Source organism: Gorilla gorilla, chromosome 12 (assembly GCF_029281585.2).
Source record: "Gorilla gorilla gorilla isolate KB3781 chromosome 12, NHGRI_mGorGor1-v2.1_pri, whole genome shotgun sequence".
In the NCBI taxonomy this organism is placed as follows: Eukaryota; Metazoa; Chordata; class Mammalia; order Primates; family Hominidae; genus Gorilla; species Gorilla gorilla.
Genome location: NC_073236.2, coordinates 102,205,814 through 102,277,902, shown reverse-complemented (window position 1 = coordinate 102,277,902; position 72,089 = coordinate 102,205,814). Strand labels below are relative to the sequence as shown.

Sequence of the window (72,089 nt, the reverse complement as noted above, 5' to 3'; positions counted from 1 at the left end):
AGTAAAGGCAGTACAAGGGGACTCCCAGTGGTCTTCTCCAGACCAGGGACTGCACCAATCCAAACTTTGTAGATTCTGCAGATTTGGTAACTTTCCAACTGTATTAGTCCATTTTCATGCTGCTGATAAAGACATACCCCAGCCTGGAAAATTTACAAAAGAAAGAGGTTTATTGGACTTACAATTCCATGTGGCTGAGACGGCCTCACAATCATGGTGGAATGTGAAAGGCACATCTCACATGGTAGCAGACAAGTGAAAAGAGAGCTTGTGTAGGGGAACTCCTCTTTTTTTTTTTGAGACGGAATCTTGCTCTGTCACCCAGGCTGGAGTGCAGCGGCACGATCTCAGCTCACTGCAAGCTTCGTGGGAACTCCTCTTTTTAAAACCATCAGATCTCTTGAGAATTATTCACTGTCATGAGAGTAGCATGGGAAAGAGTTGCCTCCATGATTCAATTACCTCCCATTGGTTCCTTCCCACAACATGTGGGAATTCAAGATGAGATTTGGGTGGGGACACAGCCAAACCATAACATTCCACCCCTGGCCTCTCCCAAATCTCATGTCCTCACATTTTAAAACCAATCATGCCTTCCCAACAGTCCCCCAAATTCTTAACTCATTTTAGTATTAACTCAAAAGTCCACAGTTCAAAGTCTCATCCGAGACAAGGCAAGTCCCTTCCACCTATGAGCCTGTTAAATCAAATGCAAGTTAGTTACTTCCTAGATACAATGGGGGTATGGGCATTGGATAAATACAGCCATTCTAAATAGGAGACATTGGCCAAAACAAAGGGGCCACAGGCCCCATGCAAGTCTGAAATCCAGCAGGACAGTCAAATCTTAAAGCCCCAAAATGATGTCGTTTGACTCCATGTCTCACATCCAGGTTAAGCTGATGCAAGAGGTGGGTTCCCATGGTCTTGGGCAGCCCCACTCCTGTGGCTTTGCAGGGTACAGCCTCCCTCCCTGCTGCTTTCTTGGGCTGGCATTGAGTGTCTGCGGCTTTTCCTGGCACATGGTGCAAGCTGTTAGTGGATCTACAATTCTGGGGTCTGGAGGACAGTGGCCCTCTTCTCACAGCTCCACTAGGTGGTGCCCCAGTAGGGACTCTGTATGGGGGCTCCAACCCCACATTTCCCTTCTGTACTGCCCTAGCAGAGGTTCTCCATGACAGCCTTGCCCCTGCAGCAAACTTCTGCCTGGGCATCCAGGTGTTTCCATACATCTTCTGAAATCTAGGTGGAGGTTCTCAAACCTCAGTTCTTGACTTCTGTGTACCTGCAGGCTCAACACCACATGGAAGCTGCCAATGCTTGGGGCTTCCACCTGCTGAAGCAACAGCCCAAGTTGTACCTTGGGCCGTTTTAGCCATAACTGGGGTGGCTGGGATGCAGGGCACCAAGTCCCTAGACTACACAAAACAGAAGGACCCTGGGCCTGGCCCATGAAACCATATTTTCCTCCTAAACCTCCAGGCCTGTGATGGGAGGGGCTGCCGCAAAGGTCTCCGACATGCCTTGGAGGCCTTTTTTCCATTGTCTCGGTGATTAACATTCAGCTCCTTGTTACTTATGCAAATTTCTGCAGCTGGCTTGAATTTCTCCTCAAAAATGGGATTTTCTTTTCTATTGCATTGTCAGGCTGCAAATTTTCCAAACTTTTGTGCTCTGTTTCCCTTTTAAAACTGAATGCCCTCAACAGCACCGAAGTCACCTCTTGAGTGCTTTGCTGCGTAGAAATTTCTTCCACTAGATACCCTAAATCATCTCTCTCAAGTTCATAAGTTCCACAAATCTCTAGGGCGGAGCAAAATGCCACCAGTCTCTTTGCTAAAACATAACAATAGTCACTTTTGCTCCAGTTGCCAATAAGTTTCTCATCTCCATCTGAGGCCACCTCAGCCTGAACCTTATTGTTCATATCACTATCAGCATTTTTGTCAAAGCTGTTCAATGAGTCTCTAGGAAGTTCCAAACTTTCCCACATTTTCCTGTCTTCTGAGCCCTCCAAACTGTTCCAATCTCTGCCTGTTACCCAGTTCCAAAGTCGCTCCCACATTTTTGGGCATCTTTTCGGCAGTGCCCCACTCTACTGGTACCAATTTACTGTTTTAGTCCCTTTTCATGCTGCTGATAAAGACATTCCCGAGACTGGCAATTTACAAAAGAAGGAGATTTATTGGACTTATGGTTCCATGTGGGTGGGAAGGCCTCACAGTCATGGTGGAAGGTGAAAGACACGTTTCACATGGCAGCAGACAAGAGAAAAGAGAGCTTGTGCAGAGGAACTCCTCTTTTTAAAACCATCAGATCTCATGAGACTTATTCACTATCATGAGAATAGCATGGGAAAGGCTTGCCCCCATGATTCAATTACCTCCCACCAAGTCCCTCCCACAACACGTGGGAATTCAAGATGAGATTTGGGTGGGGACACAGCCAAACCATATCACCGATACTAGTTAGTGGAAAGGACCTGTGTCTTTGAACAGGGCAAAGGGTCCTGGGAGCCAGTTGGCTGCAATTTGTAACCAGGAACAAGAGGATAAGAATCCAAGGGAAAAGAGCTGGTGGGGCAGCAACAGAGAACTGAGCCCAGCTGAGAAAGGAAAAAATGCCAGAGTCCTCCTGTGCCTCCCCTCTAATTCTCCTCTGCCACACTTGGGATGGGCTCAGTATCTCCAAGTTCAGTGCTCAAGCAGACTGAGATGCCAGTTTCCAGTTCTGGCAGGTTCTCCCAGTCCAAACCCCCATCACATTTCCTGGGTGATGAAGGTTGAAGGACAAGGGAGGGGGCAGCCTCAGCTCTTCCCCCAAGCCATCTGCCACTTGCTTGAGCTTCTCTCATTATGTGCCGGGTAGAGATTAGGGGCAAACTGAGGTGGGGCCAGTCTGCCTCTCTGTATACCCTAGAGGATGAATCTGGACCTTCAAAGTTGGTTGTTCTCTGTAGAAAGTAAGGTCGTTAGCACTTCTTGGTACTTACTCAGCTTTAGGCCTAAGTTACGGATTTTGAAATAGCAGTTACATTCCATTCAACATCCTATTACAAAAATATCACAGCAAAAGCTGAAATTCTCCTTCTTCACACACACTGCCCAATCTTACCTCCTTTACTTAACTTTCTTTTCTAAAAAGCTTTGAAAGAACTAAACAATGCAGAAAGTAACATAGCAGGCACTGGTATACCAATTACCCACTACTACTCAGAATGACCAAATGTAGCATATTTTCCCATTTTCTCCCAATTTTCAAAATAAAAGGAATATAACATTATAGAGAAAGTTGAAATCTCTTTGCTCATCCCAAACCACGTCATATACCTCTTCCTGAAGGTAATTACTGTCATGAAGTTGCTATATATCCTTTATTTTTTTTAACTATGCATTAATTAACCAGCAAACCATACATATTATTTATTTATATGTTATATGCTATGTGTTTTGTTCTGCAAATTTATTTTTACTCGTTGTCATGCTTTTGAGATCGTTGTTAATTAAAAAACCTCATTCATTTTAACTTCTATGTAGTAATCTATTGTATTAATATTCCAAATTTTATTTAAGCATTCCCTATTGATGGACAATTAGATTATTTGTAATTGTCATTGTTACTGTTATAAGCAAAGGTACGGTGAACATATTTATCTACATGACCCTGAACACACATGCGAGATTTCCTCTAGAACATACAGCTAAAAGAGAAATTATTTGGCCAGATACGTGGCCAATTGATTTCTATATTTCAGTAGAAAACTTATCTTGAATAGGAGTTGTGTGTGTGTGTGTGTCCTATTTCCACATGACCCATCTGGGTCCCCTGTGGTGAATAAGGTCTCCCACTGGTGACTTGAGGTTCTCCTGCAGATCCTATTTTTGAGCCATTGGGCATCTTAGCTCAATTCATGGTGGGCTGACTGTCCATGTTTCCTTCAGCCACCCTGGACGGCAGCTGTGTGCCGGGTGAGTTAGAGGACGAATTGCAGCTCTATAATGATCTGTTTTCATTATCAGAGGAGTCCTTCTCAACTCTCGTTTCTCACTGACTGCTTCTTTCCATAGCCTGACTTGAGTTCTTGCCTGCTTTGACCATTTCTTGTTGGGAAGCCTTTCTCACCTCTTTGTACTTCTGGCTCTTTTCTGCACCACAGGAATGTTTATTCTGTTTTTGAGTGTAGCCATGTCTTTTTAGTGCATTTAAAGTATTTATCTATTAACACTGTGTGGATTTATTTTAAGGAGAGGGCAGCATATGTAGCTTATGGAGGTATTTTGGCCAGAAGTTTAACATAACCATTTAAAAAGTTCTGGAGTCTTTCTTTCTTTCTTTTTTTATTTTTTTATTTTTATTTTTTATTTTATTATTATTACACTTTAAGTTTTAGGGTACATGTGCACAATGTGCAGGTTAGTTACATATGTATACATGTGCCATGCTGGTGTGCTGCACCCATTAACTCATCATTTAGCATTAGGTATATCTCCTAATGCTATCCCTCCCCCCTTCCCCCACCCCACAACAGTCCCCAGAGTGTGATGTTCCCCTTCCTGTGTCCATGTGTTCTCGTTGTTCAATTCCCATCTATGAGTGAGAACATGCAGTGTTTGGTTTTTTGTCCTTGCGATAGTTTACTGAGAATCATGATTTCCAATTTCATCCATGTCCCTACAAAGGACGTGAACTCATCATTTTTTATGGCTGCATAGTATTCCATGGTGTATATGTGCCACATTTTCTTAATCCAGTCTATCATTGTTGGACATTTGGCTTGGTTCCAAGTCTTTGCTATTGTGAGTAGTGCTGCAATAAACATACGTGTGCATGTGTCTTTATAGCAGCATGATTTATAATTCTTTGGGTATATACCCAGTAATGGGATGGCTGGGTCAAATGGTATTTCTAGTTCTAGATCCCTGAGGAATCGCCACACTGACTTCCACAATAGTTGAACTAGTTCACAGTCCCACCAACAGTGTAAAAGTGTTCCTATTTCTCCACATCCTCTCCAGCACCTGTTGTTTCCTGACTTTTTAATGATTGCCATTCTAACTGGTGTGAGATGGTATCTCATTGTGGTTTTGATTTGCATTTCTCTGACGGCCAGTGATGATGAGCATTTTTTCATGTGTTTTTTGGCTGCATAAATGTCTCCTTTTGAGAAGTGTCTGTTCATGTCCTTCACCCACTTTTTGATGGGGTTGTTTGTTTTTTTCTTGTACATTTGTTTGAGTTCATTGTAGATTCTGGATATTAGCCCTTTGTCAGATGAGTAGGTTGCGAAAATTTTCTCCCGTTCTGTAGGTTGCCTGATCACTCTGATGGTAGTTTCTTTTGCTGTGCAGAAGCTCTTTAGTTTCATTAGATCCCATTTGTCAATTGTGGCTTTTGTTGCCATTGCTTTTGGTGTTTTAGACATGAAGTTCTTGCCCATGCCTATGTCCTGAATGGTAATGCCTGGGTTTTCTTCTAGGGTTTTTATGGTTTTAGGTCTAGGAGTCTGTCTTTCTAGACCTTTGTCCATACATTTACACACACACACAAAACACATGTACATATAGTCTTAAAATAAATGGAATTATGTTATACATATTGTTGTCTAATTTATTATAATAATATCCATTCATTTGGTGCATCTTCTTTTCTTCTGTCTCTTTCTTCTTTCCTTCATTTCTTACATAATATTCCTTGATATTCATATAATATACTTTGCTTAATCATTGCTTTATTTGTCAACACTTAGGTTGTTTTGAATGCTTCACAATTAAAAACTATGCTAATAAGGAATACATATTTTGAGTGTACAGTTTTGTATATATGTATATGTTTTTTCTCTATATATACGAGTAAAAATGCTTCTGCCACGTAGATTCTCCAAAGTGAAACTTCTCATAAGAAAGTCATGACTATTTTAAATTTGAGAAATCTACTAAACTGTCCTTCATGAAGGTGGCACTGTCTCATTTTCCCAAACCCTAGACGAGCCCTATCCAGACTTTATCACAATGTGACATTCATATAAATGATATTTGTACAGCACCCTTGTATAAATAGAAGATATTTCTGCACTAGGAAGCAACTGTCTGGGAGCTCTCTGGGCCGCAGGCTACTCCTCATTGCTCCAAAGTGGAGGGAGAAATATCTCAGCACCTGCAACCCATTTGTTTCTCACCCAATCATGGGTGAGAAACTCTATTATAGACGACAACCTATTAACATACATCTTTTAACTTTTGTCCATTTGATGAGTAAAGGTTATATGTCATTATTATTTTATTTTTCATTCTCATCTTTACCAGTGAGATTGAGAGTGTTTTCATATGTCTTTTGGCTATTTGTATTTCTTCCTTTGTAATACCCGCTTTGCCTTCTCTTCTCTCCTCTCTTCTCTTCTCTTCTCTTCTCTTCTCTTTTCTCTTCCCTTCCCTTCCCTTCCCTTCTCCTCTCCTCTCTCTCTCCCTCCCTCCCTCTTTCTTTCTTTCTTTCTTTCTTTCTTCTTTCTTTCTTTCCTTCCTTCCTTCTTTCTCTCTCCTTCCTTCCTTCTCTTTCTTTCTCTTTCTTTCTTTCTTCCTTCCTTCCTTCCTTCCTTCCTTCCTTCCTTCCTTCCTTCCTTTTCCTTCCTTCCTTCCTTTTCCTTTTCCTTTTTTTATAGAGAAAGGGTTTTGCCATTTTGCTCAGGCTGGTCTCAAACTCCTGGGCTTAACCAATCTGCCCACCCCAATCTCCCAAAGTGTTGGGATTACGGGCATGAGCCACCATGCTTGGTCCCTATTTTTATTTCTTATTGATTTGTAGGAATGCATTTTCATATAATATATATAACTCTTTATCAAAGATATATATTTAGTCTGTTACCTCTTAAAACTTGCACACAGTATATTTTGTCATAAAAATTTTGAATTTCTGAACCATCAAATCTTTCAATCTTTTATGTTTTTGGCTTTGGGGATTTGGAAACTTTCCTCTACCATGATATTATTTAAAATAATTGTCATACTTTTAATATTTTTATAGTATTGGAACTTAAAGTCCAACCAAAATTTATTTTAGGGTCCAATTGGAAATTGAAATTTAAGTTAGCTTCTTTTGAAATGGATATCCCAAGATCCTTTATCAGCCAATTTGAATTTTACCTTTATCATTCTAAATCTCCATAATTCAAGAGTCTGTTTTGGACTCCCTATTCTTTTCCACAATCCACCACCTATTTTTTCACCAAGACCCCCAATTTTATAATATGTTTTGGAATCTTGTGACCACTAAGGCTTGTTTTTCTTCTCTTAAAACCATAATGTATTCCCTCTTTCTCATAATGGCCAAGCTAAGCTGCAGAGAATAAAGGCAGCACACGAGCCCACTTGTTGGGATTAAATGGACAGGAGAGGTTTAGTGTATTGTGATTAAGCTGTAAATGGGATTGGTGAAGAGACCAGAGTACCCTTCTGGAATGAGAACTGAAAATTGAGGACTAGTAAGTATAAGCCCTTCCTGGGGCTCCTATCACATGGCATGTGCCCATTGGAATGGTAAAATTGAGGACAAATGTAAAACAAAACAAAACAACAAAACAAAACAAAACGAAACCTTTCTCCAGCACTAACAGCTGGTGGGCTTAAGAATTATTCAGGTTAAGTTGAATTGACTTCAAGTTTGAGCTGACTTGGTCTGTGAAGTTGTATGGACTTCTAATCACCAGAAATCCTCAGCTCTGCCTCAGTCTAAAATTACCGAGTCCCTTCCTTTGAGTCAAGAAGATAAGTCAAACTATTCTAGAAAAGCCACCATCCCTCTAGGACCTCATGTATTAATGTAGGGTATGGGCTGGGCTGCTGACTCAAACAATATATTCCTCTCCTGTGCAATAAGGCAAGTGGAAGCTTTTCCCCATGGGTTAATCCAGTCACATAATTTCTTCTGTTGCATCCTCCCCTCACCACCCCTGTGGAGCACCAAGTCTCTATTCCAGCTCACACACACAGGAAATGGCAAAAAAAGAAGTGGGGAGTGAAAGCTTTCTTTGAAAAATGAGATGTGAAAGTTGCACATATCTCTTCTGCTTCTATCTTTTTGCCAAAATTTAGTTATAAGGCCACCCCTTCATGCAAGGGATGCTGTGAAATGTACATTTAGCTGGGTAGCCACTGTCCTGCTAAAATCCAGTGGGAAGAGTGCTCCCTTATTAAAATGAAGAAGGGGAAAACGTATCTTGGAAATATTTAGCAATCTCTGCCTCATCTGGCACTATATTTTGATACCTGCACAGGTAAGAAAAATCCATTCACATAATACAAAGTCAAACCATAACCTATGTACATATTTAGATCTATCTATCTACAACTATCTATAGTTTATCAATTCTAACACACGTTTTACACCATAGCAGCTCAGCTCTCAAACTGGAATGTCTCTTCACAGTTGATGGTGTCCTATGGTCTCTGCCAGCCAGAAAGCAGTAATGGTGTGGTTGTCATTGCCTGCACATTGATAAACTTAGCCATTTAAAGGATAAGCTCTCCACAGGTGCGAAAAAACCCCAAACATTTAAGACCATTTGAGAAAGGAATATGAGTGTTGGCCTTGCCTTGTAATCTTCTGTTGACACCTGAAAAAAATCAAGAATGTTCCAGCATCAAAAGTTGCAGAATGGGTGTCAGCTTCTTGGAAGAAAATTCCAGAGAAAAGAGAGGAATGCTCAAAAGAAATGCATCACCAATGCTCTTGATAGCATGAAGAACAGAAATACACAGAAAAATTATAAACTTTAATGATTCTGAGTTGAAAAATAAATTATAAGACTTTGAATGTAGATATGTAGAATTCTCTATTTAGTGTATGTTTTATGCATGCACAAGACTGACATATGCTAAAAGTCTATTCTAAATAAGCCCAAAAGAGCTTTAAGTAATATGAAAACATTGAGGCTATCAAAATATTATCCCAAACTTGGAAATAGACAAGAGAGATTTATTTTTAGTGCAGTGCTAGGTTTGATTTTCTATTTGGCTATTTTATAATTTTATAGAGGTAGAGTTTAGATTGTAGATTTAGTCCAGTAGAAATGCAAATCGTTTCTATCCCATGAAATGGATAAGCCCAATGATATGGCTATAGCTTTGTCTGATATTAATCAGATTTTTGCTTTGTTTTCTTCAAATTTAACCCAACAATCTAGTAAATCACCTATATATACACCCAGCTTCTAAAATCCTATTTGGACTCATTTAATATTATGCTTGTTCTCTCAATAATTAGCAAGTTGAATAAAATCTTTGATGTGCTTACTTTAAATTTGCATGAGAGTTTTCTTCTTCCTTTAACAAATCATAGGACTCTTGGCAGTGTTTCTTTAGTGATAAAGAAAATAATGGCATGACTTGCAATTGATGGCATACTAAGTTTGATGGATTACGGTATTGCTGCTGCCTCAATTTCTATTTCATCAGCAAGCTAGTGAAAAGGAAATTAGGGTGACCAAATCACAAATGTTGTAGGCATGACATCTCAAAATGTTTTGATTAAGCTTTAGTCTGGAAACACTCTGCAATAGGCATATGTCATTATTTTGCCTGCTCAGCATCAGAAATGCATTCCTTTGTTTGGGGAATTTCCTGTGATATCCTGTGGCACATTGAGATGCTTTCCCACTGCTGAAGCTAACCGTGGCAGATACTTGCTTCCCCAGCCTCCTTTGAAGCTGAGACATAGATATGTTTACACCATCCTGGACTATAAATTAGAAACTGGTGCCTCAGTCAAGCAGGTTCTTCAGGGAATCCTCTCTAGGGGTGGCACTAGCTGTCACAGACAGAGTTCTTAGGGTGGCCATCGCTGAAGCGGGAGCACTGGGCAAGTGCCTAGGGTGGGTAGTGGAGGCAGCATCAGTTTTTGGCCTGAGTTGATCTGAGTCCTCTGAGGTTGTGCGGCCTCTCAATTTACTTCTCCAGCTACCTTGTAAATGCTGTGAGCCACTCAATCTCCTTTAATAGCTTCTCAATCTTCTTTAATCAGTGAGAGTCATTTGCATGAAACAGCGAACACCAATGGAACAGATATTGAGACTCGGAGAGTCCACAGGAAGCAGTGCTTCATGAGTAAATTTGGTTTCCTACCTGCCCAGTTGTGTTGATGACTCACACTAATTGTATTTGAGATGACAGATATTTTAAAATTTAATGTAGATAAAGGAGCCCAAAGACCTAGAGAGATAGGAACGTTGTAGAGAATTTATCGTGGCAACCTGTTTTGCTATTCCCCAACTATGGCCCTCAAGCTGGCCTGCAAGGCACTCCCTTTGCCAAAGCTTTGAGGGCCATCCTAGCACCTTTAAAAAACACTGCAGTGGGGGAATCAGAGATAGCTAATGTAGCCTGGTTGGGGCTAAAGACAGTGAAAAAACACTAGTTTCCTAGAGTTTTCTCCTGGTTCTCTAACTCTTCCTCTCCTTGATGATTGCTCTCTGGAGGCTGGTGATACAGGTGAAAGATGCTGTCTTTGAAATGGCTTCTTGGTCTCAAAAGGGATATCAGGATCCCCATGGTTCTGGCCTTGAACTAATGGATGATTCCTGGGGACTTGGAATGCTGCTGTATTTCCCTTAGTCAAGGAGTAAGGATTTCTTTGGTCGTGTAATAAATGGAATTTTTAGTCAAGTGCACCCCATAGTAGGCACAGGGGAGGGGAGAAGGGGAGAGTCTAGTTCTTTAGGGTATAACTGGATTAGGAGTAGTCAACATCTGGCAGAATTTCCACATCAGCACCCTGACCTATGGTAAGAGCCACTATGGTAGGAAGGGCCAATGAAAAACCTCTGAAACTCCTCCACAGAAAAATTATAAATCAAAAGGGATATTGGACCCCTAGGGAAATGGCATGAGTTTACGTGGTTGTCCAGCCTTCCCGACAATTCTTCAGCTGCCCGGTATCCTTTTTAAAAATTCTTGCTCTGCTTAAATCCTCTGAAGCCAGTTTCATTTGCAGTGCCCTGATACTGCTATATGATTATTTTGCCAATGAATTGTATAATTAAACCTAAACATAAGAAAAAAAGAAGTTTTATTCTTGGCAGTTGTTATATCAAAGTTAGGTAACTGCACTTTGAACAGAGAAAACTAGCTCCTGTGATAAAATAGTCATGAGCTTCTGCAGGCACTTAGCAGTTTAAGAAGTAGCCAAGAGACGGATTGGACACCACCAACATATTTTACTTATTTGAACAATATGTGTGCACACCCACTTATTGGACCACAGGCAAAAGCCCTGAGGTTTGGTCAAAATCAGAATGCTACATTATGATGGAACAAGAACCTGGGGAAACATAAACAAATCCAAAATCTCTAGGATTGCCCTACTACAAACAAATACTCGAGCTTTATGCTGCCATTCCTGGAAAAATAATAACTGGCTTCTAATAAGCAAATAGTTCTAGGAAGAACAAACATTTGGAAAATACAATTTGCAGAGAGACCAGCAGGCATATATTTAGGGAACCATAAAAGCCTCTGTATAATAAATGCAGTTTAATTTTTTCAAAAGGCAAAATCAAATTATGCTAAAAGAATTAAGATAAAGTCTCTTGCTGCAGAAAAGACACTGTTTATCTTTGCTTGTATGATATTAATTTATATATTCCTGGGTAAAAGCAAAAATTGAGCTACAGAGGTTTTTTGTTTGTTTCTTTGGCTTGTTCATTTGTTTTAAATCAGTCACCAGCAATTATAGATTCTTTCATATTCACACATTTGTTCATCCAGCAGTTTTTTTCAGTGCCTGTCTGTGCTGGGCTCAGGGAAAGCATGGGATAGGCTGGCATATGAGAAAAACATGGTAAATTTGGGCAACTAAAAGCAGCCGTTGGAGCACAGGAAACATAAAGGGCTACAGATAAGCAAGGATCAGATGATAAAATCCTTTGAGATGGCATTAGAGAAACCTGACATTATACAGTGCACAATGGAAAGACATTAAAATCCTTTAATTAAGACATGGATGCAATCAGGTTTGGCTTTTAGAAAGATCACAGCTGCCACATGGAGAATGCCACATGGAGAACTGGAGGGTTCAAGAGTAGGTGCACCCATGTTGCAGGAGCTTAGGAGAAGGAATGGAGGCAATAATTGGAAGGATTCAAGAGAAATGTAGGCAGTGAAATTAACAGGAATTTATTAAGTAAGTATGTGTGTATGGGGGGAGGTATGAGGCCAGATTCTGACTTGAGAAATAAGATTGTTGGTACCAATCTCAATTATAAATTACACAAGAAAAACAGAGTTGGGAGTGGTGTAAATGATGAGTTCGGTGTGTTTTATTCCAAGTGCTTGTGGCACATGAAGGTTGAAATATCCAAAAGGCTGCTGGATACATAAATCACAAAGAAGAGATCTGAGCTGAAGACATGGCCTCTGAAATCATCAGCATCATCCCACTAGTGGCTGAAACCAAGGGTTGATGGGAGAATAGCAAAGCACATAGAAGAGGACCTTGAGGAACAATAAACATAAGGGCTGTGGCTAGAAAGAGGGGACCATAAAGATGACTGAGAATCAGTCAGAACCAGAGATGTCATGGAGGCCGAGGAAAGAGACTTGCAGGAAGGGGTGGGTAACAAGTAAATTACAGACGGAGAAGTAGCCAATGAATTGAGCAATTAGGCTCTTTTCTGTGAGTTTTTTCTGGGGAAGAGAGTTATGCTGCCTATCGTAACAAGGCAGTGTTTCTTCTCCTTTTCTTTCTCCTCTACCATCTCTTCTTTCTCCTTCATCTTTTTCTTCCTCTTCATTCCCTTCTCCTCCTAACCCTCCCCTCCTCCTTACTCTTCTTTGCAGAACCCCCAAATTCCTAAGACCAATGGGAAGTTTAAAAATTCAACTATGTAATTCACATCCTATAGTTGCTTTTGGTGGAAACACTTTCTCTAATATATTCAAGACAGACTTTCTCATCTAAGATAATTTGCCCTATCATCTGTAGGTGATTATTTGTTCTAGGGACAGAAGAGCTCCTGAATAACAGGAGTATTGGTAGGGAAAGAAAGAAGTCTGTTGCAGTGTTCTAAATGTGGGAGTTGGGGGGGATTCAGACATCAGGTTTTGGGAATAAAGAGTATTTGAGTGTTGATCTGAGAAAGAAGAGGTGAGAGGAAATAGAGGAGATGAGATTAAGAGCCAACTGAACACGTGCAGAAGGAGGGTGAATGTGCAGAAGTCTAGATCTTGAGAGCAGGGGAGGAAGTTAAGTTTTGAGGTTGCTAGGGCAGAAACACTTGAGCAATAGATGCCAGGCTGGCAGCCATGGTTGGGTAGAAACCAAAGACCCATGGGCTTTTGCTCCCTGAGGGCACTGACTAAAACTTCTCTCCTCTCACCTAGTTTCTCTTTGATCTTTGCTGTTTGGAGTATCCACTACCTCATTTTCAATTTGTTTATTCACTTATTTGTTCAAAAAATGCTTGTTGAACATTTATACGCATTAAGAAGTGGTTGTGGAACATTACTACGCGTTAAGTAGTAGATATACAGATGGAAACGCAGCATCCTTGGCCTCAAGCTATGCTGTTTAAAGTAGAAATTGGAAGACCCATGAACAAGCCTTCCCTCTGACTGCGAAAAGTGGTATAGGGGAATTCAGTATAAGTTCTGTGGAGATCCTCAACAGGAGGACACCTATGTCTTTCTGGGCCATCAGAGAAGCCTTCAGAGAGGAATGAACTTCTGTAGATCCTTCTTCACAGTTTCAGGTGCCTCTTACTTTGAGTAGCGTCTGGGATGCCCTTGCCTGGAGAAATGATCTCTCCTACCTGCTGCTTTCTTTGTCTTACTGAGGCTTTAGGGATTATGTCTCTTGGAATTTTTATGTTGATTTTTTGACCTCTCATTCAGATCTCTCATTTTGATATTTTGTTCTAGTTCTCTATTAGCAGGTTGCAAGTTTTGGATTAGATGATGTCTGCTCTACAGCTACTTCTTGGGTTATTCCATCTCAGGAACTCATTACCTCACAACCAGAGAATGAATATTTCATCGTTTTAGGTTTGTTTCATACTCGTGGTGGTGGTGGGGAATTCTAACCTCCTTGTCTCTGGCCAAACCTAATGACATTGTTGATAAAGGACTTGGAAATAATAAATGAAATACGGTTACTCTGTGAACCAGGATAATGTCCTCCTAGGAATGTCTTCCTCAGCTACACACAAGAAGAATCTGGCTCTTAGAACTTCAAAATTAAACATCCAAGTCTACTGATAATGGAGCACTTTAAGTTAGAGGAAATAGTATTCTTGGAAACTAACCAAAATAGTTAGAAAATAAAATGGGTTTAGTAGGTGCTTTCAAAGGGTGTACTACAGACATTAGTATAAATGAGCTTGGACAAAAATCCACTGTATCTGGTATATGTATGTCACTCCACACTATCCCTTTCTTTCTCGACAAGGAGATTTTGTTATAGAATCTGCTTAATGAGAAAATCAGAAAAAGAAAAGGTGATGTTCTCATTTCAAAACAAAGCTTAAAAATTATATCAATGCATTAGACAGAAAGATATGTTAGTGTACTTTAATAGATTTTATGTGATTCATTCACAGCTATGATTTTATTGTGAAACTGATTTCTTCATAAACTGGGTTCCTATGCAATTTTTCCCAGGAAAATGAAAATGGATGATCAAAATGATAAATACTATAAATTAGTGACAGCCTTCTGGGTAATCAAAAGATTATTTTAAACGTGTAGAAAATGCTAAAATGGGTCTTTTCATCTCTCAATTTCAAGTGAGGCAACAATATGATAGACATTAGACACCAAAGTGGGTGTGAAACAGATTGTCATATGCAGACTTTACAAAAGGAATGCTTAAAGAACAGTTTCATAACTTTGAAACTCTTGAGTGCTTAATTTACTTTGAGAATATAAAAGTGTAAAGAAAGAGGAGACAGGCAGGGACATTATCAGCTGATTTTCTGGGGAGAGAATTACGGCTGTCTGTGAGTTTCCACCTCTCTTCCCTACAGGAAAAGAGGGGTGTGGAGGGGCTGTCTTCTAATGTCAGGTTGCAGGAGAGGGAATTTCACGAGGTCATTTGGCAAGTTTTCTGTATACTCCCTTGCAGGGAACTGCAGTTGGAGGGGTCAGGGACTGGTGCCTGGGAAAGCTAAGGAGGCCAGTGGCAGCTAGAAGGAGGTGGTCACTTTGTCTCAGCATTTGTCAGTAGGCGGTAAACACAAATGTTTCCTGTGGACCAGATGTAGAGAGAGATGAGTCCAAACTGTTTTAAGTCTGTGATAGGCAGCTTTCAAAAATGGCCTACCATGATTCCAGTCTTCTGTTATTCATGCCCTTGTGCAATCTCCCCCCTTGGAGTGTACGCTGGACCTAGTGGCTTCTTTCTAATCAAGAGAATATGATAAAAGTGATGGGATGTCTCTTTCAAGGTTAGGTTACAAAAGACTGTGATTTCTGTCTTGCTGGGCACTCTATTCCCTTCTCAGCTTGCATGCTTTGGTGAAGCAAGCTGCCATGTTGGAGAGGACTACCTGGCAAAGAACTGAGGGTGACCTCCAGCCAAAAGCCAAGAGGAGCTAAGGCCCTCTGTCCAGAAGTCTGTGAGGAGCTGAATCCTGGTATCAACTATGTGAGTGAACTGGGAAGCAGCTCCTTTTCACTTCAGCCTTGTGATGACTGTGGCCCCAGCTTTGTAAGAGACCCTGAAGCGGAGGACGTATCTAAGCCAGGCCTAGATTCTTGGCCTATAGAAACTGTGAGATAATAAGTGTGGATTGTTTTATTTATTTAATTAATTTATTTGTTTATTGAGACATGGTCTTGCCCTGTCACTCAAACTGGAGTACAGTGGCACAATCATGGCTCACTATAGCCTTGATCTCCCAGGCTCAAGTGATCCTCCCACCTCAGCCTACTGAGTAACTGGGACTATAGGCGTGTACCACCATACCCAGCTAATTTTAAATTTTTTAAAATATAATACTAGAAATGAGACCCTGATCTGTTGCCCAGGCTGGTCTCAAACTCCCAGGCTCAAGAGATCCTCCTGCCTTGGCCTTCCAAAGTGTTGGGATTACAGGGATGAGCCACTGGGCCAGGCTGATTGTTTTAAGCCTTAAGTATTAATAGTATGGTAATTTGTTATCCAGCCATAGCTAACGAATACAAATTCCTATCCAAAAGGACACCCTGGGGAATGAGGAAGCTTTAACAGTAAGAGTCTGTGTAGAGTGGACAACTCAATAACCAGTACAGAGTGGGAAACAGCAGCGGGGGGGACAGAACATGTCACTCATGTCAAGGAAGCCCAGCAGAGGAGCCTCTGATGAGCTCTTAGAGGCACCCATGAGAGAAATGATGGATTGTAACGTGTATCAGGCTCAAAAAGAGCAAAGCCATCAGCAAAGAAGACTTCCCTTGGCCCTCTTTTCCTTCCTTCATCCCTCATACCACCCTCAGAGGGGCTGAGGCCCTGGTCAGCAAAGAAGAAACAAAGAGGAAGTGAGTAGGTGGCAACCACACCCCTGGGCCCTTCTACAAGTGGTCTGCTTAAAGCAGCTCCCAGATGAGGAAGGGAAGAGGATTTTGCTCTAACTTCAGTTTAGATATTAATATTTGGGGCTAGCCAATTTCTGCTTGTGAATTGAGCTTGCCTTTTGTGACTTAAAATGACCAGAAAAGCCAGCGCTTTCTTTCAGGTACTGAGGAAAATCATCCCCACTGAGGATATATTTAAAGTAAAGTTGTGTTTTGATATATCACTAACTGTGTTGTTTGACATGCTGGTTACAAATATATTTTAAGTCTTTGAAAATTGGTAGATTTGTTATGCTGTCTATAGCAATATTCCTAACCATGTCATTCCATTGTCCAATAATTTTAGGCAATAATTTACTATATTATTCTTTATTTTGTTTCTGTACCAGGAACATACCAGAATTCTTTAAAGTTCAGGATACAATCTCTTGGGATTTTTAACATAATGTTTACAAATTAAAATCTGGATGAATGTGTGCACAGAGGTTGTTTAAAGCAGTGAAACTTCTCTGTATGATGCTATAATGATGGATACAAGTAATTATAAATTTTTCCAAACCCACAAGCTGTGCAATACCAAGAGTGAACCCCAGTGAAAATTATGGGCTTTGGGTGATAATTGATGCAGGTCTATCAGTTGTAATAAATGTACCACTCTGGTGTAGGGTTTTGATAGGCTGTGCATGTGTGGGGGCAGGGAGTATATGTGGACTGTCTGTGCTTTCTGCTCAGTTTTGCTGTAAACCTAAAACTGCTCTAAAAAATAAAGCTATAGCTGAGCGTAGTGGCTCAAGCCTGTAATACCAGCACTTTGGGAGGCTGACATGGGTGGGTCACTTGAGCCTAGGAGTTCCAGACCAGCTTCAGCAACATGGTGAATCCCTGCCTCTACAAAAAATTAAAAAAAATTAGCCAGGCATGGTGGCTTGTGCCTGTAGTCCCAGCTACTCAGGAGGCTGAGGTGGGGGGATCTCTTGAGTCTGGGAGTTTGAAGCTGCAGTGAGCCATGATCACACCACTGTACTCCAGCCTGGGTGATAGAGCGAAACCTTGTCTCAAAACAAAATTAAAATATAAAATAAAATAAAACCATAAATATAAATTAAGATCTCTCCATTCTTGGCTGTATATGGGATGTTATTAAATATGTAATAAATTTGTAATATCCCTAGAGAACAAAGAGAAAGAAGCTTATCTTACTATTGAGTTTATTTGGATTCAGCAATGAAAGTAAAGAGAATTGAAATCTCTGAGGGGGAGTACTTAGGAAAAAGTAAACAGAACATAACTAGCCTGACAAAATAGAGGAGAAAAGAGAAAACATTTACACAGTTACAGATGGCATCTTTTAATTAGGTGAGGTGGTAAGCCAGCCCAATGCATTCTCTGTCTTCCTCTGCTCTGTGCCCCAAGAGACTGGCCTCACTGGACTCTATTGCCAAGATCCCTTGCACTTTGGTTTGCAGTTGGATTTGGCTAGTGGAGGAAGGTCACATGGCCACTTGTTGTCACACCCCCTTGCCCTGGCACTGTCTTAAGAGCAGCCATGTTCCTCTATGGTCACAGAGTCTGGTGGGCTTTCTTCTTCTATGGTGGCTGCTCTTACCAAGCTCTGATAATATTATTTCCTGTCCCCTGCCTCTTCAGGCCTAGTGATAGTAGTGGCTTCTTGCCACTGGTAGTTTTTGGGTTCCTCAGCATCCGCTGTGGTTCCCTTAATCCTGCCCACACCTCTGTGAAGGATCCCACCACTAAAAATGTCCTTCAAAATGCCAGCTGAATGTGCTGTTTCTTTCCTGCCAGGATCCTCATTGACACAGGAAGGAGCCAATTACGTTACTGAAAGATCCAGAAACTGCAATGAAATAACCTAATCTGGTTAATAGTTTTATTATGTAGAAAGTATTTGCTTTCTACATCTATCCACGTCTTAGAATTATACGACCTGCTTACTTTTGCTTTTTGTATTATTTGACAGCAAGTGCTCCCGTAACCTTCTTTCAAGACCTTTTGATTAGAGGAGATTATTTTCAGTTTTTTTGCCAGAGTGGACTCTGAACCATTCTTTCCTTATTGGACTCTTGTTGAGCTGACACTTGCTGTACACATTCCACAAAGGCCTTGAACCTGGCCTCTGACCTCCTGAGATCCTTGGCAGTGGCTACTTTTGTTCCACATGCACCTAACCATGCCATGTCGGGGGGATTTTATGCTTTGAAGTCTGAATTCAGCAACTCTAAGCTGGCTGTAGGAAATTAATTATATGGAAATAAAGTTGAAACCACAAAATCACCTGCTAACCAAAATTTGCTAAAATGAAATTTCCTTAAAACACCGGTGTTAATTCATTCTGCAGATGAATGCCAGGTGTAACAAATGAATCCTCTATGTTGTGGAGGTTGACAGATTCAGACTTTATGGAAAGAGGAACTATAGCCAATCCCAAATCTGGGTCCTTTCCAGAAAAGAAAGCTGTGCCTTCTGGCACAAGACCAAATTACCCAACCTGGGATCTGTTTGTAGGATTTTGTCTTATTAATTTTTATGGCATTTTGCCTAAAACGAAGGGCACACACAAAAAATCTGTATTTGGTTGATGTTTCAGATGAATGGAAGTTTAAATTAATAGATTAAAATCCATCCTTAGAATTCTAACACCGTAAAGATTTGGCTGGTTAATAGCTAATTTAATGTAGCTAAAAGAATAAAACTTGTTTAAAAACAGGAGGCTCTACTTTCCAAAACAAATTTTGGTGGTCACTAGTGTTTGTTACGAATTTTATCTCTCTTCTTCAGGATTGCACTTCCTGCCTCTTTGAGATTAGGCATGGCCACATGGCTTGCTTTGGCCAATGAAATGTGAGAGAAAGTGTCAGGTGTCAGTCCTGGGTGAAAACTTTATGCATGAGTGTGCTATGAGTCACACTTTCTTTCTTTCTTTCTGCTGTTATATCCAGAAATGCTTGTGATAGTGGCTACTGCATTGGCCTGAATCCCTGAGTAAGGGCCAGGGAAGTAGAGTCCCTATCAACCCAAGGTGATCATACAGCATGAATGAGCAATATAGCTTTGTTGTTTGAGGCCAGTGAAATTCTGGGATTATTTTTCCCCCATGTAACTGAGCCCATGCAGGAGTGACAAGTTCCTGATAACCTCATGCTAAAACACAAAAAGAATAGTCTCACAAAAATACTACATGAGGAATACAGTAGTCCCCCTCATCTCTGGGGGATACATTCCAAGACCCCCTGTGAATGCTTGAAACATGGATAGTACCCAACCCTGTATATGCTATGTTTTTTTCCTATACATACCTACCTATGATAAAGTTTAATTTATAAATTAGGCACAGAGATGAAAAACTAATAAAATAGAACAATTATAACAATATGCTACCATAATCACTCTTGTGCTTTGGGGCCATTATTGAGTAAAATAAGGGTTTCTCAAAGACAAGCACTGCAATACAGTGACAGTTGATCTGATAATCTAGATGGCTACAAAGTGACTAATGGGTGGGGAGGCAGACAGCACGGATCCCCTGAACAAAGGGATGATTCACATCCTTGGTGGGACGGAGCAGGAAGGCTGGAGATTTCATCAAGCTACTCACAGCAGCATGCCATTTAAAATTCATGAATTATTTATTTCTGGAACTTTCTGTTTAATATTTTTGGACCACAATTGACCTCAGGTAACTGAAACTATGGGTAAGGGGGCCTACTATATTATATTTGGGAGTTGCATTTCTGATCAAGGACTAAGCAGCAAATAAACCTAACAATCATACAGATGACGTGTAGGTGTTATAGAGAAACAATTTTACTTTAGAAAAGATATATTTATAAAATAGAAATTCAACAGCTATAAAATTTCATTATAATTTAAAAGTCTTTTTTATTTTTTTGAGACAGAGTGTCACTTTGTAACCCAGGCTGGAGTGCAGTGGTACGATCGCAGATCACTGCAACCTCCACCTCCCGGGTTCAAGTGATTCTCCTGCCTCAGCCTCCTGAGTACCTGGGATTACAGGCATGCGCCATCACAACCAGCTAACTTTTGTATTTTTAGTAGAGATGGGGTTTCACTATGTTGGCCAGGCTGTTCTCGAACTCCTGACCTCAAGTGATCCAGCCGCCTTGGCCTCCCAAAGTGCTGGGATTACAGGTATGAGCCACCATGTCAGGACATAATTTAAAATAGTCTTATGTAATGCACACTGATTCTGTAAGAAACCCCAACTATGCTGTGTCATTAGTTTTACCTACCATAAATAATAGAATTTTAGAAACTTGATTTTGTTGTTGTTGTTTCTTTTTGTTGTTTGCCTTGCTTTCCTGAGCTTTGAGGAGCTCTGGTGGAGAGCAGGGAATGGAGGTGGCAGGAGGGGAAATGAGTTGATGCCTTTTTTATCTTATGACGAATATTCCTGCTAGGTTCTAAAATCATTCAAACTACTCTCAAAATTGCATTTGTCTGTTTCAAGAAGTCATGGCATCCAAATAGTTGAAGACCTCTTTGAGTATTTTCATTCTGCACACTTTTAGGGCGGGGATTCTTGAGTTGGATTTGTCTGGTCCACTTTCTTAGCAGGTTTATTTTCCTCTTTCTTCTTCCCATTAAACAACAGTGGGTTACATTTAAGGTAAAGAAATTGGATCACAGAGTGTCCGAGGGCTGTGGGAAGGAGGGAGATAGTGGCCTTTGCACCTCTGCTTTGAGGATAATTTTGTGTATTTTTCGAAAAACCGTTCCATTTATTTTTTAGCACTAGGTGGTAAAGACTTAGCTCCCACAAGCCTCCCTGAGTTGGTTCCTAGTTCTGGCAGCAGTGGCCTCTCAGGAAGTTACTAGAAACTTCAAAACAGCCAAAAGAGAGTCCTGAGTGTTCTTCAGTGAAGTACTAGGTTTAATTTTCCATGGGTTGCCTATTTTAAAACTATGCAGACAAGATTAACTTGTGGATTTTTTCCAAAAGAAGATGCAAAAAATTTGTGTCTCATGGAAGAATCATCCCTGAAAAGTTTCTTGCCTGGTAAGACATGGACCAGTTATTTTTTTTAAATAGATACCCAGATTCTCAAAATGTTTTAAAAAATGAGTCCTAACATCTTACTGTTTACCTTATTAATTAGTAAGTTAAATAAAATATATGAGTATTCTTTTTATATTTATCTGAGAGTCATGATTGCAGCAAAGGCAGGCAGGGAAACTGCATTGTCCATCTTCATGCTGGACCATGGCAGAAATTTAAAGCCAACAAAGCCAAATTAAAAGCTGAATTTAAAGCCAACATCGATATATAATTCACATACCATAAACTTTACCTGTCTTCAGTCTTTTAGGACTGGAAGTAGTTTTCAAATGATCGAAAAACATTCTAGGAAGAGAAAAACTAAGCTATTCGAGGGCAGTTTTGCTCAGTGTCTCAGGACGGTAACACCACTCCTAGGTTTCTGATGGTCGTTGGATTAAGGAAGGTGTTTGTGACTCTTTGTTTCCCATAAATGTCATCAGGACTCTGCTTCACACAGGGGTTGTATCCAACCAGAGCGTTCTGTTTTATTTGGTCTGAGTTTGCTCATGTTCTGTGACAACCAGCTCCGGATGTTTTATAAACAATTAACCTGACAGTTTGATGGATGAGGGTAACATTTGGGTATCATCTGCACTACAATGAAAGACAGATGATTATTTTTGACAGAAACGATCACCACTCACAATGTGGAAATGGTGAAGCCAGATCCCCGAGGCTCACACTGTCTATAGAATTAGGGCCAGATCAAAACCCACTTGAGAGTAGGCCCAATAGCCTGGGTGACGGACCCGATTTGGGCATTGGATGTGAGCTGCAAAGGCACACAATGTATTTTAGAAAAGCCTATGTTTGCAGTTCCAAATGTGAGTGAAACAAAGAGAAAGAAAGGCAAGTCCAGCTCTGGCAACACTAAAATCAACAGGCCAGCATTGGCCCTGGGATTCATTTTAATTCACAACGTAGTTTTTAATGTTCTTTAAGTTTTGTGTCCTATTTTATTCCTTAATCAATTTTTAAAAATTGGCATATAATTCACATACCGTAAACTTCATCTGTTAAAATGTACAATTCAGTGGTTTTTAGTATTTTCGTAGATATGTGCAACCATCACTCTCTTTCCAGAATATCCTTTCCATCACCCCAAAAGGAAAGCCTGTACTCCTTAACAGTCATTTTCCCCCAAACCCTGGCAACGTGAATCTACTTTCTATCTCTATGGATTTGCCTATTCTGGAGTTTCATGTAAATGGAATTATCTAATATTGGTATTTTGTGTTTGGCTTAATTGACATAGAATAATGTTTTTGAGGTTCATCCAGTTGTCACGTGTATCAATATTTTATTCCTTTTTATGGCCAAATAATATTCCATCATATGGATAGACCCTATTTTGTTTATCCGTTCATCAGCTGATGGACATTGGGCTTGTTTCTAGTTTTTGGCTCTTATGAGTAATGCTGCTACAATTATTCATGCACAAGTTTTTGTGTGAGCATATGTTTTTCCGTTCTCCTGGGTATATGCCTGGAAGAGAAATTGCAGTATAAATGGTAACTCTATGTTTAACTTTTGAAGGAACTATCCATTAGATTTTTAAATAAATCAGGTGAGTGAGTATCAGTGTGTCTTCTCATCTCTGTAAAAAATCTGAATTCTTTGGGAAGAAGATGGTGATAGTAGAAAAATGTATAGACCAAGTGGTTTGTGGAATTCAGTGAGTGGGAACTGTCCCTGCAGGTGTCTGAGTCTATGACAGCAGCAGAGATACTGGTTTCTTTTTGGGAGGGAAGCATATCCATGTTGCAGCCAAGGAGCAGGCACATCTGCCACTAGCCAGTGGGGATGGGTGGGATGACTGATTTTTTCCTTTTTTTTTTTTTTTTTTTTTTGACGGAGTCTTGCTCTTTCAAACAGGCTAGGGTACAGTGGCACAATCTTGGCTCACTGCAACTTCCACCTCCCAGGTTCAAGCAATTCTCCTGCCTCAGCCTCCCAAGTAGCTGGGATTACAGGCGTGAGCCACCATGCCCGGTTAATTTTTACATTTTTAGTAGAGATGGGTTTTACCATGTTGGCCAGGCTGGTCTCAAACCCTTGACCTCAGGTGATCTGCCCGCCTTGGCCTCCCAAACTGCTGGGATTACAGGTGTGAGCCACTATGCCCAGCCAATATTCCCATTTTTTTTAAAATAAAACATCAGCCAATCCAGAGAAATACATTTTGTACCTACTATGTATGCTGCACACCGTGCGATTGCTCTGAAGGGTACTAAGAAGTATAACACAATGACCTTGGCTCTCTAGGACTGGATGGCTTAGCCCTGGGAACCAGATACACATGTCCTGCAAAAATGTCTTAACCAAATATCAAGTCGTATAGTATAGATTATAGGTTTTCTAGGGAACAGAGCATTCAGTGTGGGCTGTGAATATATGTGGGGGTCCCATATTCATAGTTTCCTCCAGGAAAGGGTAATGTGAAACTATACTGGGTCTAATTGTACATATGTGATTCATCTTGGAATGGAAGAAGCATCTACTTTGCTTCCTTTTCCTCCCCCAGGCCCTGTCTGTCCCCAAATTCATAAGACCAATGAACCCTGCTGGGACAACGATAGGATTTGTTTTGATCACATGGTAATTTTGAGCAAGAGGGCCTGGAAGACATATGGGCCTTGTTCCAATGTTCTATGAAGAGCAATGTGTCCCCTGGGCGAGTCACCCGACCTTCTAGACTCTGGCCATAGAAAAAAGTGGGCTTTTCTGGACACCAGATGCCTCCATGATTTGATTTCTTTTTGGTATATGACTCACATGGAATGATTTTAAAAATTGCTGTGGACCAAGTAGTGTTTCTGTCCTTTTCTACAGCTGAATCTGGGCACATGAAGATGAAGCTGAATCAGTATTTTTTCTACACTTAATTCAATTCAGCACAGCAGGATCTGGATGAGGCAGGAAATGAGGAAGCAGAGGAACCCAGGGTGAATGTGAGAGACGAAAGTTCTGGTTCAGCTTAAAGTTAAACCAACACAAGGGTTAGATGGGGCATTGTGTAAATCAGCATTTTGTTTCCGTATCAGAGACAGAGACATTTTGGGTAACAGAGATAGGAGACATTTGAGCTGCTTAGGGGAGTTTTGTTCTAAGGTCATACTTGAATTTCTTAGAAATCAGAGTTCCTATCATCTTCCCAAAGAACACAGTGAGGATTTGGCCTCCTAGTCATTACTGATCAATTTAATACCATGTTAACAGTAGTACAGCACTTTTGCAAAAAAAGGAAGAAAAATCCCAGAGTTCTTTGGATTTAATAACATATAGTAATTTAGAGCAGATACATTTAATACCAGTGTTCAAGGCTAGCTACATATGGCATGGAAAATATGTTTTAAGTTGGTCAAATCCAACACATTGGAAAATAAGTGAATCAGCTATAAATCTCTGAGAAAAGCAAAGCCATAGGGGTGGACCTCCAGTTTGCTGGAGGTTTCACATGGAGTGGCCCCCAAGTCACTAGAGTTTGAGGTTCCTTTTGCATGTCTGGAAAGGCCTTTGAAAATCAAGCATGAGAACTATTTTATGAGAGCTTACTATGTGAGCCAGGCACCATTTTGAGTATTTTCCATGTATTAATTCCTTTAATCCTCAAAACAATTCTATAAGCATGGTGGATGCAAGTTACTCTCAAATCATTCAGAAAAAAAATTTAAAAAACAGAGAGAGCGAAAGACAGAGAAGGATAAAGCAAGTGGGGAAAATGCTACACAGGAGGAATGTGAATAAAGAATAAACAGGGCTGGACGCATTGGCTCACACCTGCAATCCCAACACTTTGGGAAGGTGATGCGCAGGTGGGTCACTTGAGCTTGGAAGTTTGAGACTAGTCTGGACAAATGGTGAAAGCCCAACTCTACAAAAAGTAGAAAAATTAGCTGGATGTGGTGGCATGTGCCTGTGGCCCCAGCTACTCTGGATGCTGAGGTGGGAGGATTGCTTGAGCCCCAAATGTCGAGGCTTCAGTGAGCCAAGATCGTACCACTACTCTCCAACCTGGGCAACAGAGTGAGACCCTGTCTCCAAAAAAAAAATTAAAGAGTAAAAATGAGGAAATAGGATTTCTTTGTACTAATCTAGCTCTAAGTTTGAAACTATATCAAACACTTAACAAAAGTACCCCTATGAAGAAGATGTTATTCTCATTTTAGAGATGAAAAAACTGAGGCACAGAGAAGTTAAGTAACTTGCTTTTGGCCCCCTGATACCAAGTGGTGGAGCTGGGATTCTAGATCATGGTTCAGGGAGGTTGACAGGGAAAGAAACACAGATATAGAAATACTATTAGTTGTTCAAGGGGTTATTTTGATCTTTGTTGACAACTTCATACTACAGACTGAATATTTGTGTCACCACCCCAACCCCAAATTTACAGATTAAAATTCTCACCCCCAATATGATGGTATTTGGAGCCCTTGGAGGTGATTAGGTCATGAAGGTGAAACCCTCTTGAATGGAATTAGAGACCCCTCACTTCTTCCACCGTGTGAGAACAAAGTGAGATGACGGCCATCTGTGAGCTAGGAAGAAGCCCCTCATCAGATGGCAAATCCTCTGGCATCCTGATCTTGGACTTCTCAGCCTCTAGAACTGTGAGAAATATATTTGTTGTTTATAGGTAACCCAGTTTACAGTATGTTGTAAAAGAAGCTCTAACAGACTAAGTCACCCTGGAAGCATAATTTTGGTCTTATCACCAAGCTTAGCATTTGGGTGCTTGGGCAAATCTAGTGGAGAGGCAGGCAGGCTATGGGAAGTGGAAACTATGAGAGCCAGGAGGTGCCTAAGATATCATCTCATTGATTGCTCTGTGAAGTGTGGTCCTTGCACTGCTGCTGGCCCAGACACTGTTACCTTTTTATGGCCAGATAAGTACAGAAAGTATGGGTAAGCATTTAGAATTCTTATAGAAATTTGACATTGCTGCACCTTCCAAACATCATTCTTCTGGTAATTCATTTTTTTATTGTATTTCAAAAAACACAGTCTACAATAGACTGGGGTGGGGGGAAGAAAGGAAAAATGTGTTCCTTCATCACACATTTAGTTTAAGAAGCAGTGGTCTAGTCATATTCTATTTACAGGTGAGACAATCAAGGCTTGGAGAAGTATTCTGAGAGCTGTTTCAAGGTCTTATAATTATACAGTGGGAGAAGAGGATCCAGAACTGGGTCTTCTGCTTCTAGCTCTGGTGCCTAGCAATCTTTAAGGGATGCCATTCCTACTGAGCCATCACACATCCTAGGCAGCCATAAGGGCAGCCTAGGATCCATCTCTCCTTTATCTGCAAGTTGCCCCTGGGTACCAAAATAGGAGCCAGAGCTCTGGCTAAAGACTGCCCATATCAGTCTTTGTTGGATTCAAGCTCTGGAGTTAGGGAGAGAGGACACCTCTCTGGGAACATTGCTGCTGACATCTCGTTGTTCCCTGCCTTTACTGCTCACTTGCTAGTTATTACTTGGAAAAGATTGATCACTGGTGAGAAGAAATAGGAATTCAGGTTATTAGGAACATTTCCCAAGGATATAGCACCTTTTTAATCCCACAAAAGTTCATACATTATCCAGCTGTGCCAGAGGCACATGGTTGCAGAGCGTGAAAGCCAACTGGCACTCTAAATGGAACAAGTGGAAAATTCTAGCTGTGAAAGCCAAAAGGAATTCTTCACCTTAATTAAGAAAAAGCTCTGCAATATTGAAAGTCTAGGTACAGAAGACAAGACTTGGCGTCTGACTTCTTTAAAATGAACTCTGCTTAATTAGGACTTAGTTAACATAAATTGGAAAAGATCAAGACCAAAGCCCATTGAATTGGGTCCAGTTTAGGAATTAAAACTGTACAGTTCAACTCCTGCCGTTGACAGCAGTTCTGCCTTCTTAGTTTTATAGGTAACAAACTTGATCCCCTTCCTAAGGGAATGTGCATAAGCTATCTGCTTCTCTAAGGGAAATGAACTCTAGTGATTTTGAGAGATTACATTTAAAGGGCAATTTTCATTTACAGTTATCTGATTCAATAAGTGTGGAGCTTTGCATCAACCAAGAACTTGTTTAGGACCACTCTTGGTGTCCGGCTGCTTGCAAAAGTCAAATCGGTAAGCTATGTAGGACAAAATGTTACTCAGGTTGAATCACTTCATATTAATGAAATGTAAATAAAGCCAGAGAAAGGGAAATTTTAGAAATCCAAATAAACACCCTTAATGTGATTTGTCTTCCCAAACAGTTCCTTGGATTCTCTTTTCTGTGTGGTCATGTCTCAAATGCCTTTTAGTGATAACCCTGAATACTCCACATTTCAACAAGATACAAACGTTTCTCTCTTGTGTTCTTATTTGCTGTTTCTGTTAGAAACATGAAAACCACATCAACTAGATGGAAATCCTAGAGGAATTTAAGAAGAAAAGATCAATTGTTTGACAATAAACGTGGTAAATCCCATGTGACCAAATAAATGCTTATACATGAAAGCAAGAATATTGTGCTTTGAACTCTTAACTATAAAGTTGGGCTAAAAATGATGGGGCAGACCTGTTGGTAGGGGAAGCTGTATTTCAACACAAAATCTAAAAAGTCTTAGATGATGAGGCAAAGATCAGTGGACATGTGAGAGCTGACATTTTCTACTACTGAGGTTGTTTTGTTCTTGGTTTAAGAAAATGGATCTGGGATAATCTAGTTTTTATGAACTCCTGCAAATGAAGCGGCTTTAGTTACGTTGCAGTTGTTGAAAAGGACTGACCCTTCCCCGTAGCTTTGCTGTGCAGTGTGAATTTGGCAAAGGGAACTTAAGTTTGCCTTTCAGTGCTGAATGGCACCATTACCCAGGCTCATGTATCTGTCAGAAAAATCAGTTCTCTCCTGGTAAAGCCCCTTCTGTCTCAGGATCATGTGAGATTCACCACACAACACTCACTAAACATGGTATCATTTTTACGTAATGAGGGAGTGAGAACTGGAACCTGATTTCATATTTTTTCCCACAGATTTTGCTTTCTACTCTTGTCAGTCATATCTGCAAGGCTGACAGTTACCAGGGGCTGTGGCCAGGCATGAGGGAGAATGTGTCATTGCTGGCTGCGTTGGTCATAGCAACGTGTCTGCCTCAGAACAGATCCAGCATGGATGAGCAAACAGAAAAATGAGTAAGAAGGCTTGTGACTGAAACAGACCAAGGGTGAGTGCCGGGACTGTCCATCAGAAACTTTCAATGATCAATAACAGGATATTCACACAGTCATTTTACTTTTCAATAACTTATCAAGTTGCCAAGCAAATAATTAATAATGGTTTGTCACTGGTTGGCAACTTCTAAAAAAGTCTATGGCTGAGAAGGACCCTCATTTCTCATAACCTCAGCCAGTACTGAATTACAATGTCAATCAGCAAATGTATCAAACGCCAGAACATTGTGTTAGCAGCAGCTGAGGCATCAATATGAGTGAGACATATTTCTTACAACAGAAGCTCAGAGTCAGTGGAAGAAAAATATGTAAACACATTTTTCTAATGCAATAAGATGAGGGCTATAATAAATGTATGAAAAAAAAGTGCTACAGGAACACAGATGGAGGGTTGATTGATTCTGCTTGGGAAAGTCTGAGAACGCATCACAGGGAAAGAGAATTTAGCTTCCTGGAAAGATGAGTAGAATTTATTAAAAAGGAGGTTATTTTAAGCAAAGAAGTGCATCATATGCGAAGGATGATGTCAAGGATGTGCTTGTCATTTTCAGGGTGTAAGCGTAGAGCAGTTTCATTGTCATTATCTCTGTGTGTTCAAGAGGTATATTCTCCCAATAAATCTAATTTTCAGGACTATTGTCTTACTTTGGACTCAAAATCTAATTTGCAATGCAAATCTGAGCAATGACTTCTTTGTTTCAACGGTCTCAGACTGCCCCTAGAAATGATGAATGCATGGGTCCCATAGGTGAATGCATTGGTCCACAGGCAGAGAGAATGGAGTTCCAAGTCAGTCAGGCCAAGGTTCAACACAAGGAGGTGGGAACTTCAGACTGGAAGCTGAAGCAGGCTCTATGGTCATTAGTGGCAGAGGCCAGCCCAGAAGACCAGGGAGACTTCACTCCAGTAGAGGCCAGAAGAAGATTCCCACTATCGGCTTCAGATTCCTCTTTTGTAAAATGAGCTAGTTTGACTAGATCTGTTACTGGCAAACTTTGTTTCCTAGGCCCCAGGGTTCCATGAAGGTTCTTCTGTGGCTAGTGATGAGAAAGAGTAAGGCCAAGTTGGGAAGGCTAAACCTCCTCCACCACTTCGCTTCACTAGAGTATTCTGATTTCATTTGTTTTCATATTGGCAATCCACATAAGTTTGAAAATGGTATATTTTACAGTTCAGACAAAAAGGAAAACCTTGGAATAGAGAATTAAGTGCTGGTTCTCTATGATTCCAAGCCTCCTTTACTTCCTCTGAAATCCCATAGTACTTGATTTATGCCTCTTTATAACACTCAATTTTACCCTGTGTTATTTTTTATGTTTCAAAGACGTGCGCTTGTTTTTTCTCTTATGGATGTTTTTGCTCTATGAAGGCAAGTACATGGTGGCTAAACCTTCGCAGACACACTGGCCTTCTTCCTGTTCCTCAGATTCACTAAACTCATACTCTAGTGTCTTTGCATTTGTGATTTTTCTCTATCCAGAATATGTTTTCCCAGATCTCCATGAAATTTTCTCCTTCACTTATTTTAGGGACCTTCTCAAATGTGACCTTATCTTATGAAATTTCCTAAACACCTTATATATATATAAAATGTAATTCCTATTCTCCTTACACACTCTGTCACACACACACACACACACACACACACGTCTCTTTATTCTGTTTTAGTTTTTCCATAGCACTTAACATCACTTGACATATTTTATATTTCATTATTTGTTTCACGTCCGTCTCATCCACTAGAATGTAAATTCCAGGGGCCAGAGACCTTTCTGTGTTGGTCACTGATCTATCCTGGACACCTGGAACAGAGTCTGACATGGAGTTACCACCCAGTCACTGGAAGTATTTAAGACTCGGTTCCTGTCCAGCCAAGACCTCCTATTAGATAAAAATAAGATCCCTCTTGCAGTGACTGACAGTTCAGCCATGTTTTCTCATTGTCTATAACATCCAAACCAGTGTGCCAACACAAACCACCTCCTCTAGTACTCACAGTCTGAATAGAATTATAAAGAAAGAGCATGGGATTTGGAGATGGAAGATTTGGATTTCAGTCTTAACCGTCACATACTAATGGGGTGCTTTTAGGCAAGTGACTTAATCTCTCCAAGCTTTAATTTCCCCACCTGTAAAAATGAGGTAATAATTGACCTGTCATATAAGGTTGCTATGAGGATTATCACAAGTAAAATGTGTGAAAAGCGGTTTGCAATTTGCAAAAGACCACGTTAGATGTGGCTTCTGGAAAATGAAGCAGTAGAGAAACAGGACTCTAAGTTGCCCTTAAGCCAATACTAGTACTTCTGGCAACTACCTAATTCCTCTGGAAATGGAGATAAGGATACCCCTTTCTGTTTGAAGGTGGAGAAGTGAATCAGATGATCTAACTGAAATACCTTCCAGCTTTATGATTCATGATTTTATGTTTGTGATGAAATCAGTAAGAAAATATTGAGCACAGAAAGTATTTTTACTGATACTACAAAGTTTTCAAATGAGTAGTCCCCCTAAACAGTCTCTTTTAGCCCTGTAGAATCATCTGTTACCATATGTAATGGAAAGGCAACTTTATTTCAAGATTTATGCTAATTTCTGTTTCCTCATATTTATACTATGTGCCTTAGCCCCATAGATTCAGAAAATAAATTATATATCTATGGAATGCATTTGGCACTTAGCTTAAATTGCCTTTCCCAATAAACTATTTTTTGTTTATTACCATTGATATAAAATGCTTGAATGCTCAGAAGGCAGTGTGTTCAGAGGCAATGAACACTTAAAAAGGAGTTAAGAATTTAAGTTCTTGTCATGGTTCTGTCACTAGCCAGTTAAGCAGCCTCAGGCAAGTTGCCATCTCTCTGGGCCTCAGTTTCCATATGCATGAGTATGTGTGTGTACATATTACATATATATTTATATGTACTGTATGTAATGGGGAGGGGAGAAGTCACATGAAGTACCAACTGCAGACTCAGGAAGATAACTGCCTTTGCTTCAGAACACACCTTATATGGGCATGTTTGGTTATGAAAATGAGACCTACTGACCATAGCTTGACTGGGCTAGGACTGAAACAAAAAGGAATATGTTTCTCTACGTTATAGAAGAAAAAGATACTGATGAGGTGACCCGGGAAGAGAGAGATGCTGGAGAAGGGGCTATGAGCAGGAGGAGACAGGGGAGGCAAGGCCTAGTAAAAAATAACCAGAGGCTGGGACTCGAATGAAGAAATAAATAGACACCGAGAAGCTCTGAGTGATGGGAAAGCTCTGAGTGAGGGGATAAAGCAAGTGGGGAAAATGCTACACAGGAGGAATGTGAATAAAGAATAAACAGGGCTGGGTGCATTGGCTCGCACCTGCAATCCCAACACTTTGGGAAGGTGACGTGCAAGTGGGTCATTTGAGCCTGGGAGTTTGAGACTAGTCTGGACAAATGGTGAAACACCGACTCTACAAAAAGTACAAAAATTAGCTGGATGTGGTGGCAAGTGCCTGTGGACCCAGCTACTCTGGATGCTGAGGCAGGGGAATTGCTTGAACCCGGGAGACAGAGGTTGCAGTGAGCCGAGATCACGCCATTGCACTCCAGCCTAGTGACAGAGCAAAACTCCGTCCCAAAACAGGGACAACTGATGTCTGTTGAGGAGACATTTTCCTGATGGACTGGGAGCAGATCCACTGGACTAATAGATGTATTTGTGCTGGATTTGTGTTCTCTTCCTAACACACTTTGTCTCCCTCTTCTAGGCCCTGCTCTCCGCTAGATTTTCTCTTTCCTTAGTGTCCTCATGGCTATGCTTGGGGTGCCAAGTCCTTGGCTCTCCGGTTGCAATTGCAGTTGCATTTTTTTTTTTTTTTTTTTTTGAGACGGAGTCTCACTCTGTTACTAGGCTGGAGTGCAGTGGCGCAATCTCGGCTCACTGCAACCTCCGCCTCCCGGGTTCAAGCGATTCTCCTGCCTCAGCCTCCCAAGTAGCTGGGATTACAGGCATGTGCCACCACGCCCAGCTAATTTTTGTATTTTTAGTAGAGACAGGGTTTCACCATGTTGGCCAGGATGGTCTTGATCGCCTGACCTCATGATCTACCCGCCTCGGCCTCCCAGTGGAAATTGCGTTTTTAAGAACAACTCTTTTCAGAGGAGCAGTGGATGACGTTGGTGCTCCCAATCAGACCTCCCAGGATCTTTTTTCTTTTTGAGGTGCAGTCTCCCTCTGTCACCTAGGCTGGTCTGCAGTGGCGCTATCTCAGCTCACTGCAACCTCTGCCTCCTGGGTTCGAGTGATTCTCCTGCCCCAGCCTCCTGAGTAGCTGGGATTACAGACACACACAACCACTCCTGGATGAGTTTTGTATTTTTAGTAGAGATGGAGTTTCACCATGTTGGTCAGGCCGGTCTCGAACTCCTGACCTCGTGATCCACCTGTCTCGGCCTCCCAAAGTGTTGGGATTACAGGCATAAGCCACTGTGCCCGGGTGATCTTTTTTCTTTACCATTTTCGTGTACACTCATATACCCCTTTGCTGTGCATTTGCTTCTAACTCACGGCTTCTGAAGCTCTTTCGAGAACTGCTTTCAGGTTGCCAGGGCCTGTGCAGAGAGCCCCTCCAGCCAAAGCACCTGGGCATTTATTCTCTCCATCCCGCTTGTGGCCTTGATGAATGGCCTACAAGTGAGGTAGGTATGAAAGCCAAGTGCTCTTGCTTTTCTTGCCTCTGGTACAAATTGGAGGCTAACTTACTCTCCAGAGGTCCCCTGCTGGATCAGGCCAAGGCTACCCTCTGTAGGACTTGCCTGCAACGACACCCTTGTTTGGCTTCCTTCCCTTCCTGCTGTCCTCCCTGACTTAAACTTTTATTTTAGGTTTGGGGGTACATGTGAAAGTTTGTTACATAGATAAATGGGTGTCACAGGGGTTTGTTGTACATACTATTTCATCACTCAGATATTAAGCTCAGTACCCAATAGTTATCTTTTCTGCTCCTCTCCCTCCTCCCACCCTCCCCTCTCAGGTAGACTCCAGTTTCTGTTGTTTCCTTCTTTGTGTTCATAAGTTCTTATCATTTAGCTCCTGCTTGTAAGTGAGAACATGCAGTATTTGGTTTTCTGTTCCTGTGTTAGTTTGCTAAGGATGACAGGCTCCAGCTCCATCCATATTCCCACAGAAGACATGATCTTGTTCTTTTTTATGGCTGCATAATATTCCATGGTGTATATGTGCCACATTTTCTTTATCCAGTGTGTCATTGATTGGCATTTAGGTTGCTTCCATGTCTTTGCTAGTGTGAAGAGTACTGCAATGAACATTTGCGTGCATGTGTCTTTATGGTGGAATGCGTTATATTCTTCTGTGTATATACTCAGTAATGAGATTGCTGGGTCGAATGGTAGTCCTGAGAAGCAGTCTTAATAAATCACTCGCTCACAAACCCCGAATCCACATCTCAGGTAGCCCAACCTAAAATCACCCTCTATCTCCTGAAGTGGAGGCTTTTAACCCTTTTTAGGTCATAGATACCTTTAAGTATCTGATAAAAGGTCTGAGCAGTTTTCCTCTTTTTTAAAAATAAGTACTGCTAGTCACAGTGGCTCATGCCTGTAATTCCAGCACTTTGGGAGGCTGAGGCAGGAGGATCACTTGAGCCCAGGAGTTTAAGGCTGCAGTGAGCTATGATTGTGCCACTCCACTCCAGCCTGGGCAACACAGTGAGACCCTGTCTCAAAAAACAGCAACAAAAAAGTGCACATGCCTGTAATTGGTTTGCATGTGTTCTATAGTCTTGGAAATATAAGACAAGCCTCATCGTTGATTTTTGCCAGTCGTATCTGACTCAGCCTTCCACCCACCAGGTGGTTGAGAAATCCAAGGAGGGCCTTTCTTATTATTCCTCACTCTTCACTTGGGATCATACAGGAAACCTGGTCCAGAAATGCTGGGAAGGGCAGCAGGATTTCATTCCATGCTCTCGGGTTTTTGTTCTTCACTCAGGGGTACTTTTGATGATGTGTGGTTCTGCTCAGGGATCTGTGCTCAGGCCCTCAGACTGCAGCACTAGCATTCAGACTCTCCAGGTGCATAGCAGGAAGCACACACTCAACTTAGATGAGGACTTAATACCTCTGCTGTACTCTGTGTGAGCCCCACCAGCAGATCTTACATGGACAGCACCTCTCGCCTCAGTCTCTACCCCAGATCTGTTTTCAGGAACCACCCTGTAGTAGCTTCATGAAGCTACCTCACCCCTACAAACCAGCCATATTCCCTTTGTCTTCCCTCTTCTAGGGCAAATCCATGTCTGCCCTCTGCCTCCAGCAGAGAAATGGATAGAGGTAGTCTCCAGGGCAGACTGAGTCCAAGGAGCACTGAAGAGTGAAGAACGGCTATCTCTCTAGAAGGAGGAAGGGAAAAGTGCCCTTTTATTCCTCTACAGACAAAAACTAAATAAGGCGGACATTAATGACTCAATAAAATATTCCATCCCCATACAATATTGTATATGACCCTAGGAAGTTCAGTGTTCTCAGTACTCCAGGTTGTAAACACCTGACCTAAAGGAAAGGAAGTAAGAAAGAAAGCTGTCCCCTATCCTACTTGTACCAGCCAGTGACCAGGATGCTCGACTTTAGAATTAAAATGTCTCTCCTTGATCTAGAATCTCTCTATCTTATGTCCGTGGCTTCCCCCTCATCCAATACCAAAGCTGTTTTAGTTGAAAGAGAAAGTGAGGCAAGGCTAATAGAACCTTTGGTTTTACCAAAGTACCTAATTAACAAGCAAGGACGTGATGTTGGTACCATTTTTTACCATTGTTGGCATCATGTTGCAATTATGACAACACTTGTTGAATCTGTTAAAAACAATGCCATTCAGAGGCTTGTCTCATGAGTTGGTGACAGGCCTTGGGCAAAGTATTTTGGCCAGGTGATACCAGTGGTAAACATTCCCAATAGTCAGATGGTGGCCAGAGACCATCAGCTTCTCATGAATAGGAAACATGTATTATTCATCTTTATATACCTAGCAAATAGCGTAATACCTAATATTATTACTATTACGTAGTAATACTAACATTATTAATAAGTAAGTGTTAGGTGGACCTAATTCATCTTAAGTGAATTCTATTTGCTGGTTAGCATGAAGGATTACGTTAAAAATCTTTATAAATATCTCCTTTTGGAATAGGAAGATATCTTTATATTTGCACTTGCTGTGTACTTCACCATCTTGAAGATAATAAGGTCACATCTCTTTAAATATTTAAATTAAAAGGACCCTGAGTCCTATCCCACTATTGCACAAACATTGTTCATTACCAGAGTGTTTCCTCCTATAAAAGAACCCTAAACACTTAATCCAGCCACAAGGTGGTTGCTCCAATCTCATGCTTTTATTGGAGTGGGAACCCAGAAACTTCTCTTTGAGGCTAGAGGACTCAGTCTGGGGGACCACATATTTCAGAAGTATCCACCTTGTGACTGTTGCTGCCACCATGGCTGGAGGCCTGTTATTGCGGTAGAAACCAGGCAGCTGCTGCCACAGCACAGTGTTCCCACCCGAGTTACTCTTCTTGCTCCTAACTCCTTGCCAGGATAAGAACTTAGATGCACCCTTTTGGGCTGGAGGACCCCATAACCACCACTAGAAAATAGTTATCCCGTGACAAAATTGCCTCATGTGCTCACAGTGGTGTAGCTATTTAAATTCACCCACGTCTTAGTCTGTTTGGGCTGCTACAACAAAATACCACAGACTGGGTAATTTATAAACAACAGAAATTTATTTATCACATTTCTGGAGGCTGGGATGTCCAAGATTAAGGTGCTGGCAGGTTCAGTGTCTGGTGAGGGTCCATTCCTCATAGATGGAGTCGTCTTGCTGGGTCTTCACATGGCAAAAGGGGAAAAGCTTCCTCAGTCCTCTTTATAAGGGCACTAATCCCATTCATTAGGACTCCACCCTCATGACCTGGTCACCTCCCAAAGGCCTACCTTTTAATGCCAACACATTGGGAATTAGATTTCAACTCATGAATTTTAGAGGGACATAAACATTCAGCCCATGCAACCCATGTGCCCACTTCCCCACAGCTAAGCCCCTGTGCCAGGGAGCTGGGTCAGACATGATGCAGCATTGTGCCTGGACTTAGCTGGGCCTCTGCATTGCTCATCTCCATGGGGCCCCATGCAGACAGAACACATGCTGACTGACATCTCTCTGGAATTTCCTATGCCTGTCTTTACCTATCTAATTTTTTCATCTATTTCCAGTGCCAATGCCATACTCAAACTGCCAGTATTATACAATAAATAATGCTAAGATAGCACTTTGTTCTATGAAACTTTTATGTTTACATAGTGCTGACATATCTATCATCTTATTTGATCATCTCTTCCTCACACCAGCCTTCTGATGTATGGGGACCTGTGTTTATAGTCAACCCCATCTTATAAGGAGGAAAGTGAGAGTAGACCACGTTAACTAACTTGTCCAAGTCTTGTAAGTGGCAGGCCTGGATTTTGAACCTAAGTCTTTGTGACTGCTATATTCATTCAAGGAGTTTTAAAAGGTTTTGGTGTCAGAACCTTCCTTTAAGGTGAAATTGAAAGCATAATCCCATATATTGAACAGACAAATATGGAGCTGTTATCATTGGAGAAGTAGTATGGGATCCCTGTCCTCCCTAGCAACCCCATGTAATATGGTTTGGCTCTGTGTCCCCACCCAAATCTTATCTCGTAGCTCCCATAATTCCCACGTATTGTGGGAGGGACCCAGTGGGAGAGAACTGAATTATGGGCGCGGGTCTTTCCTGTGCTGTCCTCATGATAGTGAATAAGTTTCACAAGATCTGATGGTTTAAAAAAAATGGGAGTTTCCCTGCACAAGCTCTCTCTCTCTTTGTCTGCTGCCATCCACATAAGATGTGACTTGCTCCTCCTTGCCTTCCACCATGATTGTGAGGCCTCCCCAGCCATGTGGAACTGTAAGTCCAATAAACCTCTTTTTTGTGTGTGAATTTCCCAGTCTCCGGTAGGTCTTTATCAGCAGTGTGAAAATGGACTAGCCACATAGTTGCTAAAAGCCATTCCAAGTCCATCCAAAAGTCTATGATTCTTAACTAATTTCACGTGTGCAACTGATGTTGTATTTTATTACCTCAATTTTACAGAAAAGAAAACTGTGATTTGGAGGTGTTAAAATGCCTTTGTTTACTTTCCCTCTTCATCTGCCTGGTTGATATTTGAAAACAAAACTCAGCCTTGGCATGACAGGAGGGAGGAAGGGAATGTGTTCCCATTTGGTTTGTACATTTGTGACTGTTTTCATAATGTGAAGTTAGTTCACACTAGGCAGGTGAACCAAGTTTTCACACATTGTCCTTTGCCTTTCTTATGCCTGTGATGTTGAGGTTTTAGTGGAAGTCACTCTTCAGCAAGTGGAAGAAATGCTTGCTATAAAACAACTTTTATTCATTTGGTCACCAGAAGGGAAGAATACTTACAAATATTCCAGTGGAAACTTACAAAATATTAAATGATAACAGTGATGGCTGCAAAGAGAAATCTTGTTGGTCTCAGCATCACATTTATGATTATAGAGGATTCTTTAGGATTTTATAGAAAAAATATTTAAACTAAAGTCTATTTTTAAATATCTGATTCTAATTTTTATAAAATAGAAATTTGTTCATTGCTCATGCTCTTCAAACATTTGGACCATGTAAGAAAGTGGTTGTAATACTGGTCAAGTGTCCTGCCATCAGCTGAAGCACAATCAGAGATCAAGCTTGAATTCCTCCATGACCATGTCCATTTAATTGTGCTGTGACATCCACTTAAATAGTCACATCGATGGAAAACCTTTAACATCATGCAAGTGAAATGTTACTTTGAAGAAAATTCCTGACATTTGTTTCATTTGGTTTGCTAGTGTCATTTCTCTTGAAAGACTTACTCATTTACCCTACACCTTTTCAAAATGGATCCAGTGGTTCAGACAGTGAAAAACAAACTGTTAACAAAGACTGAAAAAATCAAACCCATGCAAATGAATCAGTAACACATATGTTAGCCAAGAGAGCAAAACCAATTATTGTAATTAAACATTTATTTTTGTCCCGGGATTTCTGGTATCCAGGGCAAAAATGGTGGCATAAGAGGTGACAAAATTCTTATCTACTTGTATAAAGCATGCCAGTTCTTCAGGAAGGACAGCCTTTTTTCTAGTAATAAATTTAAAAAGGAATCTATGGTATTGGTGTGACTCAGGCTGATACTGGTCCTCTAAACAAAATTTTAAAATCTTTAAATGAGATTAAATACATTTTAGAAGTTCATGTTTTCTGCGTTAATCAGAACAGACTGAGTCTTGCTGTGGTAACAGATCTTCAAATCTCAGTGGCTCAACCCAGGAAATTTTTATTTGTTGCTCACATCATAGCGTGATGCTGGTAACATGAATTTACCGGGTCACTCTCATTTAAATAGAAACTCGGGGATCTGTTCTCCTTCCACCTTGTAACTCTAATTCTGCCAACTGGTAATCCGTCTTTTCCAGCATACAGATAAGGGAGAGAGAGGATGAGGGGGTGGGGAGGATTGCACGAGACACTTTAGAGACCAGGCCTGGAAGACAGACATATTATTTCTACCCACATACCATTGGCCAGAATGCAATCGCATCCCTCTAATATTGTCCACAAGGGCAATGGGAATATATGGTATTCCTCTGTTCCTGGAAGGAAGAAAGGGGATGAATGGGCATCTGGGTAACTTCTGCCGTGTCTAGTATTCACCTTAGAGCTTTCCTTCCTCTCATCTTTAACTCTGTTTCAAAACACTTTGGTCCCTGAGGGTTCCCTGGGACAATGAATTATGTCCACCAATTATACAAATACAAAGTAAAATTATATTAGTATAATTTATAATAAAAAAATTTCTTTGTACCAGTCAACTGAATACTAAATATTGGGGCAATTTTTGAGCATGTTTCTATAAGTGATGAACCTTTATGAACTTAAAATGAGTCTCTCTCTCTCTATATATATATTCAATAAAATGAAATGACTGTTCTCTTCGTCCATCTGGAGCAGCTCTGATTTTAATTGATTCTATATTGGAGGGCCCAGGTAAGATTCTTTCATGTAAGAATTCCTCTTCTGAAAAAAAGGTTTGAGAAGCGTCGGATTCACATAGCATGCTCCCTTGGCTCAGGCGAAAGTACCCTCAAGGATCAGAACCATCTTCCACTAAAGCCGGGAGCTAGACAGGATATTTTCACAAAATCCAAAGAGAGAGCATCATGGACCTCAGGGAGGAGCAAACCTATTACAGAAAAGGGAGCGTTTTCATCACATCTGTATTATTCTTGGTTTGAGCCCTGAGTCAGCACCAACTGAAGCTTCAGTTGACCTGAAACACTGTGCTCGGCGGAGTTGTGGAAAATTAATCAGCTTACATTCAAGAACACTTACATCCCTACACGTTCATTTTATAACGTTTCACACCCATACATTTGGCTTTGAGGTCTGCTTCATTCAGATACATATTGAAAAGGCCTGAATTCCTATCACAGCGAGGATTTTCTTCAGCTCCAGGGATTTGTTTGGTTTTGTGCCATTTTATCCCGAGTTTTATTCCTTCCATCTGATTCAAATGTTTTATTACCCACTCATCGTTGTTCTTAACGGGGGAAAAAAGAGAAAAGAAAAGAAGCTGCAAAACTGCACCTCTCTTAAAACAGGAAAACGTTCTGGTTTGAATTTCCTGTCAGATTTTGGGCAGGTTAGTTGGCAACTGGTGATTTGGACACATTTCAGATTTCTGAGTACATTTCACAGAGAGCTTTATTGGCTCCCTCTGGACCCCCGTTAGAGAACAGCGAGATGCAGGGCTCAGCTTAATCACCATGCTTTCATTAGCCAGCTGCTCTGTGCACATCACCAAGTGCGTGATCTTCATCGTCACACGCTTTTTACTCTATCTGCGAGCTTGGAAAAGGGACTCATCACCGTCAGCATTTTACAGTTGCGGGGAAATGGAGCTTGTGAAGAAAGCCTGATTGTCAAATGTAGTCCCCGTGATGTCAGCTACTACCTTTCTGTTGTCCTAAGAAGCTTTTTAAAGAGAAGATTTTTAGATATACAAAAAGGTTACAAAGATAGTGGAGAGAGTTTCTATATACCCGACTCCCAGTTTACCCTATTGTTAACATCTTACATCACTACGGTCCATTTTTCACTTTAATGAACCCATATTGACACATTATGATTATCTAAAGTTCATACTTTGTCGGGAGTTCCTTAGTTGTAACTAATGTTCTTTTCTGTTCCAGGACATCTGATCCTGGGCCCCACATTACATTTAGTTCTGATATCTCCTTTCCTTAGTCTCTTCTGCCACTGTACTTTTGCTTTGGTGTGTGTGCATGCACGTGTGTGTGTGTTTGTACTAGCTTGTGATGTAATATGCAGGTCTTGGCCTGCCAAATGGAAAGCCAGTGGTATACAGCAAATTATAGTTAACCACTCATTAAGTTGGTAGCAATAATTGAAAAGAGAATATTAAGGAATATGCTAAATATTAGAAGTATTTTGGATGCTAGTTTGTTACAATTAAAAAATGGAGAGGAGACAATTATATTTACAGAAAACTAAACAGCAAATAGAAGATATCCTGGAGATGCAGAGAATTCAGGCCTAAATACCATTCAGATCTATAGAGACCTATAGGGTTCCCAAAGCAAGCACTAATGTGTTTCTTCTAGTGATTGTTCATTTCTTTCAGGAATGCTGTTTGTCTTTTGTGACTCATAGCTGCCACTTTTACTGATTTTTTTTTTTTTTTTTTTTGGAATGTCAGACGTGGTGAGCTGCCTGGGCTAAAAAGAGTTTGGTACGTAGATTTGGGCTTCATTGGCTGTTTCCCATGGGAAAGTTAGTTGATTAGATTAAAGATGAAAGACTGTCCCAGTCAGCTGTTTAGGCCATACACAGATGGAAGGAATGGGGGAAGGCAGGGTGTACACATTTGCCATGATACTCAGCACAGATAATTTAATATGAATTTCCCCCCTTTGTTGGTGAGGGGTTGGGAGTGATAAGGTCGAAGGTGTAAGAAATCTTAAAGTATTTGTTAGTGCCGATGGTGTAACCTCTAATTCAACAAAGTACTGCACATAGGGTGTCCTTGTAGGCTTTGGGAAAATTTTAGAAGAGAAGGAAAGAGAGAGAGAGAGAAGAAAGAAGCAAAAAGAGAAGAGAGAGTGAGGGGAGAGAGAGAGAGAGAGAGAGAAAGAGAAAGGATTAAATGTTTCTGGCATGCTGAGAATGAAATCCCTATGGGGTAGACAAAATTTGACTGAGATAACCCATCTTTTATGTTTAAGCGAAAGTGAACAGAGTCCATACACTTAGCAGGTGTCAGTAGACAGGAATTAGGTCTGTGTTTTAATTTTAAAAATTAATTTCCTCATCTTAGAATCCAATGATGGAAGGAATTTTCAAAAACTTTACATCTTTCTGCTTGCCTCCAAGCAGGCAATTCAGTCACACCCAGCTGTTCCTTTTTACTCACTGTCTTCTTGATTTCCTAGGTCTTTTTCATTTTTGCGATTAAAATGACACGCTCACTTGGATAGATTAGTTGAAAAAATTAAAACAGGACAATGGTCATTCTAAATTGTACAATTGCTTGATTAAACATTGATTGAATAGTTTGTGGCTTATTCAATTCATTCATATTTATTCTCCCTGACTTTCTTCCCTGCCAACTTTTGACTATCTTATTGATTTATGAAAGTAGAGAGGGAAAAAGAAGAAAACAGGTGAATTCATTCTACTATTTGCTAAGTGATCTGGTAACTTTGGGGTAGGCAATGGTATTGAAAAGGTAGAATGATACATTTGTATTCATTCTTTCTCAAAATCATGAGGAGAAGATTATTTCTAATTTGGGGATATCTGCCACCTCCTCCCCCAAGTGATAATAAACACACACACACACAAACACACACACACACACACACACACACTCCTCAAATCTTCAGGTGGAACAGACTTGGCCCTAGTATCTCAGCACCTCTTTGGCTTTTCATATTTACTTTCAGTTTATAAAGACACATGTGCTGTTTTCCAATCTGCTTAGGGTTGGTGTTTCTGTTGGGAAAGTAAATGGCAAAAGGACCACATGACTGCCAAGGGTAAACACTGCTGAAGACCACAGCTGCTGCTTAAGGGGGAAGGCGTGGGCTGGCTGGAAAGTTAAGGCAACATGAGGAGGAGAGGTTAGAGATGGGGTGAGAGAGGAAAGACCTGCCCCTTTCCACCTGCCTCTGCTCAGTTCCTTCAGGAAGCAGACACCAAGATGGAATTAGGAATGCAAAACGTTGACTAGGGGGTGATGCCTGTGAAGGATAAAGGGAGAGGGAGCAGGAACAGGTGGGACAAGTCTCAGACCATGATGCAAGTCTCACATCTGTAAAGGGAGAGCAGGAAGGAAGAAGAATCAGGCAGGTAGAGTTTCAGCCTGCAGGGCAGCTCTGAGAAAGTCTTGGCTAGGCTGATAGGGACATCCAAAGCAACAGTTTCCCAGTAGAGCAGGCATGCCCAGCCCTAGCAGACCCCTACCTCTGTCCCCTCTCCCCATGCTCAATCATTGGCTAGGAGCAGCTCTGGAGAAGCGTGGCCCTGGTATGGATGCTGTAATGGATCCCACAGCTGTGACAGCTGTAGGCTGGCAGATAGCTACACTTCTCACTAAATATTATCTTTTTGAAAGTTGTTTATAGTTTTAAATTTATTGTTTATGTTTAAGGTGTACAACATGATATTTTGATATGCATATACACACTGAAATGATCACTACAGTTGAGCAGATTCTCTCTTAAAGGGAGATCTGAGCAGCACCTCCTCATGGATGCCACACCCATGAGTCTTATTGTAATAGTAACGACACTTACAAAAGGCAACAGAGGGCAGCATGCCTGGTCACATTGCTACCATTTACCCTCACATCGTATTGATCACAAGAGCCACAAAACTGAGTTATAGTTTCCTTTTAGCCCTTAAAATCCTAAGGCACCTTGCAAAAGTTAGCCTGACCCAGTTTAGTTTCTTCTAGCTATCACATGTGGTCCAAAAACCATCTAGAACGATTTGCAGCATGCTGACTCAACTTGTCAGAGCCGGAAGCCCCTTGGCAGACACGAGAACTATCTCATCTCTCAGATCTGTGTGGAAAGGGAAATTGATTCACTGTTTTCATCCCTTTTTCTTTTTCTGAGGTTGCTTCTAAGTGCTGGAGGGTGTTGGCTTTTCTATGACTCAGAAGTATAAATCTTTTCCTAAGGTGAAAGATTAATTTTCAGAATGGAGGAAAAAATCCTTCCTAGTTTTATACTTTAAGTATGAGAATTGGTTACACAGGGGCAGTTGATCCAGAATGTTACGTTGAAGCGGGGAGATAGGAGCATGATTGAACTATAAACAAAAAGGGGGTTTCTAAACACCACTCCGCAGGTAAATTCAGCTTTGGAAAGAGCTTTTCAAAATCATGAGGCTATGATATTTCAATTTAGCCTATCATAACAATCATCTGCTTATTTGCTCTGACCAACACATTCATATCCCCTCCTTGTTTTCTGCCTCTCTGAGTCCAGAGAATGAAATTATCTTCATGTGAGCAATAAATTGGAGACTGACAAGTCAAAGACACAAAGGGACATGAAATTCCACCTGTGGGTTAACAATTGGCCTCTCCCAGAGTTTAAACTTTTCCAGATGCAAATTCCAGAGTGGGATGAGATATTCCACAGTCGACATTTGGGACAATAGCACTTGTAGACACTCAGGGAATAAACATTATGTAGTTGATGCAGTCAGGTCTATTTCATTTCAGTAAGGAAGGTGGCCAAGCTTCCATGATGAAGGGTGGTGAAAGTGGGTGTTGTGAAGATTGAAAACTATTCAGTTTTGCTGAAGACAGATTCTGTGTTTTAGATTTCCTGCTGTCTCACTAAGCTTTCCTGAGCTTCCTGGGGTGGGGGGCAGGGCAGAAAGCCTGTCAATAGAAAAGGAGACAGGACTTGGTAAATTTATTTCAAACCCATTGCTTCACTTCTCATAAGCTATTTTCTGCCCCTGTTTTTTAAGATCAAGGTACAGTCGTGCAGGGAATTTGTTCCAAGGCTCTAGAAGATACCAAAATCCTGGGATGCTCAAGTCCCTGGTAGAAAATGGCATAATATTTGCATACAACCTATGTACATCCTCCCACATATTTAAAATCATCTCTAGATTACTAATAATACCTAATACCATGTAAATGCTATGTAAATGGTTGTTGTAGTATATTGTTTTTGATTTGTGTTATTTTTTATTTTCCTTTCCTCCCCACACATATTTCTATGAACAGTTGATTGAATCGGGAGGTGGGGAACCACTGATATTGAGGGCCTTGGGTATATGGTCCTATCCTTTGTTTGTCACTGATTCATTCTTTTGGTTTTGTTTTGTTTTTTTGAGACAGAATCTTGCTATGTTACCCAGGCTGGAGTAGAGTGGTGCAATCATAGCTCGTTACCGCCTTGACCTCCTGGGCTCAAGTGATGGCATCCACCTCAGCCTCCTGAGTAGCTAGCACTATAGCTACCACACCTGGCTAATTAAAAAAAATTTTTTTTTTTTTTGTAGAGATGGGGGTCTTGCTATGTTGCCCAGACTAGTAAAAAACTCCTGGCCTTGAGGGATCCTCCAGCCTCAGTCTCCCACAATGCTAGGATTACAGGTGTGAGTCACAGTGTCTGACCTGATTTCATTCTTAGTGATTGCATGGTGGATATCATGGCTTACAGTGGTTTTCATTTTTTTTGAAGTAGTGGAGCTCTTGCTTCGTAGAAATATAAAAGATAGAAAAGTGAGGATGGAGAGTCTGACGCTCTGTCTTGCCAGTTTCTGCTTTAGGCATCTCCACAGACACCCAAGACTTTATGGGACATAGCTTGAAAGTTACTGTTAAAGTGAAAAAAGGTGTTGAATGTGAGTTTAGGCCTAGAACATAGAGTCTAGTTCTAGTTCTATTATTATTTAGTTTTTGTAACCTTGTGTACATAACAATAGCAATAACGGTAGTAATAGAGTACCCTGTAAATGCTTATGGTTATAAGAAAGGTTGTTATAATTAGTAACTAGATATGGGGTCACAGAACTGGTTTGGTGACTCACCAGCTAAGTGAGCCTGAGCAAGTCATTTATAAGGGAGTTACTTTTTAAATTGTGACATGAGAAGGTTGGGCTTGCTTCCCTCCAATCCGTTCTCCACTCTCTATCCAGAGTGATCTTTCTGAAATGTGAATCTGGTCCATGTCACTCCTTTGCATCCACCTGTTCGTTGGCTCCGCATGATGTCTAGGATAAAGCCTCCCTCTTTAGCATGACATATGGTTGTCCTTGCTCACCTTTCTTGAGTGGCATTTTCTTTACTCTTTCCCTGCCGCCACCATACACACCGTATGCTCAGATGCATACTCACTGAATAATGTGAAGCTGCTGTATGTGTTATGCTCTCTCTCACCTCTACATCTTTGCTCATGCTGTTCCTTATAACTGGAACAGACTTTTTCCTCCGTGTCTTCTTTTCGCCTATCAGTTTCTTTCTCATCCAAACTGGATGTCACCCTCCAGAATGCTTTCTTTGATCCCCCCAAACTGACTTAAATGCTTCCTGTATGTTTCCCTTTAGCCCGTATGTTGTGTTGCATTAATAATTCCTGTCCTGTTCGGGTTTGCCCCAGTTGGCTCTAAGAAACTAGAAACTGTGCTTTAGTCATTGTCATATCCTGAGGCCTTAACACAAGCCACCCTATAATGGATTCACATGTTTGTTAAATGAATTAAAGATTATTTGATTCTTCTCTGAACCTCAGCTTCCTCATTCCTTATATGAAACTAATATGTATCTCCCAGACTGTGATGAGGATTACAGGCACAAGATATGAGAAAAAACTTGCTGACAGAAATCACTATACCTGTATAAGATAGGAGGGGAGGGCTTGCCTGCTTTTTGGTCTGTAGTTTCCTCTATACAAGGGTTTGGTGAACTGTGACCTACAGGCCAAATCTAGACCACCTCCTGTTTTTGTACCACGCATGAGTTAAGTATGGCTTTTAGATTTTTAGGTAGTTGGATACGATCAAATGTACAAATGCAGATTGTATGAAATTCAAATTTCAGTGGCCATAGATTTATTGAGTAATGATTAGTCGTGCTCATTTTTTTGGTTATGGCTACTTTTGTATTACAGTGGCAGAGCTGAGTACCTGTGACAGGCTTTCTTACTCCAAACCGAAACTTCTTCTCTCCCCTCACTGTCCAACCCCTGCTTTGGGCCTTGGTTCTGCTTTGATTTCTAAGCCTTAGGAACACTTGATAATTTCTCATGCACCTAGAAAGAAACAGTAACTTCTTATTTATGCTAAAACAACCATATGGGTATATACACAGAACATAGGATACTTCTCCAAAGATATTTTGTATTTGGGCATGTATAATATGATGAATTTAGGAACAAAATTACTGGGTTCTCCTGCAAACTATCTCATTATGCAGGTTATTTGTTAAAGGAAGGGCTCCTTATGGTTTTCTCTGATGAATATTTGAGTGTGAAATTTGTTCAGATGGGTATGAATTTTTTCTCTGCATAAGGCTTTTTATTTCTTTTTTAAAAAATAATTAATGGAAAGAAACTAAAAGCAAAAGCCGTTCCCATTTTTAAAATGAGGTGTTGAAAGCATTAACATTAGAGTAGATTCAGTTACAGAGTTGGAAGTGAAGAAAGAGAGAAAGAGAGAGAGGGAGTGAGAGAGAGAGAAGCTAAGAAGTGTAATGGTCATCTAATGAGAAGATGGGCCAGCTAGAAATACTGTTAGGAAGCTGTGCGGAGAATACCCCAGGGGTCAGCATAGCTCTGTAAGGGAGAGGCCCAAGGACATTTTTGTGGTAGTTTAATTGCTTCCTGCAGAATCCCTGTAACTGTTTGGCATCTGAACTTCTCCTGTTCTGTCTTTGCTGTCTGTGTGGTATAGCTGGGATTGTACGTGAAAGAAAACTTAATACACCCTATCTACACAGAGGAACATGGTGTCCCATCTCCCAGAAAAGAACCCAATGACCACTTGGACCCTAAGCTGCATTCCTGAGCTTCTCTGAGGATATAGTAAACAAGTTGTCAGGATCCAGAGATTCATGAAGAGAAGCTTCAACATTGTGAAATACTGTTGACATCTTGGTTGCTCCATTTGGCACCAAATCACACTTTGAGAGAGAACAATGATTTTGACAATGTTACAGACTGGTCTAACCACAAAACCCAGCAACTCCTCTCCTCTCCGCCTTCTAAAATTGCTCCAACAAGATTTAAAACCCTAACAAATGCAATATTCTAAAATGATGGAAAACCAAATATTAAGGTCAGAGGGGATGGTATAAAGCACATATGTGAGCTTTCCGTCTGACCAAGTTCATAACACATGTTCTGTGTATAAATCCACAATTTGAACTGATAAACTGAAGTTATGCTACTCTGAGTTGGTTTTGGAAAAATTACATATACTTACATGTATCTGCTACAAAGTATTTAATTTTTTAACTCCTTAATTTGAGGGTTTCTCTTTGATTTTGAGGGTATGCTTAACCCACCTTGAATATTTCTAGTATTCCCCCACCTTTTTTTTTCCTTTTTGCAATGCTTTTAAAAATAAGTTTACATTATATCAACTAGAAACATGTGCTTCAATTTCATCTGCCTTGGTACTTCTCCTTACATAGAACATAGTAAATTTTTGGTGCCAATAAACATTTTCCTTTTAGGGAAAGGGACTAGATTTGTGGTGCAGAATCCCATTAACCTATATTGAAACCAAGTATCTGGGAAATGCTTCTTATGTAGTGCATCTGTTCACTGGAAGAATGTCTTTGTTTTGTGTGTCCAATTACAATTTAGTTCATAATAAAATGATATTTTTCCAGATATCAGCTTTCCAAAACCCATTGTTTTCTTTTTGCTAATGTAAACTAAGTAGATGTAGTTGACTGATTATTAACCAGCAGTTTTCAGATGTTGCTTCTTTTCCCTCCTAAATGAATCACTATCTAAACTAGAAATGGGCAACAATTTTTCTGTTGAAACCCAGAAAACCATAGAGGAAATATCAAATAAGAACACCCCCCTCTGAAAAATCAAGACAATAAAGAAGAAAACTAGAAACTAGTTTATTAATACATTTTTAATGTAAACACACAGAAATATACAAAAAATAGCAAGCATCCATATTTTCAGTTCCCAATATTAAATATTTACCTTGATATATTCTTATGCTTAAAAAAAATACTAGGCTGGGTGCAGTAGCTTACTTCTGTAATCCCAGTGCTTTGGAAGGCTGAAGCAGGAGGATTGCTTGAAGGCCAGGGGTTCTAGACCAGCCTAGGCAACATAGCAAGACCCCATATCTGCAAAATAATCTATTATTTTTGTAGAAACATGTGCTTATTATAACAAATTCAAAAGACAAAAAAATTGCTCTGAATCCTACTGCTTAGAAAAAATTCACTGTTACCATGAGAGGAACATGATTTTAGAGTCCATCTTTTTATGCATATATGCTGTTTGACTCCTCCAAACCTCAAGTTGAAATTTGGTCCCTGGTGTTGGAGGTGGTGCTTAATGGGAGGTCTTTGGGTCTTGGGGACAGATCCCTCATAAATAGATTAGTGCCCTTCCTGGGAGAGTGAGAGAGTTCTCACTCTGTTAGTTCCTACAAGAGCTGGTTGTTAAAAAGAGCCTGGCTCCTCCCCCCATGCTCTCTTGCTTCCTCCCTCACCATGTCATCTCTGCAAAATTACAATGGTTCCCCTTCATCTTCCACCATGAGTGGAAGCAGCCTGAGGCCTTTACTAGAAGCAGATGCTGGTGCCATTCTTCTTGTATACTTTGTAGAACCCTGAGCTAAATAAACCTGTGTTCTTTAAAAATTACCCAGTGTCTTTATATAAAGATATATATATATAAAGGTATTCCTTTATAGCAACACAAAACATTCTAACATATAACACACACACACACACACAGGCTAATTAGAAACGCTTTTATTAAGATGGAGACATTACAGAAGGCACTTTAATGCAAAAAGTATAATTTTACTTAAATTTAATAGAAGAAGAAACTGAGAGAATTGTTGAGCTCTAAATAAATATTTCCTTAGAATAGACAAGATTGGCCAGATGCAGTGGCTCACGCCTGTAATCCCAGCACTTTGGGAGGCCGAAGCAGGTGGATCAGGAGGTCGAGACCAATCTGGCCAACATGGTAAAACCCCATCTCTACTAAAAATACAAAAAAAATTAGCCGGGGGTGGTGGCACGAGCCTGTAGTCCCAGCTACTTGGGAGGCTGACGCAGGAGGATTGCTTGAACCTGGGAGGCAGAGGTTGCCTTGAGCCTAGATCATGTCACTGCACTCCAGCCTGGGTGACAGAGCAAGACTCGGTCTCAAAGGAAAAAAAAAAAAAAGAAAAGCTCTATTATTTCTTGAAAGTTTTCTTTCAGATTAAAAAAGAAATTTAAAAAACAATAATAATTCTTCAGCTACACATTCAATCTTAGCATTCTCAAACTTTCTCCCACTGCTTCCCAAATTTTGTTAATATTTTTATATCATCTAAAAATGTAACTTTTATGTTGTTTTCTGTAACCAAAATTCTCTTAGTTTGATTAGTTCAGTATTTAGCTCAATACATAAATGGATTGGATGCCTATCAGCTTTTTAAAACTTGGATGATTTTACTAATGTTCTCTCTATTTTGATTCATATTTTAATATTTTTCCCCAAGAGACGCTTATGAATGTTGTATTTCCTAAATTCTGTCATGTTTGAGAAAGTCTGCCTATTGTTCTCCTCTAGTCAAATGGCATTCTGGCTGGGTACGATGTTCTTGGATCATACCTTCTTTGCTTCAGAACATTGTAAGCATTACTCGCTTGTCTTTGGCATTTACTGTCATTATGAGGAAGCCTGATTTTTTTCCCAGTGTACATGATTTTCTTTTCTGGCTTATCACTTGAAGAATTATTTCTTTATCTTTGAATTTTAATAATGTTAACTTAGCTATGCTCAGAGTGGAGTGTTCTGTATCAAACTGTTCTGGAAACTACAGGAAAAAACAGCTGCATATGCAGGTGTTATTTTTTATTTATTTATTTTTTGATTTGCTCTGTCATCAGGCTGGAGTGCAGTGGCGCGATCTTGGTCCACTGAAACCTCCGCCTCCTGGGTTCAAGCAATTCTCCAGCTGCAGCCTCCTGAGTAGCTGGGACTACAGGCGCACGCCACCACGCCCAGCTAATTTTTGTATTTTTAGTAGAGATGGGGTTTAATCATGTTGGCCAGGATGGTCTCGATCTCTTGACCTCATGATCTGCCTACCTTGGCCTCCCAAAGTGCTGGGATTACAGGTGTGAGCCACCGCGCCTGGCCTTAAGTGTTATTTTTAACTCTTTGCTTCAGGAAAGGTCTCTTGCACTATGTGTTTGCCTTTATTTCTGTTTATTTGTTGGGTTTGTTACCTTGAGGACACCAATTGTCCTTGTTTTAGATCACATTTTTCTCTCTACCATATCTATTACATCATTCCTAAATGCTTTGATCTCTTTTTAAATGTTATTCACCATGATTAGTTCAAGTCTTCCTGCTATGTCGGTAATTGTATTTACAGCAATAGCAACTGTGTTTCATATTGTTTCTAAAATATTAATTACTTTCATATGAGGTTGTTTGGGACCCCAATTGCTTCCTCGGGTGTGCAATCACTTTTTACATCTTGGTAGGTTGTTGTTATCATCAGGCCTTTGAGTCTTTGTTTTTTTTTTTGTTTTGTTTTGTTTGCTTTTGATATTTTAATTCTTTTTTAAAAAATACTTTAAGTTCTAGGGTATGTTTGATACATAGGTATCAAACATGCAGGTTTGATACCTAGGTATACATGTGCCATGTTGGTTTGCTGCACCCATCAACTTGTTATTTACATTAGGTATTTCTCCTAATGCTATCCCTCCCCCAGCCCCCTACCCCCAACAGGTCCCAGTGTGCGATGTTCCCCACCCTGTGTCCAAGTGTTCTCATTGTTCAGTTCCCACCTAAGAGTGAGAACATGTGGTGTTTGGTTTTCTGTCTTTGTGATAGTTTGCTGAGAATGGTGGTTTCCAGCTTCACCTATGTCCCTGCAAAAGACATGAGCTCATCCTTTTTTATGGTTGCATAGTATTCCATGGTGTATATGTGCCATATTTTCTTAATCCAGTCTATCATTGCTGGATATTTGGATTGGTTCCAAGTCTTTGCTGTTGTGAATAGTGCCACAATAAACATACATGTGCATGTGTCTTTATAGTAGTATGATTTACAATCCTCTGGGTATATACCCAGTCATGGGATTGCTAGGCCAAATGATATTTCTAGTTCTAGATATTGAGGAATCGCCACACTATCTTCCACAATGGTTGAACTAATTTATACTCCCACCAACAGTGTAAAAGCATTCCTATTTCTCCACATCCTCTGAAGCATCTGTTGTTTGCTGATTTTTTAATGATCGCCATTCTAACTGGCGTGAGATGGTATCTCATTGTGGTTTTGATTTGCATTTCTCTGATGACCACTGATAATGAGCATTTTTTCATGTGTCTGTTGGCTGCATAGATGTCTTCTTTTGAGAGCGTCTGTTCATATCCTTTGCCCACTTTTTGTTGGAGTTGTTTTTTCTTGTAAATTTGTTTGAGTTCACTGTAGATTCTGGATATTAGCCCTTCGTCAGATGGGTAGATTGTAAAAATTTTCTCCCATTCTGTAGGTTGCCTGTTCACTCTGATGGTAGTTTCTTTTGCTATGCAGAAGCTTTTTAGTCTCATTAGATCCCATTTGTCAATTTTGTCTTTTGTTGCCATTGCTTTTGGTGTTTTAGTCATGAAGTCCTTGCCCATGCCTATGTCCTGAATGTATCTCCTAGGTTTTCTTCTAGGGTGGTTTTAGGTCTAACATTTAAGTCTTTAATCCATCTTGAATTAATTCTAGTATAAGGTGTAAGGAAGGGATCCAGTTTCAACTTTCTACATATGGCTAGCCAGTTTTCCCAGCACCATTTGTTAAACAGGGAACCCTTTCCCCATTGCTTGTTTTTGTCAAAGATCATCTGTAGATGTGTGGTGTTATTTCTGAGGGCTCTGTTCTGTTCCATGGGTCTACATATCTGTTTTGGTAGCAGTACCATGCTGTTTTGGTTACTGTAGCCTTGTAGTATAGTTTGAAGTCAGGTAGCATGATGCCTCCAGCTTTGTTCTTTTGGCTTAGGATTGTCTTGGCAATGCAGGCTCTTTTTTGGTTTTATGTGAACTTTACAGTAGTTTTTTCCAATTCTGTGAAGAAAGGCATTGGTAGCTTGATGGGGATGACATTGAATCTATAAATTACCTTGGGCAGTATGGCCATTTTCACTATATTGATTCTTCCTATCCATGAGCATGGAATGTTCTTTCATTTGTTTGTGTCCTCTTTTATTTCGTTGAGCGGTGGTTTGTAGTTCTTGAAGAGGTCCTTCACATCCCTTATAAGTTGGATTCCTAGGTATTTTATTCTCTTTGTAGCAATTGTGAATGAGAGTTCACTCATGATTTGGCTCTCTGCTTGTCTGTTATTGGTGTATAGGAATGCTTGTGATTTTTGCACATTGATTTTGTATCCGGAGACTTCGCTGAAGTTGCTTATCAGCTTAAGGAGATTTTGGGCTGAGATGATGGGGTTTTTAAAATATACAATCATGTCATCTGCAAACAGGGACAATTTGACTTCCTCTTTTCCTAATTGAATACCCTTTATTTCTTTCTCTTGCCTGATTGCCGTGGCCAGAACTTCCAACACTATGTTGAATATGAGTGGTGAGAGAGGGCATCCTTGTCTTGTGCCAGTTTTCAAAGGGAATGCTTCCAGTTTTTGTCCATTCAGTATAATATTGGCTGGGTGTTTGTCATAAATAGCTCTTGTTATTTTGAGAAATGTTCCATCAATACCTAGTTTATTGAGAGTTTTTAGCATGAAGATCTGTTGAATTTTGTTGAAGGCCTTTTCTGCATCTATTGAGATAATCATATGGTTTTTGTCGTTGGTTCTGTTTATGTGATGGATTACATTTATTGATTTGCGTATGTTGAACCAGCCTTGCATCCCAGGGATGAAGCCGACTTCATCGTGGTGGATAAGCTTTTTGATCTGCTGCTGAATTTGGTTTGCCAGTATTTTATTGAGGATTTTTGCATTGATGTTCATCAGGGATATTGGTCTAAAATTCTCTTTTTTTGTTGTGTCTCTGCCAGGCTTTGGTATCAGGATGATGCTGGCCTCATAAAATGAGTTAGGGAGGATTCCCTCTTTTTCTGTTGATTGGAATAGTTTCAGAAGGAATGGTACCAACTCTTCTTTGTACCTCTGGTAGAATTCAGCTCTGAATCCATCTGGTCCTGGACTTTTTTTGGTTGGTAGGCTATAATTATTGCCTCAATTTCAGATCCTGTTATTGGTCTATCCAGAGATTCAACTGCTTCCTGGTTTAGTCTTGGGAGGGTATAAGTGTCCAGGAATTTATCCATTTCTTCTAAATTTTCTAGTTTATTTGCATAGAGGTGATTATAGTATTCTCTGATGGTAGTTTGTATTTCTGTGGGATCGGTGGTGATATCCCTTTTATCATTTTTTATTGCATCTATTTGATTCTTCTGTCTTTTATTCTTTATTATTCGTGCTAGCAGTCTATTAATTTTGTTGATCTTTTCAAAAAACCAGCTCCTGGATTCACTGATTTTTTTGAAGGGTTTTTTGTGTCTCTATCTGTTTCAGTTCTGCTCTGATCTTAGTTATTTCTTGCTTTCTGGTAGCTTTTGAATTTGTTTGCTTTTGCTTCTCTAGTTCTTTTAATTGTGATGTTAGGGTGTTGATTTTAGATCTTTCCTGCTTTCTCTTGTGGGCATTTAGTGTATAAATTTCCCTCTACACATTGCTTTAAATATGTCCCAGATTCTGGTATGTTGTGTTTTTGTTCTCATTGGTTTCAGAGAACATCTTTATTTCTGCCTTCATTTCGTTATTTACCCAGTAGTCATTCAGGAGCAGGTTGTTCAGTTTCCATGTAGTTGTGCAGTTTTGAGTGAGTTTCTTAATCCTGAGTTCTAATTTGATTGCAGTGTGGTCTGAGAGACAGTTTGTTGTGATTTCTGTTCTTTCACATTTGCCGAGGAGTGTTTTACTTCCAATTATGTGGTCGATTTTAGAATAAGTGTGATGTGGTGCTGAGAAGAATGTATATTCTGTTGATTTGGGGTGGAGAGTTCTGTAGATGTCTATTAGGTCTGCTTGGTGCAGAGCTGAGTTCAGTTCCTGGATATCCTTGTTAACCTTCGGCCTCATTGATCTGTCTAATATTGACAGTGGGGTGTTGAAGTCTCCCATTATTATTGTGTGGGAGTCTAAGTCTCTTTGTAGGTCTCTAAGGACTTGCTTTATGAATCTGGGTGCTCCTGTATTGGGTGCATATATATTTAGGATAGTTAGCTCTTCTTGTTGAATTGATCCCTTTACCATTATGTAATGGCCTTCTTTGTCTCTTTTGATCTTTGTTGGTTTAAAGTCTGTTTTATCAGAGACTAGGATTGCAACCCCTGCTTTTTTTTTTTTTTGCTTTCCATTTGCTTGGTAGATCTTCCTCCATCCCTTTATTTTGAGCCTATATGCGTCTCTGCACATGAGATCGGTCTCCTGAATACAGCATACTGATGTGTCTTGACTCTTTATCCAATTTGCCAGTCTGTGTCTTTAACTGGGGCATTTTTCCCATTTACATTTAAGGTTAATATTGTTATGTGTGAATTTGATCCTGTCATTATGATGTTTGCTGGTTATTTTGCCCATTAATTGATGCAGTTTCTTTATAGCATTGATGGTCTTTACAATTTGGTATGTTTTTGCAGTGGCTGGTACCGGTTGTTCCTTTCCATGTTTAGTGCTTCCTTCAGGAGCTCTTGTAAGGCAAGCCTGGTGGTGACAAAATCTCTCAGCATTTGCTTGTCTGTAAAGGATTTTATTTCTCCTTCACTTATGAAGCTTAGTTTGGCTGGATATGAAATTCTGGGTTGAAAAGTCTTTTCTTTAAGAACGTTGAATATTGGCCTCCACTCTATTTTGGCTTGTAGGGTTTCTGCTGAGAGGTCTGCTGTTAGTCTGATGGGCTCCCTTTGTGGGTAACCCGACCTTTCTCTCTGGCTGCCCTTAACATTTTTTCCTTCATTTCAACTTTGGTGAATCTGACAATTATGTGTCTTGGGGTTGCTCTTCTCGAGGAGTATCTTTGTGGCGTTCTCTGTATTTCCTGAATTTGAATGTTGGCCTGCCTTGCTAGATTGGGGAAGTTCTCCTGTTTAATAACCCGCAGAGTTTTCCAACTTGGTTCCATTCTCCCCATCACTTTCAGGTACACCAGTCAAACGTAGATTTGGTCTTTTCACATAGTCCCATATTTCTTGGAGGCTTTGTTCATTTCTTTTTGCTCTTTTTTCTCTAACCTTGTCTTCTCACTTCATTTCGTTAATTTGATCTTCAGTCACAGATACCCTTTCTTCCACTTGATCGAATCGGCTTTTGAAGCTTGTGCATGCGTCACAAAGTTCTCGTGCCATGGTTTTCAGCTCCATCAGGTCATTTAAGGTCTCCTCTACACTGTTTATTCTAGTTAGCAATTCGTATAACCTTTTTTCAGGTTTTTAGCTTCCTTGCGATGGGTTCAAACCTGCTCCTTTAGCTCAGAGTAGTTTGTTATTACCGACCTTCTGAGGCCTACTTAGGTGAACTCATCAAAGTAATTCTCCATCCAGCTTTGTTCCATTGCTGGCAAGGAGCTGCGATCCTTTGCAGGAGAAGAGGTGCTCTAGGTTTTAGAATTTTCAGCTTTTCTGCTCTGGTTTCTCTCCATCTTTGTGGTTTTATCTACCTTTGGTCTTTGATGTTGGGGACCTACAGTTCAGGTTTTGGTGTGGATGTCCTTTTTGTTGATGTTGATGCTATACTTTTCTGTTTGTTAGTTTTCCTTCTAACAGTCAGGTCCCTCAGCTGCAGGTCTGTTGGAATTTGCTAGAGGTCCACTCCAGACCCTGTTTGCCTGGGTATCACCAGTGGAGGCTGCAGAACAGAAAATATTGCTGGCCTGATCCTTCCTCTGGAAGCTTCATCCCAGAGGGGCACCCGCCTATATGAGGTATCTCTTGGGCCCTACTGGGAAGTGTCTCCCAGTTAGGCTACACGGGAGTCAGGGACCCACTTGAGGAGGCAGTTTGTCCATTCTCAGAGCTCAAACACCATCCTGGGAGAACCACCGCAGTCTTCAGAGCTGTCAGACAGGGGCATTTAAGTCTGTAGAAGTTGTCTGCTGCCTTTTGTTCAGCTATGCCCTGACCACAGAGGTGGAGTCTATAGAGGTATTAGGCCTTGCTGAGATGCGGTGGGCTCCACCCAGTTCGAGCTTCCTGGCTGCTTTGTTTACCTACTCAAGCCTCAGCAATGGCAGACGTCCCTCCCCCAGCCAGGCTGCCACCTCGCAGTTCAATCTCAGACTGCTGTGCTAGCAGTGGGGAAGGCTCCGTGGGCGTGGAACCTGCTGAGCGAGGGACAGGAGAGAATCTCCTTGTCTGCCGGTTGCTAAGACCTTTGGAAAAGTGCAGTATTTGGGTGAGAGTGTCCCATTTTTCCGGGTACAGTCTGTCACGTCTTCCCTTGGCTAGGAAAGGGAAATCCCCTGACCCCTTACACTTTCCGGGTGAGGCAACGCCCCACTCTGCTTCAGCTCACCCTCCTTGGGCTGCACCCACCTTCCAACCAGTCTCAATGAGATGAACCAGGTACCTCAGTTGGAAATGCAGAAATCACCCGTCTTCTGCGTCAATCATGCTGAGAGCTGCAGACCAGAGCTGTTCCTATTTGGCCATCTTGGAACCGGTCTGAGTCTGTTTTAGCCAGATCAAGTACTTGGTAAGTTATTCTATAGTGTGAAGCAGTTTTCCTCTGGGTACTTGGTGTTTTATTATTATTTAGTTCTTTGTCCTTCCTTTTCTCTCTTTCTTCCTTATCACATAAAATGTATATAATTGCCTGCCATATCAATACTTTTTTTTTAAAAGTTTGGGTGGTTCTGTCTAGGCATTCTGTTTGCTCTGATGTACAGAGGGTTATTTCTTGATTTTTTAAAACATTATATATGACAATTTTGTTTGCTCCTCAGAGCTGTAGGTTGGTGCCTGAGTATCCTTGTGTTCTACTCATTCTTTTACACACCAAGAGAATAGCAACAGAAGGAGAAAGCTCAGCTGTGTTAGGTTATTTCCAGTGTTTGTTAAAGAATTGAGCCCTGCTCATTTTCTGGAACTTTGTTGATGGTCCTGTGTCAAGACCTACTTGAGGGATATTTTCCTTTCTTGTGGAAATGTAGCCTTGGCTCCTTAGACCATACACCTGTGGAGATTTCTTTTCTGTAGGGTCAGTCCCTATTTCATTCTTTTTTCCCCACCAGTATCTTCTCCCCCAGTTCCTCATTTGGAAAGGAAAAAGATAATGACTCAGTTAATTTCTTTTGAGGTTTCAGTTCTTCGGTTCAGAAGTACAACTTCCGGGGGTTTGGGCACAAGTGAAAGCAAGGCTGTGCACCCTCTCTGTTTCATTTCACAGTCTTCAGTATCTTTCCTTATTTTCCAGTTTTTGGAGTTTATGCATTAAGCAACCCCCCTTTTCTTGTTTTGTGGCTGCTAGTGACTTCTCCTGTAGCTTTTAGGTTTTATAATTTTTAAAAATTCCCCTCTCTTCCATGTTGTTAGATACTGGAAAGGGAAATACTGTGACTCAGTTTTAATCTGCAATCTTAAAGTGAAGGCAGGATATGCCAAACATTATATTCAAGAAATACAACAGATAATTTAGTTGTAAATTCCATATCATAACCAGTTCAAAGGGAGGGAGTTGGAAGGAGAAATATGATGAGAATTTGAGAGACTATAATTAAAAAATCAAGAGAATAAAAGAATAACAGAGAAGAGAGTGAAATAATTTAAAAAGAGGAAAATTCAGTTGGTTCTGATGATGCTTTGGTTGGTAATATCATCTTTTTAGACTGAGGGCATTGGTGTTGGTAATGAATTATCACTGTGCTTTGAAAATCTGGTAGGCTTTTCAACTTTTGAAAAACGATCCTTCCTGTTCTGGGAAATAATTTGGTTGTTTTTATTCTAAAACTTTAAAGTTTATGTTTGAAATAAAGTCTTATTTTTCTGTGTAACCTTGAAATCTTTACAGATGTTTGAAGCAATGACTTGGATTTTAAAATTTATTTTGTAATCTTAGATTCGTTGACCGATGTGCCAACTATTCTAAAAGTTCCTGCTGTCCTGTATCACAGACTGTAGCATTAGCGAGTACTAAGAAAGCAGTGAACAGCTAAACATTGGGAGGGAGGAAATGGTTAGGGTGGTAATGGAATCAGAATCAGGGAGAGAAGTGGGACCGGATACTGGGTGCAGGCAAAAGGTGAGGTTGGGGACCCAAATGGCTTGAAAACATCTACTAAGGGATTTTATGGAAACTGCACAAACAAAAAAGGCAAGTGTCTAGGTAAAAGTCAGCAGCCAGTAGAGCCACAGAGAACAAGAAAAATGTGGACTGAAAATCCGTGCCTATTAAGGAAGGGGTGAAACCTGAGATGGCTTGTTTTCTGTCAACTTTATTGTATCTTAACTATGGGAAGTATCAGCTGTGAGATAGAAAACTTGCAATAATAAGATATGATACTTCTGGCTGTGTGGATAGAGACAGAGAAACAGAGAGGGAAAGAGAGAGAAAGAGAATGCACATCTTATTCCTTTGATGTCACCAAACTGTCTGACATATTTCCCTTCTCTGACATGGTAGGTGTGTCTCAAAATTACATTCATTTTGAATCAGCATTTATGAATATTTGATTTTTAAAATTTTCTTTTTGAATTTAGTGTTTGAGATTGAATTTAAAGCTATATTGAGGTAAAACTTCCAAACAACCAATAAACTTTACTCATTTAAAAAATGCAATTTGATGAGTTTTGACAAATGTGTATTCCTGTGAAACCAACACAATCAAGATACCATATGTTGCCATCAAGACATGGAACATTTCTACCTGCTTTGTAACTTATTTCTTTTTCTACATCCTTCTCAATGTATTTTTTAACTACTCCTAATATTGTGGTAACAAGATATGCCTGGGATTTGAAAAAAATGGAAAAACATGTTTGGCAATTTAAACATATTAATCACAGTTGTTTTCATGTTTGTGCCTGATAATTTTAATATCTGAATTAGTTTTGTCTTTTTCCCTCTGGTTTTTCAGACACTAGTCTGATATTATGGTTTGTTTTGTAAATTTTGATTGAGTCCAGACATTATATGTGAGAAAATTAAAGTGACAAGTTGAAAGTGGAGGCTCACAATAAGGTTTCCTTCCTCCAGTGAGGGTTTAGAACAGAAAGTGATCAACTTAATCCAGTTTGGCACCATTCTGATTTGAAGCAAGGTTTTGGTATTACTAAGGGCCAGTCTATTTCTAGTTTCACCTTTATTCCTAAGGTGAAGCCCTTCAGAGGTCTTTTCTGAAAGCTGGGTTTATTGATTTATCCAGGATCTTCCATCCTGGTGAGCTCTGAAGTTCTATTATTTGTCTCCCATTCTTTTGAAATTCTGAAAGTGCTATTTATCTTCTCAATGTCTCTACCAATGCTTATGAAATGACAAATGCCTTGGGTGAAAAGTATCACTGATTGTCTGGTTCACCTCAATATTCTTCTCTTCTTTTTAAAATCTTGGCCCTTCAAGTCCTGGCTGCCTTGGTAGCTCTCTGATTACTTCAAATACACACACACACACTTGAACTGTTTTCTTTTTTTGTATTTTCTTAATATGTGCTTCATTATTTCATTATCAATCCAGTTATCCAAACTAGGAATCTGGGTGTCATCTTTCATTCCTCCTTCATTGTCTGTATACAAGTAATCACCAAATTCAATTTTACCATCTAAATATTTCTCTAATCTCTCCCCTCCCCTATATCTCTACTACTAGGTTACTATTTCAATTTGGAACTCAAAATTTACTTTCTTTGAGAAACAATGTTCTAAACAGTCGGTAAATTCTCAGGCAAGTCTCCAAAAGTCATTACCTATTTGAAATGCTATCACCCCATGAGCCATAAACTCTCCCAACTCCAAGTTCTGAGGGCTCTTGATCTCTGAGTCTCATATCTTTTCTAAGTCTAGAACTCTAAGATCCAGCGCAAACGTAAATCCCATGAGCCAGCTGGATGAATGAATAAAGGGCAAGAAAGGGATAAGAACTTAATGTAAACACCGGTAATATGAAGGAAAATCTGGCTGAGGAAGGGCAAAATAAAGCATGAGTACTCTAGCTTTCAGAAAGGGTTCTTGGCTAGGGTTGTCAGATAAAATACATGTAACATTTGGGACATACTTATAATAAAAATTATTCATTATTTATATGAAATGCAAATTTAACTGGGCATTCTTAATTCTGTTTGCTAGATCTGTCAATCCTATACTAAGCTGAAAAAGCAGGATTAAGAAACTAAAGTGTGTAGAGAGTATATAGATAAGAACATAGATATAGATAGATAGTTGGCAAGTGAAGAATTTTTTTAATGCAGGAGCTTTATAGACTAACATGGTGCACAGATATGACCAAAACTGAGTCTTCAGTTGCCACATTGTAATATTGAATGTATGGGGGCATCTTGGCATTTCTAAGAAATAATGCTGCAGGTGACATCAGCAAGATGGTAGAATGGGCATAGTCAATGGATGAGTAGTCAACCTTCATCCCTCCCACAGAAACACTAATTTTGCCAATCACCCACAGGCGAGAGAACCTTTGTGGGAGCGCAGAAGTCCAGCAGAGAGACCCTAGCACTTTATTTGGACCAAAAAATAAATAATAAATAAATAAATCCAAGACTAGATGCATTAAAGAAGGTAAGAACAGTTTTACTTTACCTGTGTCACCCCTCCCCCAGTGTGGCACAGATCAGTGCCAAGAGAGACCGCTTCAGCCCAGTTTCTTCCACAGGGGAAAATGAGAACAGTGAGTGCCTAATTTCCTCAGCTGTAGGATGCTGTAGAAGAGACCCACTTCTGCCTCACCCAGTTGAGAACCCTGAGGGAATCAGTATGGCTGAATAATCTGGGGGTAGCTAGGAGCAGGGAAAAGGGGCAGCACTCACAGCAACCTGAGTATGGAATTCAGCAAAGAGCCACAGTTTCTATTAACTACCTCCCAAATTCCATCAAGAGGGCCAGCCACAAACTCCATAGGATGCATAATCTGCAGATCCCCTGACTAGCCCATGTGTGCTTCCAACCTTCTGCATGCCCTTCCCCCGTGTAGCTGGCACCCTGAATGCACCCCCATGGATAGCTTGTACAAGCTTCTGCAGATTGTGCCTGAGAACATGAAGATAACTAACTTGATTCAGGATTAGAAGGAGGTGACTAATCTTGAATTTTTCAAGGCACTTCCTAGGGAAGATAAACAAGAGGCTTACATTGCACCTGGCCTGACTTTTGCAAGATCAAGAGAAGGAATATGCTGTAATTTGAATGAAAATTTAAAATTTAAAATTTATGTTGAAGCTGAATCCTCAATGCAATAGTACTAAGAAGTCTAACCTTTGGGAGGTGATTAAGTCATGATGACTCTTCTCACTTGAATGGGATGAGCACTCATAAAAGAGGTCAAGGTTTATGGGAGTTCTCTTTTGCCCTTCCATCCCTTCTGCCAGGGTAGACTTCTCCTATGGAGAATGCAGCAAGAAAATACCATCTTGAAGCAGAGAGCAGCTCTCATCAGGCATCAGTCCTTCTGGAGCCTTGATCTTGGACCTCCCAGCTCCAAAATAATAAGTAATAAATTGTTATTGCTTATAAATTACACAGTCTCAGGTATTTTGTTACAGCACCACAGAATAAGACAACATATTAATATAATCTTGACACTTGTCTACCCCACTCAAGAGGGAACAAGGGAAGTGGAGCATATGCATCTGTAGAAAAGTTCTGAGAGACCACCAGAATCCCTATTTAAGCTGACTAATGAAAGTCTTTCTCTTTTGAAAATAGTCAGTAAAGACTGGAAGAGGTAACTACTTTTTCAAATGCGAAGATAGTAGTGAAAGACTTCAAAGAATGCAAAAAATCAAGGACACATGACTTCACTAAAGGAATACGATAATATATCAGTAACCATCCCAAAGAAATGGAGATCTATAAATTGCCTGATGAAGGATTCAAAATAATTGTTCTAAGGAACCCCAGCAAACTACAAGAGAAAACAGACAACTCAGTGAACTCAGAAAAAATACATGAACAAAATTAGAAGTTCAATAAAGTGATAGAAATTATAAAAAAGATACAAGCAGAAATTCTGGAACTGAATAATATAATTAAATGAAAAATTCAATAGAGAGCTTCAGCCGCAGACTTAAGCAGAAGAAAAAATCTGTGAGCACAGACAGATTAGATAAAATGATCCAGTTAAAGGAGAAAAAATAACAATAAAGAGTGAAGCCGATTAGATTTATCGGACTTCATCAAATAAATGAATTAATATATACATTATGAAAGAGAGATAGAAAAAAGGGACAAAAGCTTACTTAAAGAAAAAATGGCTGAAAAATTCCCAAATCTTGAGAGGGATATGAACATCTTGGTTCATGAAGCTCAAAAATCCACAGACAGGAAAACCCAAAGAAGATTATAATGAGACACATCACATTATAACAAAATTATCAAAAGTCAAAGCCAGAATTTTGAAAGCAGCAAGAGAGAAGCAGATTGCAACATTCAAGGGAACCTCCACAAGGCTATGAGTAGATATCTCAGCAGAAACCCTGCAGGCCAGGAGAGAGTAGGATGAAATATTCAAAATGCTAAAGGTGGAAAAAAAAAAAAACCCCTGCCAATCAAGAATACTATACCTGGCAAACCTGTCCTTCAGAACTGAAGGAGAGATAGACTTTCCCAGGCAAACAAAAGCTGGGCTTCCTCAGCTTTGCTACTACACTCGCCTCACAAGAAATGCGAAAAGGAGTTAAGTTTAAAGAAAAGGATGCTAACTAGTAACACAAAAACATAGAAGTGTTCATATGTTTACTCACTGGTTAAAGTAAATTGATAGTCAAATTTAGAATGCTGTAAGATTGTAATGGTGGTATATAAATCACTTTTCTAGTATAAAAGAAGACGAAGTATTACAAATTCAGTTGACCTATTGTCCGAAGAAATTGCTCTATAAAGAGGAAGTGCCTCCTTATATTCAAACAAAATAAAACAAAAGCTTAGACAACAGTTCAGAAATATAGTCTGATAGAACAGAAAGTCTTAGACAGGGAGGCCTGGTTCTGTCTTTTTCCCCTGCTAGATACTGTTTTCCTATATTGGATGAGTTCTTTAACTTTCCTTGTCTGTTTTCCCATGCATAAAAGAAAGGAAAAGATTCAGAAGATGGGTGCATTCTGGGGTCTTGTTAAAATGCAGGCTCTGACTCAGAAGGTCTAGGGTGGGTCCCAGATTCTACATTGCCAATAAACTCCCAGGTGATGCTGGTCCATACTTAGGTTAATACTACTACATATTAATCCCATTCCTAAAGGAGATTGATCATACACAAATCATGGCATCAATAATCCTGGCTGATAAAAAATTCTGGACAAAGAAGAGTTGTATTCATTCAATAAAGGCAATATTACAAAATGCAGTTGACCTTTGGAGAATGCAGAGGTTAAGGGCACTAACTCTTCCCCCATGTTGTCAAAAATTTGCATATAATTTTTGACTCCCCCAAAACTTAACTACTAATAGCCTACTGTTGACTGAAAGCTTTAATGATAAACAATTGATTAACACATATTTTATATTTTATGTGTATTATATACTAGAAAAAAGAAAATGTTAATAAGAAAATCATAAGAAAGAGAAACTATATTTACTATTCATTAAGTAAAAGTGTGTCAGCATAAATGTCTTTTCATCCTTGTTGTCTTCATGTTGAGTAGCCTAAGGAGGAGGAGGGAGAAGAGAGGTTGGTCTTGGTGTCTTAGAGGTGGGAGAGGAGAAAAAGGTGGAAGAGGCAGGCACACTTGGTGTTATTTTATTGAAAAAAATCCTCATTTAAGTAGACCTATGCAGTTCAAATTTGTGTTGTTCAAGGGGCAATTTTAACTATATAACTATAATAGGTTAACAGATACACAATATAAAAAGATGGAAATTTTGACATCACTAACATAAAATAGGTGGGGTGGAGAAGTAAAAGTGTAGAGCTTTTGAATGCATTTGGAGTTTAAATTATCAGCTTAAAATAGACTTAAAACTATAAGATGTTTTATGTAAGCTTCATGGTGACCGCCCCCCCTCCCCACACACACACAGGCTCTAATATATACACAAAAGACAGAGAAAAAGGAATTAAAGCATACCTCTACAAAATATAATCAAAACAAAAAGGAAGAAAGCAAGAGAAGAAATAATTGAAGGAAAACAAAGAAATAATTAACTAAATGGCATTAGTCTATCAATAATTAGTCTATCAATAATTATTTTAAGTATAAACAAATTAAATTCTCCAGTCAAAAGACATAGAGTGGCTACACAGATTTTTTTTAAAAAAATCCAAGAATATGCTACCTACAAGCAACTCACTTTAGCTTTAAGAACACACAGGCTGAAAATGAAGGAATGAAAAAGGTATTTCATGCAGAAGACAGCAGGGATGACTGTACTTATATTAGTCAAAGTAGACTTAAATCATAACTGTCGCAAGAGACAAAGGTTATTATTTAATATATAGTGATCAAAGGGTCAAGTTATAAAGAGACTATAACAATTGTAAATATATATGCACCCAACATCAGAGCATGTTCTAAGTATATAAAGTAAGCATTAACAGAACTGAAAGGTGATGTAGACAGCAATGTAATAACAGCGATTTCAATACTCCATTTTCAACAACTTCCAACACTTATCAAGACTGAATCATTAAGAAATAGAAATAGAAATAGAAAATCTGAACAGGCCAATAATGAGCAAGGATATTGAATCAGTAATTTAAAAAAAGTCTCCCAACAAAGGAAAGCACAGGACCAGATGGTTTCACAGATGAATTCTACCAAACATTTAAAGAAGAATTAAAACTAAGCCTTCTCAAACTCTTCACAAAATTGAAGAGGAGGAAACACTTCCAAACTCATTTTATAAGGCCAGCATTACTCTGATACCAAAGCCAGAAAAGGATGCTACAAGAGAAGAAAATTACAGGCCAATATCCCTGACGAACATAGATTCAAAAAGTCTCAACAAAATATGAGCAAACCAATTCAGCAGCATATTAAAAAAGCATACATACCATGATCAAGTGAGATTTATTCCTGGAATGCAAGGTTGGTCCAACATACAAAAATCAATCAATGTAATATAACACATTAACAGAATGAAGAATAAAAATCATATGATCATCTCAATAAATGCAGAAAAAGCATTTGACAAAATTCAACATCCTTTCATGATAAAAACCCAACAAATGAGGTATAGAAGTAATGTACTTCAGCATAATAAAGGCCACATATGACAAGCCCACAGCTAAAATAATATGGATTAAAATCAATATGGATGAAAGACTTAAATATAAGACCTGAAACCATGAAACTATTAGAAGAAAATATAGGACCAAAGCTTCTTGACATTGGTCTGGGCAATAATTTTTTTTATATGACCCCAAATGCACAGGCAACAAAAGCAAAAATAGACAAGTGGGATTGCATCAAACTAAAAAGCTTCTGCGCAGCAAAGGAAACAATCAACAGAGTGAAGAGACAATCTATGCAATGGTAGAAAACATTTGCAAACCACATATCTGGTAAAGCCTTAATATTCAAAATATATAAGAAACACAAACAATAGTAAAAAAAAAAACCCTAGATAACTTGGTTTTAAAAATGGGCAAAAGACCTTTATAGACATTTCTCATTCAAAGACAAGCCAAGAGATGGAAACAACCTATGTGTATGTCAATGGATAAATTGATAAAGTATGCTGTGTGTATATAAATATATATCCCATACTTTATATGGTGTGTGTGTGTATATATACACACATACATATATATATAGACACATATATAAAATGGAATATTATTCAACCTTTAAAAAGAAGGAAATCCTGCCATTTGCTAAAACATGGATGAATCTGTAGGATATTATGCTAAGTGAAATAAGCCAGACACAGAAGGACAAATGCTGTATGATCTCACTTATATGTGGAATTTTTAAAAGTTGAACTAAGAAAAGCAGAGAGTAGAATGGTGGTTCCCAGGGTGTAAGGACAATGGCTGCATTGCAGTCAAGTATAGGCCGAGGTACACATCTGGCACAGCATGACACAGTGGGATTGGAGTGCAGACATGCAACCCCATGCGTTATATAATCATAGCTATGTAGCCATAACATGGGAAGGTTCATCACCTGGCTCTGAGCCACTGTTGTCTGAGAGGTGCCTAAATGCAGCACCAACAGTGTCAGCGAGCTGCTGAATAAAGCCATGTCTCACCTACCTGTGGTCTCTTGAGTGTTCTTTCAGCTACCTGCCACCCCAGCGACTCCCCTCGGACCTCACCTTGGACTGGAACCTAATACAGGGGCTTTGGGGATGGTGGTAGGGAGATGCTAGTCAAAGGGTACAGAGTTTCAGTTTTGCAGGATGAATAAGTTCTGGAGATGCGATGTGCAGCATGGTGACTATAGTTAATGGTGCATTGTATACTTGAAATTTTCTAAGAGAATAGATCTTAAGTGTTCTCACTAAAAAAATGAAAAGGTAACTACATGAGGTGATAGACAAATTAGTTTGATTGTGGTAATTATTTCACAATATATACATATATCAAAACATCATGATGAACACATTAACTATATATAATTTTTTTTGCCAATTATACCTCAATAAAGCTGAGGGGAAAAAAGGATAAGCTGCCATCTATTAAATTTTCTCCCAAGCAATCGGTTGCAGGTTTGTGCTAGGAAAATACGTCACTGTGAGTTCAAAAATCATGCAAGTGAATTGAACTCTGCTAGCATAATGTGATGAGTAAAATCCATTTTATTGTATTAAGAAACATTTGCGAAGGTGAATGAATGAATAACTTGGAGTAGGTTTTCCCTAGCAAAAGAAACTATCACCTGAATTGTTCTCTTAGTGTTGTCCATGTCTGTTTTTGTAACAGAGAGCTGGTCAAACAGCTGAGTGATGTCTGAAAGTGTTATCTCTCACCTCAGCTTTATGGACAGCAGAATTAATACAGGAACTCAGAGGGGAAGTGATCAGACCTTACAGTGAGAGCAAAGCAATGTCTTGAAAGATGCTTCTGCCACTGTCAAGGGCTGTAGAATCTTTTAAAGGCTCCAGCCTTAATTTATGAGTGAGTGCAAATCAGATATTATTTTTAAGTGTCCTGTCAAGAAAACTTGCCAGGAATTCCTTCATAAAATAGAGAATCCTCTTGTAAAGCAAACCACTCCAAATTTGGGAGAAGGCAATGCCAGAGAATTTCAACAGTCTGCCAAAATCAAGTTATTATCTGAATAACTTGGCCCTTTAGTGAGAAGACTAACTTGTTTTTAAAAAAATCTGTAGCCCTAATTAGAAACATTTACTAGAAGTCAGCTGGTCTCATAGCAGCAGCTAATTTCTGGCCTGGGCTAACTTTGTCATCACGCTTTAGGGAGGATAACTGAAGATCCCTGAGGATCCTGGAAATTGATCATCAGCAAACTGGTGGCTTCTAAAAGTGAAAAGAGTTGAGAGCAGTGATCTTCAAATGGTTGCTGTACGTTACAATCACTTGTAAAATCTTTTAAAACATGACGTACAGGGACTTTTAAGGGTCATACCAATTAAAACAATATCTGAGGCTAGGACCCCAGGCAGCAGATCTGAAAATCCCCCATGTGATTCCAGTGTGCAGCCAAAATTGAGAACCACTGGCTTTAAGCAGAGCAGGGATTCTCATCCTAGCTACATGTTAGCATCACCTGGAGAAAATTCAAAGAACTACTGATGATCAGGATTCACTGAGAACAATGCAGGTAGAGTGTGCAAAGGCTCAGGAGGTGTTCAACTGATGGCTTAGTGAGCATAGGCAGTAGTTCTCAAAATGTGGTTCCAGAACCAGCAGCATCAGCATCAGCTGGGACCTTGTTGGCAATGCAAATTCTCAGACCCCGACCCTACACCTACTGAACCAGAATCTCCAGGGATGGGGCCCCAGTTTCTGCATTTTAACAAGCCTTTCAGGGGATTCTGATACAGGCTGAAGTTACATAACCACTAGGATAGTGAATAAGAACATGTCCCTGGAACTAGACTGCCTGGGTTCAAATCTTGCCTCTGTTACTTGCAGAGTAACATGGGCTACTAACCTTTTCTGGGCCTCAATGTCTCCTTCTGCCAAATGGGGATAATAATGGTTGTCTCCACAGAAGGTTGTTAAAAGGGGCAAAAGAGTGACATGTGAACAGGGCCTGGTATATGGGAAACACTAATAGTGCTTGTTAAATAAACATGTTGATGTGCTCTCGTTCTAAAGAGACGTGCGTCTTGGATGATATTCAGTAGGTGTTATTTTGTACTGCAGCAGATACTTGAAGAAGCGTCTTTTTTGTGATCTCCTGGCTGGTACCCTGAAGTCCTGTTATGCCAATGGACCAGCAACCCTCGCAGGTAGGAATTACTGCTAGAAAGACTATCCTCTCTGCAGGCAAATTTCTGGAAGGATACTATTTTATGGGGAAAAATGTGAACAACTGTAGGTAATTTCACAGTCTGTAGGGCTTGTCTCCTATTTGTAATTTCTTACATGTTTACTCATGGTGGAAATGTGGAGGTGGCTAAGTCAGGTCATAGGAAAAAGCAGGCCAGCTGTGTTTCAGTGGCTTTCAGAGAAGGTGGCGGGAAATAGTCTCTTCTCAGCAGCAGCTGAATCCCAGTGTTAGCAGATGGAGCCTTGTTTCTTGAAAGTACATTCCCAGGGATTCCCTTGAAGAATGTGAGAGATCAGCTGGAATGAAACTGGATGTTTTAGGGTCCTGAGGGAAATGTAAATCCAGCAGCTTATTCTCAAGATGTGGCTCCAGAACCAGCAGCATTGATTCTTTTAAAGAGTTGAGAGTGCATTTTAGCTGTGATATCTTTGTACTCTTAAGAAAACTTGACCAAGAGCATTCAGTTGTCTTCCAGAAGGCTCCCTTGAGGACTGGGACTCTTCCTGGATGCACCCAATTAATCTATTGAAACAATGACTCATGATGGCAGCCCCTCACCTGACAAACTGGATTTTCCCCAGAGATCATTTGTATTGTTTTTCCTGAATCTTACTTGTGTTTCCCTATTAGCAATGTTACGTATTTCTATATCGCAAATCCTAAGTGCCACCTGTAGAACCTAACCTCCATTTATAGCATGGAACATGCAGCCCATCACGTATCCTTGCCCTGGCCTTCAGCCTCTGAATATTTTAATAAAAATCACTCTTTCCTCCTTAAGGACCATGTTCTTTAAAAGCTTAACACACAGTTCTTAATAATTGGTTGCTTTACTTGATGTTTCTCTGTTTATCTTGGCTGCCCAGAAGCTCAGACTTAAATATAAGAGTCTACTTACAGTAACAACCTTGTTGCAGATATAATTAATTCTCCCTAACTTTTATGTGGTTTCCGTTGTCTTTATTTATTATCTTTATTTAAACCTTTAAAAGAGTATAGGATATCAATTTATGAAAAGAAAAATATTTTTTTAGTTCAATTGAAATCCCTGTTTTGTACCACACTATATTTAATGCCCCATATAGTTCTAAAACTCTGCATGATTTAAAGCAGGGGTTCTTATTCTGGCATGTGTGTGTGTGTGTGTGTGTCTGTATGTACATACCTCAAGGGAGTCTATAATTTATATATATAATTTATATGTATATATACACACATATATGCACACACACAGACACACACACACATATATACTTTATATGTAACATATATTAAATATTATATATGTATATACATACTACACATATATATACACATAGTGTTTGTGTGTGTGTGTGTGTGCACTTTTGGAGAGAGAGCATCTCTAACTTTCTTTAGTTTATACAAAGAATTTATGACCCTTCTCTTGCCCCACCCCCAGACCCAAAGTTAAAAATTACTGGTTTAAAGGGACCTGGAAGTAAATATCCAAGAATAGGAATGCACACAGCTCTGCCTTCAATTCTTCCTCCCCAGTCAGTAAACATCATTGTCATTTATTTTTGGCCTCTTTTAGGAATCGTTCTTCTGACCAAGCAAGTAGATGAATTGCTATATATGGAGCCAGTTCAAAGCAAGGCACAACTCGCTGGTTTTAGATACCAAAGAAGTCCTACAGTTCAATTATGACCTGGGGGAGGTCAGAGCTCGGCAGGTGAATCTTGCTTCTGAATGAAGCTGAGGCAGAGGGAGCCGACTTGCTTCACCCTTTCCCTCACTGGTTTCCCCCAGGGAGGCCTGGGTAACAGGCAGGGTGCAGCTCCTAGGCACAAAGATGCCTACTGATTGTGCTGGGCCAGGCCGTGGATGGGAGTTGATGGGGCAGCAAGATGCTGGGCTAGAGGCAGCAGTGGGCACCCATGACACTCAGGGATCTGGATGTCAAGCCACGGAAATGAAATCTACCAGAGTATCAATGAGTCACAGCTGCAGCATGTTCTGAGTCCATGCACAGTGCTGTTGCCAGGAGACCCAAGACAGTGTTTTCCAAAGATGCTTAAAGCAAGTCTCCTGAGCTGGCTAAGGATGCACCATAGGGTAAGGGGCACAGAGCACATGCGCCATCACTTTCCTCCTCCTCTCCAACCAGAGAAGTACAGCAATGATCTGCTTAATAGTAAGACATGTGGCAGCAACAAGTACACACTAAGTCACTATTCCTCTTGTTTCCCTGTAAGAGGAACTTGGCAGTTTTTACATTTCTGTCCCCTCATGCCCTCCTCTCCAGAGGAGGAGTGGCTTCCCTGATTGGG

The 72,089-nt window shown here is 40.1% G+C and overlaps 1 long non-coding RNA gene across 1 annotated transcript; it reads left to right on the top strand.

Annotated features, from left to right (window-relative positions):
- The first annotated feature begins 20,095 nt into the window (after positions 1-20,095).
- Positions 20,096-70,578, top strand: LOC134756805 (uncharacterized). Its single transcript, XR_010130008.1, has 3 exons — positions 20,096-20,229; positions 28,616-28,806; positions 69,672-70,578. It is a non-coding gene; the product is annotated as an uncharacterized lncRNA (long non-coding RNA).
- Positions 70,579-72,089: the final 1,511 nt, after the last annotated feature.